Raw genomic sequence first — 72,089 nt, 5'->3', positions numbered from 1 at the left:
AATCTGTTACATTTACCAGTATTTACCATTTCTGTAATTATGCAAATTCAACACGTCTACTAGCACAATTAATTCAACACGTCTAATTGATTTTTAAATTTCTGTTACAATACAACACGTCTATTTGCAGAAGTCTGTTATATTTGGTGGCAATTTGAAATATTTAATTTTTAAATTTTTAAAAAATTAAAATTTTAAATATTTTAAAAATTTTGGCGGGTTTAAAAAAATATCCCGGAACACGTCTAATTGCAAATAGATCAACACGTCTAATTGCAACTACAACAACACGTCTAATTGCAACTAGATGAACACGTCTTATTACATCTAGATGAACACGTCTAATAGAGACTAACGGAAAATACAGAACACGTCTAATAGTAAGTAACGGAACACGTTAAATTGCAACTAACGGAACACGTCTAAATGAAACTAACAGACCACGTCTAATTGAAGATAACGGAACACGTCTAAAAGACACAAACGGAACAGCCTAAACTAACGATTTTACAACACGTCTAATTAATGGTTTTTAGAGCGGTTCCCTGAACCGCACTATATGAGTACACTCATTTAGAGCCCTAGCATATAGACGTGTTGCGGAACACGTCTAAAAGACCTTTTCCACACGACTAAAAGGGCCGGAATGTAGTAGTGTAGTTAGCAGTACCTTAGGATACCTAAGATTGCACATCTGTTAACGTTATAAGCATAACTAGGTATTAAGTGGAGATTATGATAGCAGTTAAACCAACTAAGATTAAGAAAAGCTAGGACCTTCCTTAAGGTATACCACTTTGTTCATGTACCTAGGATTCCATCCACAAGGTCATTTAAACCGGTTAAGGTTAATGTTGGGAGCAGGTATATCTGTCTTAGCCAGAATCTTCAAATCCTGAATTCTCACTGACAAATTGATTAGGTTAATTACCCGATTGATTGAGGTTTAATGTTCATTCTAGGAAGTTGAACTCTGTTAACGATTCCCCGTCAGTATTAAATATCAACAAACAGTCACTAAAATCATAACTAAATACTCGAATAAAATTTTTTACATATCTAGAAAAATAATTTAAAAAAATTAAACGATAGATAGTTGGCAAGTTATTGGCATACCAATACACTTTTTAACATTATTTTTGAATCCGATATTATGTCGTCGCTACAGACTGTTCATGTGTTCCATTCAAAAGAGAAACCCGAGGGATTGATTATTCTCATTCGTGTGGTATGATTGTAAGTTGTGTGCTTTGTCTGATATTTACAGTTATGTTTCTTTGATATTCTATAAGGATTGAACTTGTTACTTGTAAATCTTTTTTCACCTTTTGAATCTCCTCGGTTAGCCTTTTTAAAACTTCACGTAGCTATTTATCTCTATTTGGCTTCTTACTAGCTTCAGCGTCTCGATATTGTACTTTAAATCTTATAATCTCTTACGAAGGCTTTTAGTTGACTTACTAATAACAATAACGAAAACTTGGAGCGCGATAACAATATTTTTAGTCTATTTCAAAATTTAGTACTCTTTTCTATAATATATATCCAACCATCTTGTTAATATGACCAAGAATGTGGTACCTGCTGTCGTAGAATTTGCGACTTTGTTGTTTTTTTAAAATCAGTTAATGCTACAAGTATCAGGACAACACAACAACACCTATAAACTGTACATGTGTCAACTGTTTCTTCTTACATTTTTAGAACTTCATCTCAACTGTAATATCAAGTTTATTTAGGCTTTCAATAACGCCAACTTCGTCAAATTCTACCTATTTCATTGCTTCAACAACACCTTCATTAAACTCTTCTCTTATACTCTCTAAGCAGATTAATTTATGTTCAAAACCATCAACATTTAGCTGCACTAAGCTTATTTCATCCGAGTTAATATATTGTTTGAGTTGATCCACAATCTGATTTAGCTTTTTAGTTATGTTACTTTAGTGAGTTCTGAGTCAATTTTGTTAACTTAAGAACTCGGACTCACGCCTAAAATTTCTGTATCGGTGTCTACTACACAACCAATAGTTGTTTGAACCATGTCCATAGTTCCAGCTTCGACGAGAAAACCACCTTCAGTTTCATCTATGATATTTATCCTTTGTGACTTGAAAAGATTGAATACTCAAATAAAATAAGTACATAATCGTGATCTATTTAAGTCTGTTTCATATAATTATTTTTAACATATTTGTTAGTTTCTTTTAACTCGAGTAATAGGAAAAAATTAAGCTTAATGTACTTACATATTTGATTCCTCTACCTGGGGACCGATAGGTATCCGTGGATGGAGGAATGACTTCCCTTTTACTTTAGGTTTGAGGAAATGACTGTCTACATCTAACCTCCCTCATACTCCACTTTAGTGGAATTGGGTATTGTTGTTGTTGTTGTTGTTGTTGTTGTTGTACTTACATATTTGATGTGCATATCTTGCTTCATGTCACTTTTGTTTCTACAGATATGGTATATGTACCATATCTGTGGAAAGCTTGAGCATGTGGAGTTAGTAGAAAAACGGAAATTTCGAACATGGAGACACACACATCAAAGGGTAATTTACTTACAAACGGCTATTAAGATTACAACCCGGGCTTGTAACATGTGTCCAATGTTTAATAACATGTTTCCATTGTGAAATCTTAATTGCAGTTTGTAAGTAAATTACACTTTAATGTGTGTCTCCATATGCAAAATTTATATTTTTTACCTAAATGCTTACTACACAGGCACAAGTTTTCCATTGATCTGGTTTGTAAAAACAAAAGTGACATGATTAAGATAAACATCAAATATGTAAGTACATTAAACTTAATTTTCACAATTACTTGAGTTAAAAGAAGCTAACAAGTATGTTAACAATAATTATATATAGTAAACCTAAATAGATCACGTTTATATCCTTACTTTATTTAAGTATTCAATTTTTTTCAGGTCAGCAAGGATAAATATCATGGATGAAATTGAAGGTGACTTTCTTATCGAAGAAAGTACAATGGACATGGTTCAAACTACTATAAGTTTTGTACTAGAGACTGATAAAGATACAGAAACTTTAGGTGTGAGTATGAGTTTCGAAGTAAACAAAAATTGACTCAGAACTCACCAAACGTGTAACTGCATTTATTAACCTCACTAAAAAGCTAAAAGGTTGTGGATCAACTCACACAACACATTAACTCTGCTGAAATAAGCTTAGTGCAGCTAAATGTTGATGGTTTTGAACATAAATTAATCAACGTAATGAGTATAAAGCTAAATGTTGATGGTTTTGAACAAAGATCAATCAACTTAATGAGTATAAAAGGAGAGTTTAATAAGGCGTTGTTGAAGCAATGAAAAAGGTAGAAATTGACGAAATTGGCATTATTGAAAGCCACAAAAAACATGGTATAACAGGCGAGCTAAAGCTATCAAAATGTGAGAAGAAATGGTTGGAATACGTGTACAGTTTTGCGGTTATATGTGTTATCCTGATAGTGGTAGCATTTACTGCAGTGATTTTAAAAAACAACGAAGTCGCAAGTTTGTCGCAAGTTTTACGACAGCAGGTACCACATGCATTTTTGTGCATATGAACAAAATGGTTGGATATATATTTTTCAAAAGAGGTACCAGAATTTGAAATGGACAAAAGATATTGCTAACACGCTCCAAGTTTTCGTTATAGTTATTAGTAAGTCAACTAAAAGCCTTCGTATAAGATTATACGATTTGAGGGACAAAATCGAAGTGTTGAAGCTATTAAGAAACCGGATGGAGATAAATTAGCTTTATGAAGTTTAAAAAAGGCTAGCCGTTCAAAGATGAAAAAAAACTTACAAGTAACCAGTTGAATCTTTATGGAAGTTATATTAAAGAAACATAATTGTAATTCTGTAAATAGTAGACAACTTACAATCACACCACGTGGATGAGATATAATCCATTCCTCAGGCCTCTTTGGAATGGAACGCATGAACACTCTTTAGCGACGACATAATTTCTCAACTCCTAAATTCACCATCAATCGCCATATAGTTGATGGTCTCTTTTGTTATTTTCATAGTTGAAGTCGATTTACCCTCTTTACTTTCTGTTGGTAGATCTCGACCACTCCGTTCCCCGTTGGATTACATCTCTATCTCTATTTATGATTATTTTAGGTACGTATATATCTCTTCCTGTATTCATCGATTGATGTTAACTTGATATATAATTACTTCAAATCATGATTTTAATATACCTTGAGTTTTGCCGTCAGTTTGAGTTCTATTGTTCGTTTTGATTGTAAGATCACCTTACTTTTTTCCTAATTGAATTGAAATAAGTATGTGATCCAACGTTAAAACTTTATTGTTTGTTTGATTTTGAATTATTATTCTAAGTAGAATTTAACCGCTTCAGTTTCATGATGTTAACCTAGTTCTATTGAATTGAAATCAGGTTGAAACTTTGATCTTTTTAGGGTTTGAATTTAGTTTTGGTGGTTTGAAAAGGAAACTGAACTAAATTAGCTGAATTCTATTATTAAATAGTGTATGTGCTACTGAGAAATCATGGTCCTGTTATACGATTGATTTTAATGAGCTGCTACGTAGCAACTTTCAGTTTGATTGGGTTGTTAAATTACTCTCTGAGAGCGAATTGACGATAGCATGATTAGAGAATAAAGAATTATTATGGTGTATATAATGGTTCAGCTTGTCCAAAGAAAAGCCTTTTAGATATCTTTTCAAGTGTTGTATATATTGAAGCACCTCTAAAAGTTATACTCTATCAATATTAGAGCATTGTTAGCTTTGTAATTATTTTTGTATGTACTCGATGAAAATCATATACATTCATATGAATTTTTGTTTGTACTCCATGAATACAGGGAGAGAGATATACGTACCTAAAATAATCAGAAACAGAAATAGAGATGTGATCGAAAATTTTAAATTAGGGATAATGCCATCATGAGAGAGAGAATGAATTGATTTTTGTAGTTTAATTAGTTGAAGATTATGTGAATAGTCCTGTGAATAGTTTTAACGGGCTCAGTTAACCTTCGTTAGAGTGAGGGGTGAAATTGGGACTTTAAAATGCTTTTAAGGATGAAAAATGCAGAAAATAAAACACATGGATAAAACAGGCAAAAAATGGAAAACACATGGACAAAATGGGCAATTTTGTCAAAAAAATGTGGGGGGCGTGAATTAAATTAAAGTGAAATCAACTTCTTGTTTTTCGACGAAAATATATATATATATATATATATATATATATATATATATATATATATATATATATATATATATATATATATATATATATATATATATATATATAAGATCATAAAGATCCGGTGGTACGCACAAACGATAATAATTTAAAGGTCTCGCTCTGATCATCTTACAAACTATTGACGATACCATTGGATGAGAGCGAGCACATTGAAAAAGATTGAAAATGAAATCTAAAAAGATACAGTATAAACGAACGAACCACCAAACCTAAATCTAACGTATACATAAAACCTAACACGTATCTAACACCGTAATCGCAGCTAATCAAAAGCCGCACAACTAAATAGAACACCAGGCACTCCAGCAGTACCTAACCCGAGGCCTGCAAACTAAAATAACCTCTCGTACCCGACACAAACCCGTCGAATCAGATCTAAACCCCGTTCGAGCGAAATAAAGACCCCGAGAGAACACTCCAGCAAACATCAATTTTCCGAGGTCAACTAAGTTGACACACGTCGGCAACAACATCGAGTCCACCCGAATAGACACGGCTAGGGAAAAGGCATGAACTACATAGGCAAGCAGCAACCAACCAGCGCTAATCGCGAAATCAAACCGAAAGAACACCGGGAGTTATCAGCAGTCCATGACTGCCGCCACCACACTACATACTACCGGCAACCACCAACGGCCGCCAACGGCCGCCAACAGCCACCGGACACCGGTAACCGGCAACAGGCTCTAGTATCCACCGAACAGCCACCATAGCAAGAGCTGCAACCCCCACCCGTTAATTGTAGCCCCCCGTAGTCACCAATAATAATCGTCAGCCGCTAGCATCCCCTCGAGGCTGCTAGCTGCAGTCAACCTCCCTCAATAGCTGCAGGTGACACTCAGGCGACCGGATGTACCGGAAAACACACAAGGCGGCAACATGAAGCGACCCGTCCTAATCCAACTGGACGAATACATTACATTTGGTTACATCGCGAGGTACTTGACCTCTATATGATACATTTTATAAACATTGCATTCGTTTTTAAGAGACAAACTTTCATTACATCGAAAGTTGACGGCATGCATACCATTTCATAATATATCCAACTATAATTGACTTAATAATAATCTAGATGAACTCGACGACTCGAATGCAACGTCTTTTGAAATATGTCATGAATGACTCCAAGTAATATCTCTAGAATGAGTAAATGCACAGCGGAAGATTTCTTTCATACCTGAGAATAAACATGCTTTAAAGTGTCAACCAAAAGGTTGGTGAGTTCATTAGTTTATCATAATCATTCATTTCCATCATTTTAATAGACCACAAGATTTTCATTTTTTGTTTCAATATACATTTCATATCAGGCATTTAGCACAAACTGCATAGAGATAAAAATCATTCATATGGTGAACACCTGGTAATCGACATTAACAAAACGCGTCTAGAATATCCCCATCATTCCGGAATTCTCATCGGACATGATAAAATCGAAGTACTAAAGCATCCGTAACCCGGATGGGGTTTGTTAGGCCCAATAGATCTATCTTTAGGATTCGCGTCAATTAGGGTTTCTGTTCTCTAATTCTTAGATTACCAGACTAAAAAGGGTGATATTCTCAGTCCCAAAAATATATATTGCAAAAGCATTTAAAAAGGGAGCAAATTAAACTCACCATACGATATTTGTAGTAAAATATGCATACGACGGCACTGAACAAGTGCAGGGTTTGTAATGACCCTGGATTTTCCGACTTATATTATTAATATTTATTATTAATACTTGCGTTGTACTAAATGTATTCTTATACATTTTACTTGTTACCGTATTTGACTTTCCATGCCCCGACTCGTCTTTTCGACACGCGCTTTTCTCGAATAATATTTTGAATATTATTTACGTTCATAATTAATTATTATTAATTATTTCTAATTAAATAATGTAAGTAGTTAATTACTTGGGCTTGTTACTAATTGGTTACATACTTATACATGGGCCTTTATTATTGGACTTGAACTATCAAAGCCCACCCTACATTACTTAATGGACTAGTTAGTGAGCCCATCATTATACTTGTGATTTATTAAGGATAAACAAGGATTAATTAGTTTAGTGAGGAGACAAAGATGTCTCAAGCATGTAAGCACCAACTTTCCATGCATTTAACCTTATACTCTTCCTAGCATACAACACTCTTCCACACTTGAAAGTTGGAACTTGACCACCCCTTTTTGGAGCTCCAAAACCGTCGGCCTAGGTAGGTGGGGAGGGAGTTCAATTTTTTTTTTTTTTTTTTGTTACTTATATGCTAGTTTACACTTCATTTTACACATACTTACTTACACCACTTCTTTTCTCTCAACTTTTCTCTCTAAATTGTAAGTAACAACTTTATTTTTCTTTCTTCTTTTACCTTTAAAAATCACCAAGTATCATCATCAATTTACTTGTTTGTGTTTGTTGTTAAAGATCAAGCTTTATAGTTTGTATCTTCATGAATCTTGCTTCTTCCATCCTTTGTTTGATGAGAAGTCAAGAACAAGGATCTAAGCTTGTTAGCTTATGGTTCTACACTTGAAATATTTTAAGGATCTAAAGTTCATAAGCTTTAAGATCTTACTTGTGTTCATATTTTGTAAACTTAATGTTTATTTTCTTAAGATCCAAGTTTTGGCTTGAATCTTCTTAAGTATAAAACAAACATGAACTTGTTACTTGTAAATTTAGTTGATTACTTTATTTTTTTGTTTTAAATTCATGATTGTATAATATTGGTCAAGTATTACTAGTTAAACTTGATCTCATTTTTCTTGAAAATAAAGTTTAAACTTTGTAAGTTCAAGAACATGGAAGTTTAACTTTCTAGTTATAACTTCATACACTTATGTTGGATCTAAGTTTCTATAGCTTATGGTATTCCAATTTTGTCTAAAACAAAAGCTTATAAGCTTATATACATTTTACAAAATAAAAATCTAAGTTTCATAACTTATGGTTTTATTAAAGTAAAGATCCAAGTTCCATAACTTAGGGTTTAACTTAAGGACACTAGATCTAGACCTTCTAGTCTAGGATCTTCAAGATCTAACTAAGATCTAAGTTCTACAACTTAAGATCTTGTTTATTAGTTTACATTCAAGTTTATAGCTTAATATTACTATTAGAACTCATGTATGTGTCGAATCTAAGATCTTGATGTAACTTTGGTTCATCAAACTTCTTACAACCCTTAAATGAGTTGTGCTATTTATCTTAGACATACACTAGTGTCATGATGGTCAAAACTTGGTAAATATGATGCAAACACATCAACGAGTTGTACACTTGAAGCTACAAGCATCAAGGATGAGAACCGTGATGAACATCAAGCACCAAGAATCCACCGGAGCACTTTGCTTACTGATTTCTGGATCTGATCAGGCTCCTGAGCTACTGAAAAATCTGATTTCCAGTTAGTTCGGTTCGAGTAGATGATTTTCCATTTAGGCCTTGTCTTAATCCGATTTACGGTTTAGGATTTATAGCCTTACGAAAGTCACTACGCCCTTTTAACGTTGTGCTGAAATTTCTGACATGTTGGTACTTAAACTGTCGTCACGGTCAAACGAAGATGAGTTTGGTTCTGAAAATTGTTCAGTGGTTAAAGGACTCATATACGGAGCCATGGCCACTGTTCTCACCTCATTTCAGTTTGTATAGAGGTCGTGGCAGCTGAACGAAGTCAGCCTTTGTTTCGATCTCTATTCTTGATTGAAAACTTACTTTACTTTTTACTTATGTTATTGGTGATGGTGATACTTAAGACCTAATTTACATACTTTTAAACCTTTGGGAACGATTTACTGACTTAGTAACTTTTGACTTAGGTTGAGGACCTTTCGGACCAACTACTTGCTTACTTATCTCGTACCGACTTTACTACTTTTCACTGTGAGTTATAGCATCCCTTTTTACTTTAACTATTTTGGGAACTGAGAATACATGCGCTTTTTACGTTTTACATACTAGGCACGAGTACTTAAACTTTATATATATGTGGGTTATACAACGGCATAAACTTTCCCCTTAGCTCGGTAACGTTTAGTCATTGGTTTTTGAACCGGTGAACGCGAATCTTAGATATGGATCCATAGGGTTTGACATCCCCACTCGGGCTAGTAGCGCTAGCATTTAATGGGTGTTTAATACTTTGTAAACTTACGCACTCTCCAAGTGTACTTTTAGGGGGTGATATTACGTTAAGTTAGTTACCAAGTGCCCACGGTTGAACATATACTTTTCATACTGTTTTGAAATACGAAATTTTGTAGCCTACCTTACATTACTGTTATACTTAAACTATAGCTCACCAACATTCATGTTGACATTTTTAAGCATGTTTTCTCAGGTGCTTAGAGGTTTGATGCTTCCGCTGTAGTTGTCTTGCTGTGTAGACTCCCGCTGCTTTTGTTAGAGATGTCTCTGCATGAAACGTTTACCTTGCATTCACAAACTATGTTACTTTTGAAACAATGAAATTGTAATGATCATTGGGTCTCGTACTTATGTTAATTGCTTCTATTCGTAGAAGCCTACTATCGTTTGTAAAACTTTTGATGTCGGTTATGACGTCACCCTTTCTTATGAATGCAAACTTATTTTAAAACAGCATATAGTGTTTGACCTTGTAATGATCCTGTTGTTGATGATCCATACACGTTAATTTTGTACGGGGCATCACATTTGGTATCAGAGCATTGGTTGTAGGGAATTAGGTTGCATTAGTGAGTCTAGACCGGACCGAGTAGGATTCACTAATAGGACTAATCTACAACTTGCTAGTTTACTTGTTTCTGCGAAACTTACTGCATACTGCTGCTTACTTTTACTGCTATATGTCGTATGCTACTACCTGTTTTCACTACTGCATGCTACTATCTGCTTTCGATTGCATGATACTTCTGTAGGATTTGTTATTATTGCCATGTTTTTTACTGCTATAGATGATCTAGATTGTCGTAGTTACTTTGCCTAATACGTGCTTGCTATATGACTTACTGACATGGAAAAAGTTATTTTTCCTTGTTCAGATGTCAGATATCCCGCCCATCATCATTGACTTGGACAGCGACTCAGATTCATCTGCCGCCTCGCCTGCTACTGCTGCCGACTCACAGATCCCGTCATCTCTACCCTTCAGTGACTCTGGCGATTCATCCTCTGGGGACAGTAACCACGCACCTGACCTGATGATCATCTCCGACGGAGACGAGGACCCAGAGAAGATTCCAGCTCCACCTAACCCATGACTCCCGGAGCCACAACACCATTCCGGTGGTGCTGTGATTCCTGGGGGAAATGAGGACGGTCCTTTCCGTAATGAGCGAGGACATTGGGTCAGACGCCTTGCTGATGGACGTGTCGTGCCGATCCCGCCTAGCATATATCGACTGATGACCACTGGTCGAGCAGATCCACCCTCAGATGATTCAGACGACTCATCATCCGATGACTCTAGCGAGGAGGATTCCGACGAGGACCCTGAGGAGAAGCCCGTGCAGCCGCCCTCTACCCCGCCGAAGAAGCGGTATCGTTTCGATGGTACTGTTATTCCAAGGGTTAACGGAGGTAGACCGTTCGTGGATGCACGCGGACAGTTGGTTAGGGTTACCGCCCGTAAGCGGGTTGTGCCTTACCCTGCCGATCCATTCGTGCGTAAGGCTTCCCGTTACGCACCGTCTACTTCTGGTGCTGGACCGTCTGCACCACCAGCACCACCAGCATCATCTGCACCACCAGCTCCACCTGTACCATCTGCACAGCCTGCCAACCAGCATCCCCCGTCGTCGAGGAACTGACGAGGGAAGTGCATATCCTCCGTGCTCGGGTAACTGAGCTCGAGGACCAGGTGTCCCACATGATGGACATCCTTTACCCACCGTCACCATAGGGCTATTGTATTAGATTTCATTATGTAATCATGTTTGTAGTTTCATGTTTTAATCATGTATTGTACGAACCTTATGCGGAAGTATGTCACTTTCTTATTAATGAATGGAACTTAGTGTTGTTTAATTTCTGTGCGGTGTTCTATTTACGTTACTGTATGATGATTTTGTGGTATCTGTATCTAGTTGCATTACTTAATTAACATGCGATGTGTTGATTCCATGTTGGTTACCATATACCGTATTACTATTTATTGAATGCTGGATTTTAACTTAAGTCGAAATTTCTGTTACGAAAATCAATGGCAAACGGAAGATCAACGCCCACAGCAGCACAGATTGAGGAGATGATAACTGAACGAGTAGCTGTAGCAATTGCGAATGTCAACCTCCAAGCTCCACCTGTTAACCAGAACAATCATAACGGGTGCACCTATAAGGAATTTCAAAGCTGCAAGCCCCACAATTTCAGTGGTACTGAGGGACCAGTTGGACTGACAAGATGGTTTGAGAAATTGGAAGCTGTGTTCAGTGTGAGCAACTGCTCAGAAATGAACAAGACTAAGTATGCCTCATATACACTGTCGGACAGCGCTTTAACCTGGTGGAACACACTTGATCATGCTAAGGGAATTGACGAGGCCTACGCTACATCGTGGGAGGAATTTAAGGGGGCTATGATCGAGGAGTACTGCCCCAGAATAGAGATTCAGAAAATGGAAGCTGAGTTTTGGGAGTTGAAGGTTGTGGAAACCGATCTTGACGGTTATAACCGAAGGTACTTGGAACTAGCTTTGATGTGTCCCACAATGGTTACCCCGAAATTTAAGCGAATGGAACGGTATTTGTGGGGACTTCCCAAGTCCATCCAGGGAAATGTCACCTCTTCGAAACCAGCTGATGTCCCCGAAGCTATGCGCATGGCGCACACCCTGATGAACCAAATTACCAGCAAAGAACCAAAAAAGGCAAAATCAGAATCGGGAGCTAGTAATGAGAAACGTAAGTGGGACAGCAACAAGGGAAGGGTCTTTGATCAAAACCCAGCTAAGAGGCATGAAAGTTTCAAGGGGAACAACGACGAGAGGAACCCCAGCCCGAACCCTAGCTCAAACCCTAACTACAAGGGTAGTCTCCCGCAGTGCAAGAGATGCTACAAGCATCATACCGGGTACTGCAATGTGGTCTGTGAAAAGTGTAAAAGGATTGGGCATATTGGCAAAGACTGCAAGATCACCACCCCAACTGTGAAGACAAACCCTACTGGACCAAGGAAGTGCTATGAGTGTGGCCAACAGGGCCACTTCAGGAATGAATGTCCCAAAAAGAGAAAGGGCGGCGAGCCATCGCGTGGAAGAGCTTTCAACGTAAACGCAAGGGATGCCCGTGAGAACCCTGACTTGGTTACAGGTATATTCACTATCAACAATCTATTAGCTTCTGTCCTATTTGATACTGGTGCCGATAGGAGTTATGTATGTAGACACTTTTGCTCTAAGATAAATTGGTCGTTAGTTCCTTTAAAGGAGAGTATGCTTGTTGAGGTAGCCAATGGAAAACTTGAGAAAGTTGACCAAATTAGCCGAGGAGGTATTATCAACATAGCTGGTGTGGATTTCGAGATTGACTTGATACCCATCAAATTGGGAAGTTTTGATGTGATTGTCGGTATGGACTGGTTGACCAAGGTAAGGGCCGACATTATCTGTGGAGATAAAGCTATTCGTATACCACACGGAGATGGTGAGCCACTGATTATTTATGGAGAGAGATGTAACTCGAAGCTGAACCTCATTAGTTGCATGAAATCACAAAAGATCATGAAGAACGGACGTCTTGCTGTTTTATCACATGTGAAAACATTAGAAACCGAGGTGAAGAGCGCGGATAATGTACGAATTGTGAACGAGTTTCCTGATGTCTTCCCAGAAGAATTGCCTGGATTACCGCCAATGAGGGCAGTGGAGTTTCAGATCGATTTAGTGCCAGGAGCTGCACCTGTAGCTCGCGCACCTTATCGACTCGCACCTTCCGAAATGCAAGAGTTGCAGAGCCAACTACAAGAACTGCTAGACCGTAGATTTATCCAACCAAGTTCTTCGCCTTGGGGAGCACCTGTTTTGTTTGTGAAGAAGAAGGACGGATCCTTTCGCATGTGTATCGACTACCGCGAACTCAATAAATTGATGATCAAGAATCGGTATCCCCTTCCCAGAATTGACGATCTTTTCGATCAGCTGCAAGGATCAAGCGTTTACTCTAAGATCGATTTACGATCCGTTTATCACCAGTTGAGGGTGAAGAAGAGTGATGTGATGAAAACTGCGTTTAGAACCCCTTTATGGTCACTATGAGTTTCTCGTGATGCCATTCGGTTTAACCAACGAACCTGCCGTGTTTATGGATCTCATGAATCGTGTATGCAAGCCATACCTGGATAAGTTCGTTATCGTCTTCATAGATGATATTCTCATCTACCCCAAAAGCAAAGAAGAACATGAGCAACATCTTTGACTAGTGCTTGAACTCTTGAGACAAGAGCAACTTTATGCCAAATTCTCCAAGTGCGAGTTTTGGTTGAAGGAAGTTCAATTCCTGGGTCATATTGTGAGCGATCAAGGTATCAAAGTTGATCCCACAAAGATCGAAGCTATCAGCAAGTGGGAAACCCCCACTACTCTGACTCATATCCGCCAATATTTAGGTCTCGCCGGTTATTACCGAAGATTTATTGAAGGTTTCTCTTTGATTGCGCGTCCTTTGACCGCGCTGACTCACAAAGGGAAGAAGTTCGTTTGGAAAACCGAACACGAATCAGCATTTTAAACCTTGAAGCAGAAGTTAACCACCGCATCTATCCTATCACTTCCTGAAGGCAGTGACGACTTCGTTGTGTATTGCGATGCCTCGAAAAATGGTTTTGGTTGCATATTGATGCAAAGAACGAAGGTCATTGCTTATGCTTCTCGTCAACTGAAGATTCACGAGCGAAACTACACTACTCACAATCTCGAACTTGGAGCCGTTGTTTTTGCGGTCAAATTATGGAGACACTATCTTTATGGAACTAAAAGTACTATCTTCACCGACCACAAAAGCCTCCAACACATATTCGATCAGAAACAACTGAACATGAGACAACGACGAAGGATCGAGACACTGAACGACTATGATTGTGAACTTCGTTACCATCCTGGCAAGGCAAATGTTGTAGCCGACGCTTTGAACCAAAAGGAGAGGATGGCACCTCTTCGTGTCCGTGCCCTGAACATCACCATTCATTCGAACCTCAATAGCCAGATCAGAGTAGCCCAAGATGAGGCTCTCAAGGAGGAAAATATTTCTCATGAACACTTGAACATTCTCGTCTCTCGATTCGAGGTTAAGGAGACTGGACTCCGATACTTCGCCGGAAGAATTTGGGTGCCTAGTTATGGGGATTTGCGAAGCCTCATTCTAGACGAAGCCCACAAGTCAAGATATTCGATTCATTCAGGAGCCGGTAAAATGTTCCACGCTCTCAAGGAATAGTATTGGTGGCCTAATCTTAAGAAGGATGTTGCAACTTATGTTGGGAAGTGTTTGACTTGCTCGAAGGTTAAGGCCGAACATCAGAGGCCCTCTGGGTTACTTCAGCAACCGAAAATCCCGTAATGGAAGTGGAAAAGGATAACGATGGACTTCATCACGAAACTACCAAAGACGGTGGGCGGATACGATACCATCTGGGTTATCGTTGACCGTCTTACCAAATCTGCACACTTCTTAGCCATGAAGGAAACAGATACGATGGAGAAACTCGCTCAACTATACATAAAGGAAATTGTATCTCGTCATGGTGTGCCCTTATCGATTATTTCAGACCGATATGCCCGTTTTGCTTCCAGATTTTGGCGTTCTTTGCAAAAAGCCTTGGGAACTCGTCTCGACATGAGTACTGCATATCACCCACAGACCGACGGAAAAAGCGAACGCATGATTCACACTTTGGAGGACATGTTGCGTGCTTGTGTTATTGATTTCGGAAAGGCTTGGGAAAGGCATTTGCTGCTAGCCGAATTCTCTTACAACAACAGTTATCATTCGAGTATTAATGCCGCACCTTTCGAAGCGTTGTATGGCCGCAAATGCCGTTCTCCTATTTGTTGGGCCGAAGTAGGCGAAAAGCAAATAACCGGACCTGAGTTAGTCCATGAAACAACTGAGAAGATTGTCCAAATTCAAGCGAGACTCAAGACAGCCCGTGATCGCCAAAAGAGTTATGCCGACCTTAAACGTAAAGACTTCGAATTCAACGTGGGTGACCGTGTAATGTTGAAGGTAGCACCTTGGAAGGGTATGATTCGTTTTGTATAGCGTGGAAAGCTCAACCCGCGATACATTGGTCCTTTCGAAATCTTGGAGCGTGTTGGACCCGTTGCTTACCATCTGGATCTTCCGACTCAATTGAGGTCAGTTCATCCTACCTTCCACGTATCGAATTTGAAGAAGTGTCTTGCTGAACCGAAACTTGTCATACCACTGGAAGAACTTATGATTGATGACAAACTCCACTTCGTGGAAGAACCTGTCGAAATTATAGACCGTGAGGTCAAAACTTTGAAACACAACAAGATTCTGATCATCCGAGTCCAATGGAATGCCAAACGAGGACCCGAGTTTACCTGGGAACTAGAGGATCAAATGATGCAGAAGTATCCTCACCTTTTCCCAACTCCTCCATCTACCTCAGCTTAAAATTTTGGGACGAAATTTTCTTTAACAGGTGGGTAATGTAACGACCCTGGATTTTCCGACTTATATTATTAATATTTATTATTAATACTTGCGTTGTACTAAATGTATTCTTATACATTTTACTTGTTACCGTATTTGACTTTCCATGCCCCGACTCGTCTTTTCGACACGTGCTTTTCTCGAATAATATTTCGAATATTATTTACGTTCATAATTAAATATTATTAATTATTTCTAATTAACTAATGTAAGTAGTTAATTACTTGGGCTTGTTACTAATTGGTTACATACTTATACATGGGTCTTTATTATTGGACTTGGACTATCAAAGCCCACCCTACATTACTTAATGGACTAGTTAGTGAGCCCATCATTATGTTTGTGATTTATTAAGGATAAACAAGGATTAATTAGTTTAGTGAGGAGACAAAGATGTCTCAAGCATGCAAGCACCAACTTTCCATGCATTTAACCTTATACTCTTCCTAGCATACAACACTCTCCCACACTTGAAAGTTGGAACTTGACCACCCCTTTTTGGAGCTCCAAAACCGTCGGCCTAGGTGGGTGGGGAGGGAGTTCAAATTTTTTTTTTTTTTTTGTTACTTATATGCTAGTTTACACTTCATTTTACACATACTTACTTACACCACTTCTTTTCTCTCAACTTTTCTCTCTAAATTGTAAGTAACAACTTTATTTTTCTTTCTTCTTTTTCCTTTAAAAATCACCAAGTATCATCATCAATTTACTTGTTTGGGTTTGTTGTTAAAGATCAAGCTTTATAGTTTGTATCTTCATGAATCTTGCTTCTTCCATCCTTTGTTTGATAAGAAGTCAAGAACAAGGATCTAAGCTTGTTAGCTTATGGTTCTACACTTGAAATATTATAAAGATCTAAAGTTCATAAGCTTTAAGATCATACTTTTGTTCATGTTTTGTAAACTTAAGGTTTATTTTCTTAAGATCCAAGTTTTGGCTTGAATCTTCTTAAGTATGAAACAAACATGAACTTGTTACTTGTAACTTTAGTTGATTACTTTATTTTTTTGTTTTAAATTCATGATTGTATAATATTGGTCAAGTATTACTAGTTAAACTTGATCTCATTTTTCTTGAAACTAAAGTTTAAACTTTATAAGTTCAAGAACATGGAAGTTTAACTTTCTAGTTATAACTTCATACACCTATGTTGGATCTAAGTTTCTATAGCTTATGGTCTTCCAATTTTTTCTAAAACAAAAGCTTATAAGCATATATACATTTTACAAAATAAAAATCTAAGTTTCATAACTTATGGTTTTATTAAAGTAAAGATCCAAGTTCCATAACTTCGGGTTTAACTTAAGAACACTAGATCTAGTCTTTCTAGTCAAGGATCTTCAAGATCTAACTAAGATCTAAGTTCTACAACTTAAGATCTTGTTTATTTAGTTTACATTCAAGTTTATAGCTTAATATTACTATTAGAACTCATGTATGTGTCAGATCTAAGATCTTGATGTAACTTTGGGTCATCAAACTTCTTACAACCCTTAAATGAGTTGTGCTATTTATCTTAGACATATACTAGTGTCATGATGGTCAAAACTTGGTAAAGAAGATGCAAACACATCAACGAGTTGTACACTTGAAGCTACAAGCATCAAGGATAAGAACCGTGATGAACATCAAGCACCAAGAATCCATCGAAGCACTTTGCTTACTGATTTCTGGATCTGATCAGGCTCCTGAGCTACTGGAAAATTTGATTTCCAGTTAGTTCGGTTCGAGTAGATGATTTTCTGTTTATGCTTCGTCTTAATCCGATTTACGGTTTAGGATTTATAGCCTTCCGAAAGTCACTACGCCCTTTTAATGTTGTGCTGAAATTTCTGACCTGCTCGCAATTAAACCATCGCCACGGTCAAACGAAGACAGGGATTTAGCATGCCAAAGCACGTATATAGCATAAAAGTTTGAGTACTTGTGTCTAACGTGTAAAACAGTTATAAAAATAGTGCATGTATTCTCAGCCCAAAAATATAGATAAAAAGGGAGCAAATGAACTCACGATACAATACGATAGTTTGTAGTAAATATGCATATGACGGTATTGAAACAAGTGCAGAGTTGTCCTCGGATTCACGAACCTATATCAGTTTTTATATATATTAAAACATATAAATTGTAATCAAATAAACTTGTATATAATTATTAGTGATATAATTATATATATATATATATATATATATATATATATATATATATATATATATATATATATATATTTGTTTTTATATATTTTAAATATATGTTAACTCATTTTCATCATTAGTTCATTAATATAGTAAGTCTTTCATTAATATATTTATATGTATAATATTACGTAAATATAATTAATATAATATTAAAATATAATAATATGTAATATTATGGTATTTGTAAGAAATAATAGTTGTTATCGTAATAATAATATTAACAGTAGTAGTAATAATATTAATAATGATGATAATGATAAACATATAGTTATTATAATTCTAGTATTGATAATAATGATAATAATAATAATTATGATAATAATAGTTTTGAAAATCATGTTATTAATAATAATACTAATACTAGTAATAACAATAATGATAATAATAATAATTTTAATCATATTGATATTACTAATAATAACTTTAATGATATTAATAATAATATTAATAATAATGCTTTTAATGATGTTAATAGTAATAATAATAATAATTACAACAACAACAACAACAACAATAATAATAATAATAATAATAATAATAATAATAATAATAATAATAATAATAATAATAATAATAATAATACTAATACTAATAATAATAATAATAATAATAATAATAATAATAATAATAATAATAATAATAATAATAATAATAATAATAATAATAATAATAATAATAATAATAATAATAAGAAACTACCTTAAATCAAGCTTTTCCTAAAAAAAATGGCGTAGATGGGACTCGAACCCGTGACCCCTCACTAACCTGACACCTCCCATAACCATCCCTCCATTTCTGTTAATCTGTTTTAATTTCATACTCATAACTTATATCTCGTATTAACTATTTCTCTATTTCTTCAAGAATCAAACGAGCACTTCAATAATCAAGGACCGTAACAGCAAAATCAATAAAATGTGTTTTAAATTAATAAATGAAATATAAGTAAACTATTGTGGTGTTTTGAAGAAAAAAAATATAAAAACTGCAGCAGCAGCCGCTGTTCTTCGAAGAAAAAAAATATAAACTCAAAATTAGAATTCGAATTCTAGTTCGTTATAAATAAAATTTATAACATGAAATAGTTTTTAAATTGTTCCTATAATCTTTCTGGATCGTTAATTGAACCAGAAACATTACATGGAACTTGAATTTTATGAAGAACAAATACTTTGACTTTTGAAAATATAACTTTGACTCGAAAATTCGTATTCGATATAAATAATTGGAAGCTGAGTTTTAGCAACACAATTCATGTTGTAATCATAACCTATAACACTCTTAATCTAAAAAAAAAATTTTGAGTTCTTGAGTTCTTCACAGTGATATACACTAACGTGAATTCGAAACAAATTTCAAAAACTAAAAATGCAGAGTTGTTAGAAATCATTTACTTAAACTTCCTGCAAAATCTCAAGTTATAATTCTTAATAACGAATTCGAATTTGCGAGTCAAAGTTATTTTGTCAAAAGTCAACTAATTTATTCATCGAGAAATTAGAGCTTGTTTTGATGTTTCTGTTGAAATTGACGATTCACAAAGTTTTTAGGAATGATTTGAAACATATTTCATGTTGTAAAGATTGTCTAAAACGAACTCAAAATTGAAAACATTAAAAAAAAATTGAAGTGTTACGAGCTTCAGCAGTATTTTTTTTCAATTTTTTCTGAATTTTTCTAATCACAAGAACACTTTTATTTTTTTGTTTTATGTTGTTTACAAGTCATAAATGAAAAACCGTTCGATTGTTGTTAAGTTTTTGCCCCCGTTTGATGTTAGACGTGGTGAAGAAGATGATGAACATGGCATTAAGAAGTACTAGATAAGTAAGTTGGGTTGTAATATAAATTAGAAAAAATTGAATGGAAGAATGGTTAAGTGTGTTTGCGGGTGAGCGAGAGGTTTCGAGTTCAAATTCGGTTTGGGGCATTTTTTTTAGAAAAGCTTTTTGAAGGTAGTTTTTATTTCTAAAATTATTATTATTAATGTTATTTTTATTATCATTAGTAATATAATTATTACTATTATTATTATTACTAAAATAAAGAATTTATGATCAATTATTATTATTATTATTGTTATTATGATTATGATTATTATTGTTATTAAAATAAGTATAAGTATTGATAATATCATTATTATTATAAAAATAACTATTAGATATATAAAACCATATTTAAAACAGATAACCTAATTATATTTTTAATAAGTATTAATTAATTATTCAAGATATATAAAATAAATATATTTAAGATATGAAATATGAATCATTAAATATAACAAGTATATTAATATTATTAATATATGAACTTGTTATATGTTTTAATATATATATGAATGCTATAGGTTCGTGAATCCAAGGTCAACCATATACTTGTTCAATATCGTCATATGTATTTTTACTACAAAATACAGTATGGTGAGTTTCATTTGCTCCCTTTTTTAATTTCTTTTGCAATATATATTTTTGGGCTGAGAATACATGCGCTGCTTTTATAAATGCTTTACGAAATAGAGACAAGTGATTAAAAATGATATTCTGCGGATTGATGTGCTAGGTAATTTAGTTACATGTTATAAGAGCATGTAAGCGCGAATCCTAAAGATAGATCTATCGGGCTTAACACCCCTAACCTGTAGGCTGCACTAGACATAAGAGCTAGTGGGCGGATGTTTAGTACTTCGAGGATTATTTATACACTTGCAAGTGTACGTATCCATATTTGCGAAGATGACTTATTATATTATTGTTAAGGTTGGTTACTGAGGCCTCAACATAAGCAGAACGGTTTTATACACTTGCGAGTGTACATATATTTATAAACGGAAATTTTGTGGTCTATTAATATATTGAAATAATTGTTATGATAAACCTATGAACTCACCAACCTTTTGGTTGACATTTTTAAGCATGTTTATTCTCATGTATGAAAGAAATCTTCCACTGTGCATTTGCTCATTTTAGAGACATTACTTGGAGTCGATCATCGCAATGGGACCAGATGTTGGTGACTTCATCCAGATGGATTAGGACGGGCCATCACAGTTTTTATATATATTAAAACATATAAATTGTAATCAAATAAACTTGTATATAATTATTAGTGATATAATTATATATATATATATATAATTATATCACTAATAATTATATACAATATGTTAACTCATTTTCATCATTAGTTCATTAATATAGTAAGTCTTTCATTAATATATTTATATGTAAAATATTACGTAAATATAATTAATATAATATTAAAATATAATAATAGGTAATATTGTGGTATTTGTAAGAAATAATAGTTGTTATCATAATAATAATATTAACAGTAGTAGTAATAATATTAATAATGATGATAATGATAAACATATAGTTATTATAATTCTAGTATTGATAATAATGATAATAATAATAATTATGATAATAATAGTTTTGAAAATCATGTTATTAATAATAATACTAATACTAGTAATAACAATACTAGTAATTACAATACTAGTAATAACAATAATGATAATAATAATAATAATAATTTTAATCATATTGATATTACTAATAATAACTTTTATGATATTAATAATAATATTATTAATAATGTTTTTAATGATGTTAATAGTAATAATAATAATAATTACAACAACAACAACAACAACAACAACAACAACAACAACAACAACAACAATAATAATAATAATAATAATAATAATAATAATAATAATAATAATAAGAAACTACCTTAAATCAAGCTTTTCCTAAAAAAAATGGCGTAGATGGGACTCGAACCCGTGACCCCTCGTTAACCCGACACCTCCCATAACCATCCCTCCATTTCTGTTAATATGTTTTAATTTCATACTCATAATTTATGTCCCGTATTAACTGTTTCTCTATTTCTTCAAGAATCAAACGAGCACTTCAATAATCAAGGATCGTAACAGGAAAAATCAATAAAACATGTTTTAAATTAATAAACGAAATATAAGTAAACTATTGTGGTGTTTTGAAGAAGAAAAAAATATAAAAACTGCAGCAGCTGCTGCTGTTCTTCGAAGAAAAAAAATATAAACTCAAAATTAGAATTCAAATTCTAGTTCGTTATAAATAAAATTTATAACATGAAATAGTTTTTAAATTGTTCCTATAATATTTCTGGATCGTTAATTGAACCAGAAACATTACATGGAACTTGAATTTCATGAAGAACAAATACTTTGACTTTTGAAAATATAACTTTGACTCGAAAATTCGTATTCGATATAAATAATTGGAAGCTGAGTTTTAGCAGAGAGTATGAATGAATGATTCCTAGCAAGATTGCATTATTAGATTTTAAAATAGGTTACAAATTCGTGATTTTAAAAAAAGAATAAGAACAGAGTTATCGAGCTTTTTATCTGATTTTCTGTTTTTGTTTTTCTGATTTGCAGCAATCAAACATCATTATATAAATGATATTGATAATGTTAATTGACTGTACAATGCAGTAATGGAAATCTATTGAGAATCACGATCAAGAAAATAAATAAAAAAACAGATACGATCACATAAAAAAATAAAAAAGCAGATTAAAAATTATAATAAAAAAATAAAAGTAGATCACGATATAAAAAAATATATATGAAATTTTAAATGCTGATAACCTAATTTAGGTATCTGTCACTTTCTTTTTTTAATTTAATTAATATTAATAATTAATAAATATATTAATAATAATACAAATAATAATAATAATAATAATAATAATAATAATAATAATAATAATAATAATAATAATAATATTACTAATACTAAAATAATGATAATAATATTAGTAATGATAATACTCTTAATAATAATAATGATAATAATATAAATTATGTTATTGATATTAATAATCAAAATATTAATAATGATATAGTTTTAATGATAAATAATGATAATAATATTATTATGACAATAAAAATGATAATTATAATTAATAATAATGATATTTATATTAATCTTATTACTTTTAGTAAAAGTGGTAATACTAATGATAATAATAATTATTAATTATAATAATGATGATATTTCATTATTTTAATATTAATGTTAAGTATTAATACTAATACTAATAATATTAACAATATATTAGTAATTATATTAATGATAATGATAATTATTAATAATAATTATTATAATACTGATAATAATAATGATTGTAAATGATGTATATACACACACATATATATTTACATATCTTTTATAACCGGTTATTCGTGAATCGTCGGAAACAGTCGAAGTTTAGTTTAAATTTAATCGAAAATTTTCCTGGGTTATCACACGAGCTACTGGAAAATTTGATTTCCAGTTAGTTCGGTTCGAGTAGATTATTTTCCGTTTAGGCCTCATCTTAATCCGATTTACGGTTTAGGATTTATAGCCTTCCAAAAGTCACTACGCCCTTTTAACGTTGTACTGAAATTTCTGACCTGCTCGCATTTAAACCGTCGCCACGGTCAAACGAAGACGAGTTTGGTTCTGAAAATTGGTCAGTGGTTAAAGGACTCATATACAGAGCAGTGACCACTGGTCTCACCTCATTTCAGTTTGTATAGAGGTCGTGGCAGCTGAACGAAGTCAGCCTTTGTTTTGATCTCTATTCTTGACTGAAAACTTACTTTACTTTTTATTTATGTTGTTGGTGATGGTGATACTTAAGACCTAATTTACATACTTTTAAACCTTTGGGAACGATTTACTGACTTAGTAACTTTTGACTTAGGTTGAGGACCTTTCGGACCAACTACTTGCTTACTTATCTCGTACCGACTTTACTACTTTTCACTGTGAGTTATAACATCCCTTTTTACTTTAACTATTTTGGGAACTGAGAATACATGCGCTTTTTATGTTTTACATACGAGGCACGAGTACTTAAACTTTATATATGTGTGGGTTATACAACGGCATAAAATTTCCCCTTAGCTCGGTAACGTTTAGTCATTGGTTTTTGAACCGGTGAACGCGAATCTTAGATATGGATCCATAGGGTTTGACATCCCCACTCGGGCTAGTAGCGCTAGCATTTAATGGGTGTTTAATACTTCGTAAACTTACGCACTCGCCAAGTGTACTTTTAGGGGGTGATATTACGTTAAATTAGTTACCAAGTGTCCACAGTTGAACATATACTTTTCATACTATTTTGAAATACGAAATCTCGTGGCCTACCTTACATTACTGTTATACTTAAACTATAGCTCACCAACATTTGTGTTGGCGTTTTTAAGCATGTTTTCTCAGGTGCTTAGAGGTTTGATACTTCCGCTGTAGTTGTCTTGCTGTGTAGACTCCCGCTGCTTTTATTAGAGATGTCTCTGCATGAAACGTTTACCTTGCAACTGAAGGACCGGTCCTAATCCAACTGGATGAATACATTACATTTGGTTGCATTGCGAGGTACTTGACCTCTATATGATACATTTTACAAACATTGCATTCGTTTTTAAAAGACAAACTTTCATTACATCGAAAGTTGACGGCATGCATACCATTTCATAATATATCCAAGTATAATTGACTTAATAATAATCTTGATGAACTCGACGACTCGAAGGCAACGTCTTTTGAAATATGTCATGAATGACTCCAAGTAATATCTCTAGAATGAGTAAATGCACAGCGGAATATTTCTTTCATACCTGAGAATAAACATGCTTTAAAGTGTCAACCAAAAGGTTGGTGAGTTCATTAGTTTATCATAATCATTCATTTCTATCATTTTAATAGAGCACAAGATTTTCATTTTTCGTTTCAATATACATCTCATATCAGGCATTTCGCATAAACTGCATAGAGATAAAAATCATTCATATGGTGAACACCTGGTAATCGACATTAACAAAATGCGTCTAGAATATCTCCATCATTCCGGGACTCTCATCGGACATGATAAAATCGAAGTACTAAAACATCCGTAACCCGGATGGGGTTTGTTAGGCCCAATAGATCTATCTTTAGGATTCGCATCAATTAGGGTTTCTGTTCCCTAATTCTTAGATTACCAGACTAAAAAGGGTGATATTCGATTCGATAATCCAACCATAGAATGTAGTTTCGATTACTTGTGTCTATTTTGTAAAACATTTATAAAAGCAGCGCATGTAATCTCAGTCCCAAAAATATATATTGCAAAAGCATTTAAAAAGGGAGCAAATGAAACTCGCCATACGATATTTGTAGTAATATATGCATACGACGGCACTGAACAAGTGCAGGGTTGGCCTCGGATTAACGAACCTATATCATTTATATATATATTAACACACATAATTGTAATCGAACAATTTTATATATATATGAATTTATTAGTTATATCATTTTCTTATATTAATAACCTATATGTTTCATATATTCATTTTATATATTAAAAATATAAATTTTGTTATGTTATATGTATTAAATATATTTTTGTATATATATATATCATTTGTTTGTTGAAATTATAATAATACTAAAATAATATTAGTAATGATAAAAATAATAATAATGATAATAGAGTTAAAAATGATAATTTTAATATAAATGATAGAAACGATAACTTTAATAAAAATGATACTTTTTAATAAAAATGTTAATTTTAATAACAATGAATAATAATAATAATAACTATAAAAATAAAAATTTTACTAATAATAATAATGGTACTAATATTTATATTAATACTATAATAATAATAATAATAATAATAATAATAATAATAATAATAATAATAATAATAATAATAATAATAATAATAATAGTAATAATAATAATAATAATAATACTAATAATAATAATAATACTAAAACTAACACTTCTAATAATAATAATAAAAATAATAGTCTTGATAATCCTATTAATATTAATGATACTAATAATATTCATCATTTTAATATTTAGTGTTAGTTTATAATAATAATAATAATAATAATAATAATAATAATAATAATAATAATAATAATAATTATAAAAATAATAATAATTATAAAAAGGAGACTACCTTCCAAACAAGCCTAAAAAAAATAAATGCCATAGCCCGGGCTCGAACCCGCGACCTCCCGTTCACCCCCAAACACGCTGAACCAGTCTTCTGCCTAGTATCTTTCTGTTTTAATACAACGAAAAACAAATATAACCTATATATCTATCCACTTCTTCTTCATTCATCATCCATTTCATCATCTAATCTATTATCATCTATCCTAATCTTAAAATCATCATTATCATAATTTTACGGATTATCATCATCATCCGTCGATGATCATCCATAAACATCACGACTCACCACCATTAACTATCATCATCATCTCGACACTATTCATCATCATCTTCCTTCTTCACGTCCATCATCATCATCATCATTCTTTCATACTTCGTCACTTCCATTTTCGAATAAATCTTCATTTACAGCCCAGTCGAACAGATGTTGGACCTCGAATAGGGACACGGCCCAATACTAGAAAATTGAAGCAGGCCCAAGTTATCTCAACAGTCCACTAGCATGTAGCGGTCCAATTACTACAACACAGGTCACGGCCCAATTAACAATTACAGCCCAAGTGAGTTTTTTTCCAGTCGTAGAAAAAAAATGAACAGAAGCTGGGGACAGGAACAAAAGAAGCCGTGATATTAAATTAACAAGTTGCACAAGTGGGGTTTGATGGTGGGTACGTCCTTGTTGGGCAACACGCACAAAAATTACACTTTTAAACAAATTAAAAACAGCAATAGTGATCACCTGTGATTATTATCGATCAGAAACAGAAAATGAAACGTAGATGTGTGTTCTTGGTATTTGGTATTCGAGCAGAAGAGAATAAGCACTTGATTCGGGCTGTTTATAGTTGTAAAGGAAACAGAAAAATTAACATGGTGGCTGCAGTTGTGATGGTGATGGAGTTCACGAAAGTGGTTATTGGTGGTCATGGGTTTGAAGATTAGAGATGGTGGCGGTTGTGTGTTTTCAGACAGAGAGAGAAGAGAGGGAATGAAGAGCGAGAAAAAGATGGTGATAAATAGTGGTTATAGTGGTGACCGGTTTGAAGGTGAGCCGATGGTGATTGTATCCAGGTGTGACCTTGGTGGTCGTGCATAGTGAAACAGAAAACAAACGCTGATTTGGCTCAAAATTAGAGATGGGGACATGGTGGGGATCGATTGGGTTGTAATCGTAGGGGGTGGTTTATTGTGATAATTCATGATGGTCCATGATTGGTGTTGTGGTCAACAAAACAAAGGCAGCAGTAGCAACACTTTGTTGCAACAATAATAAGTGTAGCAGGTGACGTGAAGTGGTAGATTCTGTGGTGTTTTGCCAAACGACAAGTAGCAACCATCGATTAGTAAAACAGAAATAAGTAGCAAAGTGGTCGATGTGGTGTTGGGTTTGTGATCAAGAAGGGTCATTGGTGGATAGTTTAGGGTGTTCGATGGTAGGGATGAAAGTGGTGATTCACGATAGGTTTTGATTTCGTACAGGTCATTCATCAATTGAGTTTCGGTTTAGAGATGTCTGTGATGGGTTTTGTTTGAGCTGTAATACAAAAAATAATATAATGGTAAACGATGATGGAAGAAAGAAGACATGGTGGTTGTAGTGGTTTACGGTGGTTAGGGTGGTCGAGGTTCATGGTTGCAATAAGGTGGTGGTGATGGCGAATGATGGTTGAAGAAGATGATGGAGAAGATGTCTCAATATAAGTTTTGTATATGTATAATATATCTCTGTATATATATTAGATAGTTGATGAATGATGGCATTTGAAAAGAATTCAACAAACACAGTACATAAATGATTAAACAATCAATCTTTAATTAAACGTGTGAATAAATTCTGCCGACAGTTTATCACGGAAAGCTATATCGTGTCCATTGCTAAACAGTTAATGTATAAAAGTTTTCCTAAAAATCCCATATTTTTAAATTAAGTCAATTTATTTATTTTGGTCATTATGGTATAAAATTCAATCATTAATTTATTAAATAAAAGTTACATCAACTGGCCTGTAACGACCCGTCAAAATCGCTATTGACGCGGCACGTTAATCATTGATTCCACAGTGAGGTTTTGACCTCTATATGATACGTTTTGATAAAATATTGCATTCATTAAAATAAGTGACTTTCTAAACATAGAAAGTTATAAACATGTGAGCGAGTGCTTAGGTATAAGCAAAACCCCGAAATACATAAGTCTTTAATTTACAGGTTGACATCACAGTCCAGTTATTTATTACACAACGCAGTTTTATTTTGAATGCAATAAACTTTGTACAAAGCATGAGAGACTCCATGCAGGCAACAAGCACATCACAGCGGAAGCATTCTAAGGACCTGAGAATAAAACATGCTAAAAAGTCAACACGAATGTTGGTGAGTTATAGGTTTAATTGCTCGAGTCATAAACATATATAAAGATAGACCACAAGATTTCATCAAAAGTTTATCAATAAATTCTACGTAACAGAGCACCCTGGTAACTAAACTTAATGCTATAGTGATAATTACCCCATTCGTTTTAATACACGCAAACTAACGTGTCTTAAACTCAAATAACATACGTCCGTTAAAAGGCTAGCGCTCTAGCTCGGACGGGGATGTCAAGCCCTATGGATCCATATACAATTATTCGCGCCCACCAGTCCATATCCTATGTACTGGCAGCTACTAGTTACCAAAGCTAAGGGATTTTCGGTTTAACTCAGTGTAGAATTTAGTATGTACTTGTGTCTTATCGCGTTTAAAATAAATTGCATATATTCTCAGCCCAAAAATATTTAAGGTATTTAAAAAGGGATCTATAACTCACAGTTCAATATTGCGATTCAATATTGTAGGAAAATTGCGTAGACGTAATGATGGTAGATGACTGTATGGTTGGCCTTGGATTCAAGAATAATACCCCGAATAATACCTAATATTTCCTTAACTTAAAGCGGTTTGAAACCCGAATTAAAAACACCCTCGTATATACCTTATTATTATTAAACTTAAATTTAAAATTATAATTATAATATAAATATAAATATTAAGAGAGAAATGTAATAAACTTCGTCGAACAAACTGCGTATTTATATTACTTTTCGATTTACTGTAGCTCATGCGATCGCATGAGTTTTCAGTGTTTTTGCCATGCGATCGCATGGCCGCCTTTTCTGTTTTTGTTTGCTAGTTCGTCGACATCAAATAGTGTTTACTGTAGCAAATAGTGTTTTACTGTAGCAAATAGTGTTTTACTGTAGCAATGTAGCAAAATACGGTTTCACTGTAGCAAATAGTGTTTTACTGTAGCAAAGTAATTTTTACTGTAGCAAATAGGGTTTTACTGTAGGAAAGTCGTTTTTACTTGTACATATATATATATACATACATATAATTGTTCATGAATCGTCGAGAGTAGTCAAAGGTAATTGTATATATGTAACAGTTCTAAAATTTTGAGACTCAATCTAAGAGACTTTGTTTAACGTGTTAAAATAATAAATCGTATAGAGAATTGGTTTAAATAAGTCAAAAATTTTCGGGTCATCACAGTACCTCCCCGTTAAAGAAAATTTCGTCCCGAAATTTTGAGTAGTACCTGTTTCATGAGCGATATCAGTGAACAAATGTGGATACTTTTGCTTCATTTGATCTTCACGTTCCCAAGTAAACTCGGGTCCTCGTCTTACGTTCCAACGAACTCTAACTATCGGTATTTTGCTTTGTTTTAATTGTTTGACCTCACGGTCCATGATTTCAACAGGTTCTTCGACAAAATGGAGTTTATCATTAATTCGTATTTCGTCAAGAGGAATTACGACATCCTCTTCAGCTAAACATTTCTTCAAATTTGACACGTGAAATGTGTCGTGAACACTACTAAGTTCTTGCGGTAGCTTTAATCGATAAGCAACTGCTCCAATTCTTTCGGTGATTTCAAAGGGTCCTACGTACCTAGGACTTAGCTTTCCTCGTTTACCGAATCGTACAACGCCTTTCCAGGGTGACACTTTCAACATGACTTTGTCGCCCACTTGAAATTCTAGCGGTTTTCTTCTTACATCAGCATAACTCTTTTGGCGACTCATGGCCGTTTTCAATCGCTGTTGTATTTGAATGATCTTTTCGGTGGTTTCGTGAATAATTTCTGGTCCAGTAAGTTGTCTTTCTCCTACTTCACTCCAACAGATAGGAGATCTGCACTTTCTACCGTAAAGTGCTTCAAATGGTGCTGCGTTGATGCTCGTATGATAGCTGTTATTGTATGAAAATTCTGCCAACGGTAAGTGTCGATCCCAACTGGTTCCAAAGTCAATCACGCATGCCCGTAACATGTCTTCCAATGTTTGTATTGTTCTTTCACTTTGACCTTCTGTCTGTGGGTGATAAGCGGTGCTCATATCTAATCGAGTTCCCAATGCTTTTTGTAATGATTGCCAAAAACGTGATGTGAATCGGGTGTCGCGATCAGATATGATAGAGATGGGTACACCATGCCTGGAAACTACTTCCTTCAAATATAGGCGTGCTAATTTCTCCATACTGTCTGTCTCCTTTATTGGTAGAAAGTGAGCTGATTTAGTTAGACGATCAACTATCACCCAAATAGTATCATGACTACTTGCAGTCCTTGGCAATTTCGTAATGAAATCCATGGTTATTCTTTCCCATTTCCACTGCGGAATTTCCGGTTGTTGCAGTAATCCTGACGGCTTTTGGTGCTCAGCTTTGACCTTTGCACACGTCAAACATTTGCTTACATAAGTAGCAATTTCTGTCTTCATATTAGGCCACCAATAAAACTTCTTGAGATCGTGGTACATTTTCCCGTTTCCTGGGTGAATTGAGTACCTCGTTTTGTGTGCTTCATCCAGTACTAGTTGTCTTAGGTTACCATGTTTTGGTACCCATATCCTACCAGCAAAATACAGGGTTCCATCGGCTTTTACTTCAAGTTGTTTTTCTAACCCTTTGCTCATTTCGCCTTTTTCGTTTTCTTCTTTTAAAGCTTCTAACTGTGCTGCTTGAATTTGCTTTGTGAGATCAGTACGAATTGTAATATTCAAAGCTCGAACCCTAAGAGGTTTTACTCTTTCTTTTCGACTTAAGGCATCAGCTACAACATTAGCCTTTCCGGGGTGGTAACGGATTTCACAATCGTAATCGTTTAACAACTCTACCCAGCGACGTTGCCTCATATTGAGTTGTTTTTGATCAAAAATATGCTGAAGACTCTTATGGTCAGTGTACACTGTACACTTGGTGCCATATAGATAGTGTCTCCATATTTTGAGTGCAAAAACTACTGCTCCAAGTTCTAAATCATGCGTCGTATAGTTCTTTTCATGAATTTTTAGTTGTCGTGAGGCATATGCGATGACTTTTGTGCGTTGCATTAATACACATCCTAAACCTTGGCGTGAAGCATCACAATAGATCACGAAATCATCATTTCCTTCCGGTAATGACAAAATGGGTGCAGACGTTAACTTCTTCTTTAATAACTGGAATGAGGATTCCTGTTCTGTGGACCAATCATACTTCTTTCCCTTTTGAGTCAATGCAGTTAAGGGTTTGGCGATTCTAGAGAAATCTTGAATGAATCTTCGGTAGTAACCAGCAAGACCTAAGAATTGGCGAATTTGTGTTGGAGTCTTCGGGATTTCCCATTTACTAATGGCTTCGATCTTGGCGGGGTCAACTTTAATTCCATGTTTACTGACAACATGGCCCAAAAATTGTACTTCTTGTAACCAGAAATCACACTTCGAAAATTTTGCGTACAATTCTTCTTTCTTGAGTATCTCTAGTACCAGTCTTAAGTGTTGCTCATGTTCTTCCTTGTTCTTCGAGTAAATCAATATGTCGTCGATAAAAACAATGACAAATTTGTCTAAATACGGTCTACAGATGCGATTCATTAGATCCATGAATACTGCTGGAGCATTAGTTAATCCAAAAGGCATGACTAGAAACTCATAGTGACCGTAACGGGTTCTGAACGCGGTTTTAGGAACATCTTCTTCCTTCACTCTCAGTTGATGATATCCGGAGCGTAGATCAATCTTAGAATAAACACTTGATCCTTGCAATTGATCAAACAAATCATCAATCCTCGGTAATGGGTACCGATTCTTGATCGTTAATTTGTTTAATTCTCTGTAATCTATGCACATTCTCATAGATCCATCCTTCTTCTTGACGAACAGAATAGGAGCACCCCAAGGTGAAAAACTAGGACGAATAAATCCACGGTCCGATAATTCTTGCAACTGGTCTTGTAATTCTTGCATTTCTGAAGGTGCAAGTCTATATGGAGATCGGGCTACAGGTGCAGCTCCTGGTATGAGATCAATCTGGAATTCTACACATCTGTGTGGAGGTAGCCCCGGTAATTCTTCTGGAAATACTCCGGGATATTCTCTTACAACTGGCATGTCATTAATGCTTCTTTCTTCAGTATCGATCTTCTTTACATGTGCCAGAATAGCATAACAACCTTTTCTTATAAGTTTCTGGGCCTTCATACAGCTGATAAAGTTCAGCTTTGAGTTGCTCTTCTCCCCATAAATCATTAATGACGTTTCATCCTTACGAGGGATGCGGATTGCTTTCTCAGCGCAAACAACTTCCGCTCTTGTTTTGGACATCCAGTCCATGCCAACGATTACGTCAAAACTTCCTAATTCTACGGGTATCAAATCGATTTTGAAGGTTTCACCAGCGAGATTCATTTCGCAACCATGGCAAATTTTATCGGCTTTTATCAGTTTACCATTAGCTAATTCAATAGTATATTTATCGTCTAGAGGTAATGATGCACATTTTAGTTTAAAACTAAAGTCTTTACACATATAACTTCTATCAGCACCCGTATCAAACATAATAGAAGCTAGTTGATTATTAACGGTAAACGTACCCGTAACAAGATTAGGATCCTCACGTGCTTTACTGGCACTAACATTAAATGCCCTCCCTCGTGCGGATTCTTTGTTCTTCTCCTTATCAGGGCATTGATTTATAAAGTGACCAGACTTCCCGCATCCATAACATTTCTTGACATCGGTCAATTTTGTCTTTACTTCAGAAACGGTGGCATAACAATCTTTCGCCACATGTCTTTTCTTGTTGCACTTATCACAGACCACTTGGCAATAGCCTGCATGATGTGTGTAACACCTTTTGCAGAACGGATGAGGTCCCTTATAGTTAGGACTTGCAGTTGCCCCATCTTGTTTACCTTTAAAAGTTTCTTGTTTCTTCAGGTGAGTACTTTTGCCCTTATAGTCTTCCCATTTCCTCTTTCCTTCAGTTGTCTTGACTTCGGTAATTGGTGCCTTAATCGAACTCTCTGTGATCTGGTCCATGAGTTGGTGTGCCATTGTCATGGCTTCCTGCATCGTATTCGGTTTGGACGATGTAACATTTCCTTTGATATTGATCGATAAACCGTCAATATACATTTCTATCTTTCGTTTCTCGTTTGGCACCAATTCGGGACACAACAAGGCTAGTTCCATGAAACGCTTTTCATAGTTATTGAGATTCACGCCGATAACCTTCAGATTACGTAACTCAGATTCCATTTTTCTGATCTCGTTTCGAGGACAGTACTCCTCGATTAGCATCTTTTTCAGTTCTTCCCAAGAGATATCATATGCCGTATCTATTCCTTCTACTTTAGCATAATTGTTCCACCAAGTAAGTGCACCGTCTTGCAACGTACATGAAGCATACTTTGACTTGTCTCCGTTCGCACAATTACTGATTTTGAAAACGGACTCCATCTTTTCAAACCATCGGGTTAGACCGACTGGTCCCTCGGTTCCACTAAACGTCTGTGGTTTGCATCCTTGAAAAGTTTTGTATGAGCATCCGTTTCGTGAGTTTGTGTTTACGGCTGCTGCTTTGGCTGCTGCTTCGGCTGTTGCTTTTGCTGCCTCGGCTGCAGCAATTCTTTCATTCACACGTTTCTCGACTAGTTGCTCAAACTCAGCATCCGACATTTGAGACATGTTTCTTCAATAAACACAACAGATATAATTTAATCATATAGAATATTATAGGTAAAATGAGTTGTCAATAGTTAATCGTAGCATATTAATAATATGAACCGATTATTATAAAAGCCTTTTCTTCTTATTAGCATTTTATAATTATTTCTAGGGTATTACCTACCCGTAAAGTTCATTCATAATAGCTAGTACAAGGAATTAACTACTAAAATCCTAATAATATTCCACTATGAAAAATTATAGCGAGTTACTACATTATTATGTAATAATAATAATAAGAAGTAGTAATAATACAAATAATCATTCCATGCATTTATTATTAATAAACCAAAATAATACAATACCATACAATACTGATATTTTACATATGCTTATTTTACATAACAAGATAGAGTAGCACACATAAGCAATAGAATAGCGCATGGAAGATTTATGGTTGCGAGGTCGTTCATTCAGAACTATCAGAAACTTCTTCCCATTTGGTTCTCTCTGCCAATTGTTTGTGTGCACATGGTCCGACAGACATTCTGGCAGTGTATTTTATTTTTAGTTGGGGTTTTGAGGTACCCGTTGCCTCAGTGGGTTTAATACAATAAGGGTGGTTACGGATCGAATGGCCCTGTTCTTTTTTAATAATTAAGGACATTTTATTATTGTGGTTGTTTTTATTATCTATAGCAAGTTGGAATTTCTCCTTAGTGATCTCTTTTATTTCATTAGCGAAATCCTCCTCCTTACTGATCTCGTCTGATGACGAACTGTCTGAGTCATGTGTAGGAGAATATGATGACGAACTGCAAGAATATGTACCGGTGGTCATGAACCGAAATCTGCCAGGCGTAATCGGCACAACCCGCCCGTCGGCGGTATATCTGGACCAATGTCCATATTTGTTTATAAATGGACGATCCTCGTTTACTTCAGGGATCATGGGTCTATGCCAACGATACTGTGGCTCCGGAAAACTAAAGCTGGGTGGAGCTGGAACCTCCTCTGGGTTTACCGGGAGTTGAGATTCCCCGGCTAACACAATTTCTTCTTTAATAGGTATTGGAACGCCCTTTTCAGTTGTGGATAGAATAGATTCAGTGTCCGATTCCGAGTCGTACAAAATGATAGGATTAGAAGAAGTCATCTATCACATAATTGAAACAACAATTACGTTAGCATATAATATATAACGTTTTTGACCAAATGATAAGCAAAAATCAGTAAAAACAAATATGGTCATAGTCCAGACTCACTAATGCATCCTAACAATTACCAGTTAAACACACTAATGTAATTTCTGGTTCCCTATGACCTCAAGCTCGGATACCAACTGTAACGACCCGTCAAAATCGCTATTGACGCGGCACGTTAATCATTGATTCCACAGTGAGGTTTTGACCTCTATATGATACGTTTTGATAAAATATTGCATTCATTAAAATAAGTGACTTTCTAAACATAGAAAGTTATAAACATGTGGGCGAGTGCTTAGGTATAAGCAAAACCCCGAAATACATAAGTCTTTAATTTACAGGTTGACATCACAGTCCAGTTATTTATTACACAACGCGGTTTTATTTTGAATGCAATAAACTTTGTACAAAGCATGAGAGACTCCATGCAGGCAACAAGCACATCACAGCGGAAGCATTCTAAGGACTTGAGAATAAAACATGCTAAAAAGTCAACACGAATGTTGGTGAGTTATAGGTTTAATTGCTCGAGTCATAAACATATATAAAGATAGACCACAAGATTTCATCAAAAGTTTATCAATAGATTCTACGTAACAGAGCACCCTGGTAACTAAACTTAACGCTATAGTGATAATTACCCCATTCGTTTTAATACACGCAAACCAACGTGTCTTAAACTCAAATAACATACGTCCGTTAAAAGGCTAGCGCTCTAGCTCGGACGGGGATGTCAAGCCCTATGGATCCATATACAATTATTCGCGCCCACCAGTCCATATCCTATGTACTGGCAGCTACTAGTTACCAAAGCTAAGGGATTTTCGGTTTAACTCAGTGTAGAATTTAGTATGTACTTGTGTCTTATCGCGTTTAAAATAAATTGCATATATTCTCAGCCCAAAAATATTTAAGGTATTTAAAAAGGGATCTATAACTCACAGTTCAATATTGCGATTCAATATTGTAGGCAAATTGCGTAGACGTAATGATGGTAGATGACTGTATGGTTGGCCTTGGATTCAAGAATAATACCCCGAATAATACCTAATATTTTCTTAGCTTAAAGCGGTTTGAAACCCGAATTAAAAACACCCTCGTATATACCTTATTATTATTAAACTTAAATTTAAAATTATAATTATAATATAAATATAAATATTAAGAGAGAAATGTAATAAACTTCGTCGAACAAACTGCGTATTTATATTACTTTTCGATTTACTGTAGCTCATGCGATCGCATGAGTTTTCAGTGTTTTTGCCATGCGATCGCATGGCCGCCTTTTCTGTTTTTGTTTGCTAGTTCGTCGACATCAAATAGTGTTTACTGTAGTAAATAGTGTTTACTGTAGCAAATAGTGTTTACTGTAGCAAAGTAATTTTTACTGTAGCAAATAGGGTTTTACTGTAGGAAAGTCATTTTTACTTGTACATATATATATACATACATATAATTGTTCATGAATCGTCGAGAGTAGTCAAAGGTAATTGTATATATGTAACAGTTCTAAAATTTTGAGACTCAATCTAAGAGACTTTGTTTAACGTGTTAAAATAATAAATCGTATAGAGAATTGGTTTAAATAAGTCAAAAAATTTCGGGTCATCACATGGCCCATCTCAATTCTAGGTAAAATATAAAAAGTGTTAAAATTTAATAACTATGTCCTAAATACATTTTTTTTTGTAAGCCTAAAGTTTATAGAACTTATTTTCGAATCACCGTTTATTTTAAAATCATATAAGTTTGAATTTAACTTACTTAATATCAATCGGGACATCAAATGAGTATTACAATCATTTAATATTTATTTTTAATATACTTTATTTATATATAAATATGTTTTTAAATAATTATTATAATATCATATTTCGTAACAACAATATTTTAAGTTATACTTCCAATTATATATATATATATATATATATATATATATATATATATATATATATATATATATATATATATCTATTTACAATTAGTTGTTCGTGAATCGTCGAGAACAGTCGAAGGGTAATTGCATATATGAAACAATTCAAAATTTTTTAGACTCAACATTACAGACTTTGCTTATCGTGTCGAAATCATATAAAGATTAAGTTTAAATTTGGTCGGAAATTTCCGGGTCATCACACAACATTCGCCGGAAAACCACAACAACCAAGTCGCAAAATGAAACAGAGACCAAACCTTAAAGATTTTAGAATTCAGTCAAGAATCCATCGCCTACAACCGGAAAAAGTGAGATAACGGCACCGAGAAGCGGAGTGGAAGACCGGCGAGAAATCAACTCCGACGAACACCCGATAAAACCCCAACAAATCCAGATCGCGAGAGCAAAGACCCGAAATCGCCGCCTGGAGGTTGAAGGAAGACCGGAGAGCCCAAACGGAGATCAATAATGCTGGGAAAGTGACCGGAGGTCGCCATTATTACACATAAAGCAAAAGGCCGACACCACCGGCGAGATGCTGGTGGCCGAACGTCCGAACTGCCCAGGAACTACAAAACAGAGACGGTAACCGAAACAAAAAGAGTGAAAGGAGTTGAATGGGAAAGGAGATCGGAAAAGTGAGAGTTTCAACTGTTTGGCACAGAAACCAAGTCACAGAAAACGTGTGTGTGTGTGTGTGTGTGTGTTTTTTTTTTAATACCGAAACAATGAGCATAATTTAATAATGACTAAGTGAAATCAACTTTTGGTGCTACTCTCAACTATAACATACTTACTTATAAAAATTAGAATTCACTATATTAATTATTAATAAATAATTAATTATAATAAAATATAAATATTAAAGCTAAAGGTACAAGATAATATGCACCTACTTCCGTCGTGTATTGTGCGTGAGAAAGAAAAAAAAACAGGGCGATGAGGCCAGGGAGTAAGCAGGGCAGCCAGAGAGTGGGGCGGTGCCAACGACGCCCTGCAGGGCGACAATCAAGGTGGTGGTCAGGGCTAAATCGGTGGAGCACTCTTATAAACATAATGAATTCAAATTTGGAACATTTCTTGAATGACCCGGGACATGGATGGCTGCAAGAAAACATAATTCAAATTCATTTTTGTTATTTAGAGGACTTCAAAATGTATACAATCAATAAATGTAAATATCTATATTTAATTTAAAAGTAATTTAAAAGTACGTGTAGACTAGTGCAATAATAACAATGGAAGATGTAAGACATATGTTTGTTTGTGGACTTGTAACGATCTTGCCTTTTCTAATATCAAAACAATGAAAGATGAAATAACACTTTCTTGCTTCTTGCATGATGAGGGAAACATGCTACAAGAAAGTTATAAAAGTTATAAACTGGGTATTGTTTAATGAAAATTCGTAAACCAAAAAAATTACATGTGTGTGTAGAAGACATCGTTTATTTGTGGACTCTTCAAATGATTCATCCGTTCATATTTTACAATACTAACAGGTAAGTCATATAAGAACTCCACAAACAAACAACGTCCTTTGCACACACATGTAAATTTTTAGGTTTAATATTTTCATAAAACACAACCCAGTTCATAATTTTTATGACTTTCCTGCAGCCTATTTTCCTCATCGTGCAAGAAGCAATTGAGTATTATTCCATCTTCCATTGTTGCGATCTTGCAAGAAGCAAAATCGTTACCGGTGCATGAACAAACATATGTCTTCCATCTTTCATTGTTATTGTTGCACTAATTTACATGTACTTTTAAATTAAAAATAGATATCCACATTTGGTGATTGTGTAAATTATGAGGTCTCGTCGATAATAAAATGACTTTTCATCGTGTTTTCTTGCAGCCATCCATGTCATGGTCAGACATAAAATGTTCCAGGTTTGAATTCATGGTGTTTATAATTGGCTTAACTTTATTTAATTATTCAATTACTCAATTAGTGATTAATGAGAAAAATGGGTTTGGCTAAAGGAATCAGGATTTTGATGGAATTGGAACTGAATTCCTTAGACCGCTTTGTTTGGTTGACATATTTATGAAGAAATTAAATTCGTTGGAATCTTGAGATTTTTTTCATCTATGGAATGTTCATTCCTTCATGATGCTGATGAATTTGAATTTCTTTCAACATTGAATCTATGAAAATCAAAACATCCCCAAATATTTATGTTTATATTTTACGTACATTTCGACTCAGGTTTGCGCATCACCTTTTCATAGTTCCTTTTCGCCGTGCGTTTTCGATTTGCGAATCTGGAAACCTTAATTGGAAACGTGAGTCTGAAAATGAAAATTGAAAACGTAATGTATAATTTTTTAGTTATTTTATAAAATTAAATTTAATTTCATTCCATGTCAATGATAAACACAAACTGTACCTCCATTTCGTAAAAGTTTTGTTTAACTTTATCTAAGTTTTTCCCTTTCTATTGCTTCATATTTTGAAGATTTATTTGGATCAGGCTGTTAGGCAGTACTGCAATACATATAAGTGGATAATCTAAAAAAGAATAACTGTATAAATAAATTGTAACTGCATTTCAATCGCTAAACGATGAATATTATTTAGAATATATTGAGAATAAAGGAAAATACTTATACTATTTTAGAATATATTGAAAGAACTTTACAGTGGATGATACAAGAAGTTTGAGGTGTGTTGTGTCAAATGATGGTACCCATATTTATACGACTCTTATCACATGATGGATGAATACGGTTAAACTATATGAATGGTTATGATCAAAGTACTAGAAACTTCAAGTATGTACATAATTCTTGAGATATCCACAGTTTCCACACCATTCCAGAAATGAACCAATGAGAAAGTTATAGAAAGCTTTAATGAAATTATTGGGGCTTTCGTTGATTTTGAGTTGTTATTTCACAATTGGGCTACAATTTTAATGGGTTGAGCCACAAACTTAGTGGGTTGTGACATCATCCAACAATTTAATAATTTCAATAAGAACAAAATATTTTATTGAAAAAAGAAGTTAAACAATTATAATTGTTTTAAATAGAATAAATGTACACGCCAAATCAATAAATCAATTTTGACAAAAAGCTACACCATATTATTCGTAGTAGGGGCTTTAGGGCATTTAAAAGGTGTGAGTTGGAATCCCACATCAAAAGCAACACACATTGATTTAATATATCAGTTTTATATTATTTTTAAAATATTATTTTTATTCATTTTTACTTATCTAACAATTATATTTGAACATATAATTACGATACTAGTCACTCACACCAAACAACCACACCACCATTAATCCATATTAAAAAACTCACGCCGTCTAATCGTCTAATCAGCGAAAAACTTAAAAAAATAAAAAACCACCGTTAATCCATATCAAAAAACTCACGCCGTCTAATCGTCTTATCAGCGAAAAACTTAAAAAAAAAAAAAGACACATCACCAATCACCAACCCACCATGAATAAATGATCTCAAACCCCTTAAAACTATCAGAAATGCCACCACTGTAACAGGCCATCACACTTTAATTAAAAATATTATACGGAGTAAAACATAAAAGTCTGAACCCTGTTAATTCGACATTGATAGTAGGGTTCGTAAGTTTGGCACCAAATATATTCCCAAATTGTTAGCAATGTCTGTTGAGAAAAGCGACACCGAATTATAGCAAACCGCTAGTAATAAATGAAATAGCGACAATAAAGAGACACCGAGATTTAACGTGGAAAACCCCAATAGGGTAAAAACCACGGGCAAGGAAAGAAAAAGTTTCACTAATAAGAATAATAGGAATTAAACTTCTCTCTAATTACAAGGATAAACATTAATCTTTATATCTCTTGTAATTAGAAGATTACTCACAAACTCTCTATTTAACTCTTTTAGTACATGAACGAAAGAAATGATTTTGGGATGTATAAATGAGCTTACATGTTGCTCTATTTATACTAATTCAAGATGACTAAATGGTAAATATTTAGTAGACAATTTGGTAGGTATAGTATGTCAAGTTTTACCAAGTCTTATACCACAATATGCATGTGTGTTTTTGACTACAGAACTCACCAACCAAGGCCACCATATTTGACAATCTCCCATTTGAAGGTTTGATTAAAGCTCAATAAATCTTCACACAATAATTTTTCCTTGCCAATGATGTTGCTTACGTCTCCACTAGGCCGCATGAGGAATGGCACCAAACAAACTTGTCACGGTTGATTGACTTTGTTAGAAAATCGACCACATTGTCGTCAGTATGAATTTTCTGCACATCCACGGTTCCTTCTTCCACTTTTCACGAACGAAGTGATACTGTATATGCTTTGTATTTGAAAGAAATGCTGAATTCCTTGCAAGATGCAAGGCACTCTGGTTGTCACAAAATAGAGTGATATTCTTTTGTTTGTGCCCGAGTTCCTCCAACAACATCTTCAACCATACTGCCTCTTTAGTAGCTTGAGTAGCTACAACATATTCTGCCTCTGTTGTTGACGTGGCCACAACTGACTACAGTTTTGAAATCCAGCTTACTGTTCCACCACAAAGTGTAAAAACATATGCGGCGGTGGATTTACTTTTATCCATATCACCTGCATAATCTGAATCAACATACCCTTTGACAATTTCCCCATAACATAAAGCAACATCCGAGGTACCCTTAATGTATCTTAGGATCCTCTTTACCGCATTCCAATGCTCTTTACCAGAATTCGCCATGTACCGACTAACTACTCCCACTGCATGTGCAATGTCTGGTCTTGTACATATCATTGCGAACATTAAACTTCCCACTGCTAATGCATACAGTACTCGAGACATCTTCTTCCTCTCGTCTTCACTACTAGGACACATAACGGAGGATAACTTGAGATTAGTAGGAAGTGGGGTTGAAATTGGCTTACTATCTTGCATATTGAAACGTTCCAAGATTTTCCTCAAATAATTCTTTTGAGAAAGCCAAATCTTCCTATTATCTCTGTCTCGGTGAATTTACATCCCTAGAATCTTGTTTGCGGCACCCAAGTCTTTCATTTCAAACTCCATAGCCAATTGAGCCTTCAGCTTATTAATACGATCTTTGTTGGGGCCTGCAACCAACATGTCGTCTACATATAACAACAAAATGACAAAATCATTGTCCCCAAACCTCTTGAAATATGTACAAGGGTCTGCATAAAGTCTGTTATATTCAAGGCTCATTGTGAAAGAATTAAATCTCTTGAACCAACATCTCGGCGCCTGTTTGAGACGATACAGAGATTTCTTTAACTTGCAAACCAAGTTCTTTTTTTCTTGTAGTTCAAAACCTTCTGGTTGAAGCATATAAATTTCTTCTTCAAGATTTCCATGAAAAAATGCAGTTTTCACATCTAGCTGCTCTAGATGCAAATCAAATGTAGCACACATCGCTAGAACTACTCGAATTGTTATAAGTCGAACCACAGGAGAAAATATTTCATTAAAGTTCGTACCTTCTTTCTGAGCATATCCTTTAACCACCAGTCTTGCATGATACCGCTCCACTTGATCATCGTCATTTCGCTTGATGTTATACACCCATTTATTTCCAATATGTTTTCTACCTTTTGGCAATGGCACAAGTTCCCATGTTTTATTTTTATGAAGAGCTTCAATTTCTCCCTGCATAGCCGTCATCTACTGAGATGCATCTGAATGATTCAGTGCCTCGCGAAGAGTTGTTGGCTCTCCTTCCTCTGTTACAATGACGAAATATAAAATTGCGAATAATAAAATGACAGTAATTAAAAGTTCGATGAGAAATACAATAAAATAATTATGCTTATTTAAACTTCTGTAATTATGATGTTTGACATTTTGATTTTAATTAATTGTTACCCGGGTTAATTGTCCTTTGTCCTGGTTTATTTGATACCTATCTAGTTTTTGTCCATAATAGTCCATCGGTCATAATTATAAAATGCTCGTCAAATTAACCTTATTTCCGAAGTCAAATATTCCAACTAATTAGGGACTTGAACTGTAACAAGGTCTTAATACTTTGTTAATAATTACACCAGGTTATCGATTGCGTGTAATCCAAGGTTTTAATACTTTGTTAACAATTACACCAATCACCCTTGTATGTAATCCATCCCTGTTTTAATTAGTCCATGATACATTAATTTATTCACTTGGCCATAATGAATAATAAATTACCCAATCCAATTGATTAAATTAAATGATTGTAACAGATGTCGTATAAACGTCACTAAATAGGACATTCATAATCATTTAATAATTATTAGATTAACTAATTTGAAGATAGGTTTGACAGATTCCAACGAGTTGTCATTCGTTATTAGACAACACCCCCCATCTATTAATAGTCCATAGTCCAATGTTCACAAGTGTCGGTCTTTTGTCCAAACTCAAATTATGGTACAAAATCCAATAACCCAATCTTAATTTTTAGTCCAACATCACGATTACTTCGGCTCAAATAAGCATAATAATAACTTAGTTACAAGACATTAATTTAAAAATGAAGAACATAGCTTACAGTGATTATTTATCGCGTAGCGTTACCCGGACTGAGTTCCGACTTTAAAACTCGTAAAACATTTCTTACAATAACCCAATTATTATTAAACTTAAATTAAACTTAATATTATATAAATATATATATTTGATTACAGAGGAAGAATGAAATATGGTGTCTGTAACTCGACTGAAACTGGCGCCGTTTATAGAACTTGGCCACCATTTCCCTGAGAATAAGGCAGCCAGGCCATGCGATCGCATGGCCAGCTGGATCCAGCTCAATCACTTTGTTTTCTAGTTTGTCGACGTATTATAATAATATATAATATAATATATATAATTTTATATAATTATATATATATATTATATTATATTCTTGTACATACTAGACTTGTAATTTTAGGTCAGATGACTCGCACGTTGATGCTCGGTTTATGTCCCGGTTCCGGAATTTCGAACGTCTTTTTGTACACGTAGATATCTTATACTTTGCGTTTCGCGGCTTGCACTCTTGTAATTTTTAGACGTTTCTCATCATTAAATTGAACCACTTGAATTATATCTTGTACATTTGAGCTTTTTAGTCATTTGCGTCTTTAAATCGTCGTTTTTTTCTTTTGTCTTCGCACTTATTTATTTAAACGAATATTACATAAAAATAGAACAATTGTAACTAAAAGCTTTACATATTGGAAGGATATTGTGCCTAAATATATGTTCATTTGGAGCACTATCAAATATCCCCACACTTGAGCGTTGCTTGTCCTCAAGCAATACAGAACTTGAAATTAAATCACACTTTACTCGAATCACTTTTTTTATTCTCACACTTTACACATCAGTGATTTTGATATGGCGGTATAAACAATGATAGTAACGATGTGGTTTACAGTCCCACATGACTATGAAAATTTAGATCCTTTAAGGAAATTGGATCTTTATGAAAACTTTTGAACTTTTGAAAATTCAAGCTAGATTTTACCCTAGATAAATTTTCCAGAATAACCCTTCACCGGTATTTGCAAAATATTTTTGTGAGTTTTGTGGGTTTCAGATTTGAAAATTTTAGCTCAAAACTTGTGGTTTTGTGTCACCAACTTGCTAACCTTGTATTAGGAAAGCAACACCTCCAGTATACTTGCTCCGCATATTACCTTTCGGTAAACTACCATCCGGTTGTAAAGGAAAGCGTTGAACAAGCAACTGTTAAGGCAATGTCTAATGACATGCATTTTTTCATGGTCCACAACGTGTCGGATGCAATTACTATCCTTTGTAGGAGAAATAGTAAAGATCACCCTATAATTTTTTGGTCTGGCACAAGGTCCTATCTTCGACCATGCTATGCAACCACCGTTCTTACGGTTGACACCCGATTTAGTTCAGGTGACCTAATGAATTCCTAGGATTTTACGTTCAATGGTAATGAACGTATTGAAAATAGGTTTTCAGAAAACAAATCGGTTTTAATTTTGATCAAAATATTTTCTCGTTCAAGCTCGAGTTTAGATATCATCGAATTTCATGAGTTTGTAATTCTCAATCTTTAAGGTCAATCTCAAGGATTGAGTAATATCAGGCTTAAAAGCTGATTTTTAATCTTTTAAGGAGATTATCCTTTCTGGGGGTCTGATTCATTAGTCTTATTAAGCTAATTTGCACGGCGCCCTCCCCATTTTACGAGACAGATCCTCTCATGGTTAGGATAAGTCTGACCACTTGGCGACCCTGTTTGATGCTGAGGTCCGTGGATTTCCTCCTGATTTCAGAGATGACTTTTCTAGATTTTTCGTCAACCTACAGCTGGTCTGGATGACAACTTCCTGACCTAAATCAAGAAGCGCGTGTCTTTTTCGAAAGACTTTACCTCCTTTTAATGATGGAATTAATTCATCGTGTAGATCCATCTATTCTTTCAAATATATTACAGTAAATTGGGTAAAACTGATTAGTTTAGTCCAAAGCAAAAGTACCTGCAATAATCTTGTATAAAAATATGTGATATCTGTTTTAAATAACTTGGTAAATTCTTCCCACACTTAGCTTTTATTTAGTTCTTTCTTTGCCTTTTTATTCTCTTCTATTCCATTTTTAAATGAATTCTAGCATTTTGGGTTGTTTCTCGATTTATATTCTCTCCGAGGTAACAATAATTTCGGCATTAACACCTAGTTTTATCGTTCATAAATATGTATAAACATGATTTTGAATTCATTTAGTTGAAAATTTTTCAAATATTCACAAAATTTGGCAATTAAACTAAGTGTAAACCCGAGAAAATTTATAACTCTTCCCCACACTTGAGATCTTGTAATGCCCTCATTTGCATAAAATCAGACTATAATTATAAATTCATGAGGGTGATTAGTGTAGAAAAGTGATTAAAAATACCGAGTTTGCAACATATTATTTTATATCACATTTGATATTTTGCGTCTTGTCGTCAAAATTAGTAGCTTTTGCTGAACTTAATGTCAGTCTTTGAAAGTGCTGTTTTACCCTATTTTGTACATAAGATAAACTACAAACATATAATATATATATATATATATATATATATATATATATATATATATATATATATATATATATATATATAAACCTTTATTTATTAAAACAATTTAAATGAATAATTTTTTAAAATTTTGTTTTCCTTTTACTTTATGTAGTTTCGGTATGTTTACCTAGTCCGTCCCTCGACAAAATTTACAATTTGTCGTTTTTAAAGCGATTGTTTTAAAAGCAAAGATTTTTGAGTTTTTTTAATTTTTTTTTGTATACTTTAGATCAATAAAATTAAAAATAATGATAACAAATTTTTTCGCCCCGCCTTCGGGTAAAGCAATTTCGGTTCCATGACCTAGTCTTCAACTTACGATGAATTTTTAGAAATCATTTTTTAAACTTAATGAAATAAAGTAATTTTTGTTTTTAAATTCACACAAAACTTAAATTTAAAAAGCGTATTAATTTCATACAAACCTACAAAACAAAATAAAATTCAGAATGGGGGGAAGAAAACTAGTTCTTTAGTGTCTGCTAGTGGAAAAGACCAATCAGATTCCATTCTAGGAACTACACGAGAACAGAACAACTAACTCTAGACATCATTTTTCTTTTTAGAACATTTGAATCTCCCCACACTTAGGTAGCTGTGGTGTCGAAATTGTGATAAACTTCATCGTCAATTTCTCTTGGACCATAATCAACTTGCATATCTGTGATTTTTGCTTTAAGCCATTGGTCGGATTCCTGTGTAATTTCCACAAATTCAACTAGTTTCGCCTTTTCTTTAGGCGATAGATTAGATACTAACCGGTTACATAACTTAAAGTTCCCCTTGGTTCTAGCATCGCGAATCCGTTTAATAAGTTTCTTCACTGAACTATTAATAACGGGGTCATTTAATTTCGCATCAACAACAGGGTTCTTTGTTATCAGGTCATCCTTAGGCGTTAATTCATCTTCCCCACACTTAGGCGTTTTATTATTGTTAAGCATTACCGTTGGAGTTGGTAAAACAACATGGTTCTTACCAATCGTTTTTGTTGGTTCAACGGTTTTGGTTGGTGGAGATTTAGACTTTCGACTCACAAAGGTGATCGATTTTTCATCATTACTAAGTGTTATTATACCCTCTCTTACATCAAATAACGCCCCGGTGGACGCTAAGAATGGTCGACCTAAAATTAGAGGAATGTTTGAGTCTTCTTCTATGTCAATGACAATAAATTCGACTAAAAAGGTTCAATTACCCACTTGAACGGGTAGGTTGTCAGCGATTCCAACTGGGTGCCTAATGGTTTGATCAAAGAGTCGAACACTCATTTTTGTTGGACTTAACTCACATACTCCTAATCTCTTATATAATGAAAGAGGCATAACAATCACACTCGCACCTAAATCTGCTAGTGCATCATACATGATACAATCACTAAGTAGACAAGGAACAATAAATTCACCCGGATCACCCAACCTGGGTGGAAGTTTTGGTGGAACTGTCTTCACCGGGTTTACTTCTACGATTTTTGTTTCTTGCATTTTCTTATTCTTCTTCTTCTTCTTCTTCTTTCCAGAGGTATCACAAACTTTATTACCTATTACTTGCTCATACTCAACTCCTTTTCTTGGAAACGGGATGGGTGGTCTGTATGGTGCCACCACTGGCTTTACATACTCGGGTGGTGGTGGTGGCGTAACTTCTTCATTGTTACTCACATCTAAAACCTTCCCATCTTGATACCATATTAACATTCTCATTCTGAGGATTTACTTCAGTATTACTCGGTAGCTTTCCTTGTTCCCTCTCACTCATCATGCTAGCAAGAGTACCTACGTGTTTTTCTAGATTTAAAATGGAAGCTTGTTGAATTCTTAATGACTGATCAAACCTCTCATTTGTTTAGGTTTGAGATGTAATAAATTGTGTTTGAGATTCCATTAGCTTTGCCATAATTTCTTCCAGATTTGGCTTTTTCTCTTCGGTTTGTTGTGGTGGTTTACACAAACCAGGTCTTTGTTGATTGAAAGTGTTGTTTTGAGTTGGTTGGTTATTCAAACCTTGTTGGTTATACGAGTTATTGTTGGGTCCATTTGGATTGTAAAGAATGTTTTAATTTCGATTGAAGTTTGGCCTTGGCGGTTGATAATTATTTTGATAATTATTTCCCGGCCTTTGGTTCATGTAGGAAATATTCTCATGTTGTTCCATTGTTTGCTCAATGTGGCAATCTTTCATTAAGTGTGATCCACTGCATTGCTCATAACTGATTCGTATTACGTGAATATCTTTATTCATCTTTTCCATTCGTCTCTCGAAAGCATCTATTTTTGCGAAAACGGAATCAAAGTCATGGCTAGAATCGGCTCTAGCCACTTTAGATGAACGAAAAATATCTTTTTCCTGGTGCCACTCATGCGAGTGGGAGGCTGTGTTATCAATGATTTTTTAAGCTTCAGTTGCGGTTTTCTTCATAATGGAACAACCAGCTGCTATGTCGATGTCTTTTCATGTAGTAATATCGCATCCTTGGTAGAATATTTGTACTATTTGATAAGTGTCTAAACCATGTTGAGGACATCTTCTCAACAACTTTCCAAATCTTGTCCACGCCTCATATAGAGTTTCATTTGGTTTTTGCGTGAACGTAACAATTTCTCCTTGAAATCTCACGGCTTTAGATGCCGGAAAGATCTTTTAAGAAATTTTTCAATTAAGACCTCCCATGTATCAATCGCTCCTTCAGGTAACGATTCTAATCAATCTTTGGTTTCTCCCTTTAAAGTTCAGGGAAATAACATGACATAGATCTGTTCATCTTCAACTTCTCTGATTTTAAATAGAGTACATATCCTATTAAAGGTACGAAGATGTTCGTTTGGATCTTCTTTTGGCGTACCACTAAATTGGCATTGATTAGTTACCATGTGTAGGATTTGTCCTTTGATTTCATAATCTGGCGCATTAATGTCTGGTTTAATAATGGCGTGACCTTGGCCAGAGCGTGTAGCTCTCATTCGATCCTCCATACTTAGGGGTTCCGTTACTTCTATTTTTGAATTTGTTGAATACGAATCACTAGAGGATTTTGATTTAACGGTTTATGGTTCAGGAGGAATGATTAATGGTTCAGGATCTTGGAATTGTCCTTGAATATCCTCCGGGTTCTCACTTGTGAAGTCGGGTTCAAATAATGGATTATCAGAAATTTGAATTGGAGTACTTGTTCGACTAGATGATGATTCTAAAGAAAAATCAACAGCGGCAATATTAGCTAGATGTCTTGATCTGGTTACAGGTGGTGAACGTATGAAAGGTGGTGAACGTTTTGCTCGGTGCATTCACTGAATATCCTATTAGTTATAAATAAAAATTATATAAGTTATCAAATTAATAGACTTTTCTGATTTTTCCCACGTTTCGAATAATCGATAGATACAGCACGTAGCCAGGACCCTTTAAATTGGAAGCCCACAACTCGCCACTAACAAATCCAACTATTACTACGAACCAGAAAATTTAGATGTCTATTAATTTAACCGCTTAAAATAATTTTTCGTCGAAATTTAAAGAAAATAAAGAAAATTCTAGGGCCTAAAAACTAGAGCGTAGAAATGAGAAAGAAAAAGAGCGCGTCGAAAAACGTCAAAAAAATAAAAATAAGAAAGAAAACGTCAAAACTTAAAAGTCTAAAAACTAAATCTAAAGAGTTGCGCCTAAAGGTATTAAGGCTTAAAAGGAATTCTATATCCAAAACGGCAATAACTTAAAAGGCACTAAAATATATAAACGGCGTCGCAAAATGCTAAAGCGCCTAAATCTTAATCTAAAGAAAAAGCACTTAAGAAATTTTACGGCAAAGTCTTAAAAGCTAAAAATCTACGGCAAATCTATAACTACGAAACTAATATTACGAAAGATAAATATACAAATTACGATTAAACGACAAAAAGACAAATTATAACTAAAATGATAAAAATACAATTTTTTTATAAAAATATTATTTTTATATTTATATTATATAAAAATATTAAACTATATAATTAATAATAAAAACTTAAACTAAATATTACAAATTAAATATTAAAACTAAAAACTAATTATTAAATTAAACCTAATAATAATAGTTAAAATATTAAACCCTAACAGCTCAATTAATGCTGAGATCAGACCTGTCAGATTCAACCATGCGGTCGCATGGAATTAAGGTATCCAGCTCATGCGATCGCATGGGCCTGGATTCCAGATCAGTTTTGGGCTTCGAACAGGTTCGACCCAATCTTACTTTAATTATATATTTAAATTCTGATTTTAATTTATAGAAAAATATTTATATTAATTTAAATAAACTAAAAAAAATTACTTATTAGTTTTTATAACTAAAAAAATATAAACTTTTTAATTTAAATACTTAAAAATATAGAAATATATTTTTCTCTTTTTTTATGTTTTTATATTTAAAACTTATATAAATATATTTTTTCAAAACTAACTTAAAAACTAAATTTTTTTTTAATAGCGTTTCGCTTCGGCGTTGAGTGTTCCCCGGCAGCGGCGCCAAAAACTTGATGTTGTTCGAGGTGTATACGAAATACTATTATTTTTATTACGAAACACGATACAATTTACACAAGTTTTATTTATTTATATAGATGGGATATACTTAAACCTTGCTACAACACTTATAGGCAGTGTACCTAATCGTAGAGTAGTGTAGTTTTTAATAAGTCCGGTTCGTTCCACAGGGACCTAGCTGAGTTTAATGCTATATTTTTATTAACTATTTATATATATATATATATATATATATATATATATATATATATATGTATATTTATATATATGTATATATATATATGTATATATATATGTATGTATATATATATATATATATATATATATATATATATATATATATATATATATATATAAGTAGTAATATTATTATAAAAGGGGGGTTTACCGTTTAATGACCGGTTTGTCGATTTTAAATAAAGCGTAAAGATAAATGACGATAATTAAAATGCGTAAAATAAATAACAATGATGAAATATAAAATTGCGAATAATAAAATGACAGTAATTAAAAGTACGATGAGAAATACAATAAAAGAATTATGCTTATTTAAACTTCCGTAATCATGATGTTTGACGTTTTGATTTTAATTAATTGTTACCCGGGTTAATTGTCCTTTGTCCTGGTTTATTTGATACCTATCTAGTTTTTGTCCATAATAGTCCATCGGTCATAAGTATAAAATGCTCGTCAAATTAACCTTATTTCTGAAGTCAAATATTCCAACTAATTAGGGACTTGAACTGTAACAAGGTCTTAATACTTTGTTAATAATTACACCAGGTTATCGACTGCGTGTAATCCAAGGTTTTAATACTTTGTTAACAATTACACCAATTGCCCTTGTATGTAATCCACCCCTGTTTTAATTAGTCCATGATACATTAATTTATTCACTTGGCCATAATGAATAATAAATTACTCAATCCAATTGATTAAATTAAATGATTGTAACAGATGTCGTATAAACGTCACTAAATAGGACATTCATAATCATTTAATAATTATTAGATTAACTAATTTGAAGATAGGTTTGACAGATTCCAACGAGTTGTCATTCGTTATTAGACAATACCCCCCATCTATTAATAGTCCATAGTCCAATGTTCACAAGTGTCGGTCTTTTGTCCAAACCCAAATTATGGTACAAAATCCAATAACCCAATCTTAATTTTTAGTCCAACATCATTACTTCGGCTCAAATAAGCATAATAATAACTTAGTTACAAGACATTAATTTAAAAAGGAAGAACATATCTTACAGTGATTATTTATCGCGTAGCGTTACCCGGACAGAGTTCCGACTTTAAAACCCGTAAAACATTTCTTACAATAACCCAATTATTATTAAACTTAAATTAAACTTAATATTATATAAATATATATATTTGATTACAGAGGAAGAATGAAATATGGTGTTTGTAACTCGACTGAAACTGGCGCCTTTTATAGAACCTGGCCACCATTTCCCTGCCATGCGATCGCATGGGAATAAGGCAGCTAGGCCATGCGATCGCATGGCCAGCTGGATCCAGCTCAATCACTTTGTTTTCTAGTTTGTCGACGTATTATAATAATATATAATATAATATATATAATTATATATAATTATATATATATATATATATATATATATATATATATTATATTATATTCTTGTACATAGTAGACTTGTAATTTTAGGTCCGATGACTCGCGCGTTGATGCTCGGTTTATGTCCCGGTTCCGGATTTTCAAACGTCTTTTCGTACACATAGATATCTTGTACTTTGCGTTTCGCGGCTTGCACTGTTGTAATTCTTAGACGTTTCTCATCATTAAATTGAACCACTTGAATTATATCTTGTACATTTGAGCTTTTTGGTCATTTGCGTCTTTAAATCGTCGTTTTCTTCTTTTGTCTTCGCACTTATTTATTTAAACGAATATTACATAAAAATATAACAATTGCAACTAAAAGCTTTACATATTGGAAGGATATTGTGCCTAAATATATGTTCATTTGGAGCATGATGTTTTAGCAGAGTAGTATATAAAATAGCTTATATTTTTACAGGAAATACTATTAAATACGATACAATTTTACACAAGATATTTTTTTATTTAGAGAATGGATATACTTAAACCTTGCTACAACACTTATAGGCAGTGTACCTAATCGTACAGTAGTGTAGTTTTTAGTAAGTCCGGTTCGTTCCACAGGGAATCTTTTTAAACAAAGCTTAACGCTATATTAGTTTACTTTTATAAAAATACAAATATATATATAAGTAATATTATTATTATAAAGGGTGGTTTTTACCGTTTAATGACCGGTTTGTCGATTTTAAAACTTTAGTCACAGTTAAAACCAAATGTAAAATATTAAAAGTAAATACAAGACTTAAATTAAAGCGTAGTTAATAGTATTTCGTAGCATAATATGAACTCATTTATAAAAGCTTTTTCTTCATATTAGCGTTTTATAAGTTTAAATTCGGGTAGTACCTACCCGTTAAGTTCATACTTAGTAGCTAATATACAATTCAACTACTACAATTCTATATGAAAAACTGATTATAATAATATTTAGCGTTCAAACTTTTATACAATATTTTACAAACTTACAATACCGCTTATTTTACATAAAGCATGAAATATAGCACACAATAACTTTGATACAAGATAGTTGTGAAGATAATTCTAGCTAGTACACAAGTCGTTCAGCAAAGGCAATAAAGACACGTAATTCATACGTCCAGAAACAAGTCATGCATTCTGGTTTTACTAGGACTACTTCCCATCCTTGGTCTTGTGCAACATAACCGTTATGGCCGTTGATAAGACAGCGTGTTGTAACGTCGTCAAAGGGACGAGGGTTACGTAATGTCCAACAGTCCCGTAATAATCTAAAAACCTCATTTCTTACCCCAATTACCGACTCCGTCACTTGTGGAAACGTTTTGTTTAATAGTTGTAGCCCGATGTTCTTGTTCTCACTTTGGTGAGAAGCGAACATTACTAATCCGTAAGCATAACATGCTTCTTTATGTTGCATGTTAGCCGCTTTTTCTAAATCACGAAGTCCAATATTCGGATATATTGAGTCAAAATAATTTCTTAACCCGTTGCGTAAAATAGCATTTGGGTTCCCCGCAATATATGCGTCAAAGTAAACACATCGTAACTTATGGGTTTCCCAATGTGATATCCCCCATCTTTCAAACGAAAGTCTCTTATAAACCAAGACATTCTTGGAACGTTCTTCGAATGTCTTACAAACTGATCTCTCCTTAAATAGTTGTGCCGAGGAATTCTGGCCGACTCTAGACAAGATTTCATCAATCATGTCTCCGGGTAGGTCTCTTAAAATATTGGGTTATCTATCCATTTTGTGTTTTTAAACTGTAAAATAGACAAGAGTTAGATTCATAAAAAAATACTTATTAATACAAGCAATTTTTACATATATCATAAAGCATAAGAACACTATATTACATATATTACACCACACGAATACAACTATCTTATTCCGACTCGCTCGTTTCTTCTTCTTCGGTTTTGGTTCGTTTTGCCAAGTTTCTAGGGATATATGATGTTCCCCTAATACGAGCCGTCGTTGTCCACATTGGTTTAGAAAAACCTGGTGGTTTAGAGGTTCCCGGGTCATTGTTACAACTTAAGGACTTCGGGGGTTGACGATACATATAAAGTTCATCGGGGTTGGAATTAGATTTCTCTATTTTTATGCCCTTTCCCTTATTATTTTCTTTTGCCTTTTTAAATTCAGTTGGGGTAATTTCTATAACATCATTGGAATTCTCGTCGGAATCCGATTCATCGGAGAATTGGTAATCCTCCCAATATTTTGCTTCCTTGGCGGAAACACCATTGACCATAATTAACCTTGGTCAGTTGGTTGAGGATTCTCTTTTACTTAACCGTTTTATTATTTCCCCCACCGGTTCCGATTCTTCTTCCGGTTCCGATTCTTCGTCCGATTACGATTCTTCTTCCGGTTCCGACTCTTCTTCCGGTTCCTCTTCGGGAACTTGTGAATCAGTCCATGAATCATTCCAATTTACATTTGACTCTTCATTATTATTAGGTGAGTCAATGGGACTTGTTCTAGAGGTAGACATCTATCACATAATATCAAACACGTTAAGAGATTAATATATCACATAATATTCATATGTTAAAAATATATAGTTTCCAACAAAAATGTTAAGCAATCATTTTTAAAGAAAACACGGTCGAAGTCCAGAATCACTAATGCATCCTAACAAACTCGATAAGACACACTAATGCAAATTTTCTGGTTCTCTAAGACCAACGCTCGGATACCAACTGAAATGTCCCGTTCTTATTGATTAAAAACGTTCCATATTAATTGATTTCGTTGCGAGGTTTTGACCTCTATATGAGACGTTTTTCAAAGACTGCATTCATTTTTAAAACAAACCATAACCTTTATTTCATAAATAAAGGTTTTAAAAAGCTTTACGTAGATTATCAAATAATGTTAATCTAAAATATCCTGTTTACACACGACCATTACATAATGGTTTACAATACAAATATGTTACAACAAAATAAGTTTCTTGAATGCAGTTTTTACACAATATCATACAAGCATGGACTCCAAATCTCGTCCTTATTTAACTATGCGACAGCGGAAGCTCTTAATAATCACCTGAGAATAAACATGCTTAAAACGTCAACAAAAATGTTGGTGAGTTATAGGTTTAACCTATATATATCAAATCATAATAATAGACCACAAGATTTCATATTTCAATACACATCCCATACATAGAGATAAAAATCATTCATATGGTGAACACCTGGTAACCGACATTAACAAGATGCATATATAAGAATATCCCCATCATTCCGGGACACCCTTCGGATATGATATAAATTTCGAAGTACTAAAGCATCCGGTACTTTGGATGGGGTTTGTTAGGCCCAATAGATCTATCTTTAGGATTCGCGTCAATTAGGGTGTCTGTTCCCTAATTCTTAGATTACCAGACTTAATAAAAAGGGGCATATTCGATTTCGATAATTCAACCATAGAATGTAGTTTCACGTACTTGTGTCTATTTTGTAAATCATTTATAAAACCTGCATGTATTCTCATCCCAAAAATATTAGATTTTAAAAGTGGGACTATAACTCACTTTCACAGATTTTTACTTCGTCGGGAAGTAAGACTTGGCCACTGGTTGATTCACGAACCTATAACAATATATACATATATATCAAAGTATGTTCAAAATATATTTACAACACTTTTAATATATTTTGATGTTTTAAGTTTATTAAGTCAGCTGTCCTCGTTAGTAACCTACAACTAGTTGTCCACAATTAGATGTACAGAAATAAATCGATAAATATTATCTTGAATCAATCCACGACCCAGTGTATACGTATCTCAGTATTGATCACAACTCAAACTATATATATTTTGGAATCAACCTCAACCCTGTATAGCTAACTCCAACATTCACATATAGAGTGTCTATGGTTGTTCCGAAATATATATAGATGTGTCGACATGATAGGTCGAAACATTGTATACGTGTCTATGGTATCTCAAGATTACATAATATATAATACAAGTTGATTAAGTTATGGTTGGAATAGATTAGTTACCAATTTTCACGTAGCTAAAATGAGAAAAATTATCCAATCTTGTTTTACCCATAACTTCTTCATTTTAAATCCGTTTTGAGTGAATCAAATTGCTATGGTTTAATATTGAACTCTATTTTATGAATTTAAACAAAAAAGTATAGGTTTCTAGTCGGAAAAATAAGTTACAAGTCGTTTTTGTAAAGGTAGTCATTTCAGTCGAAAGAACGACGTCTAGATGACCATTTTAGAAAACATACTTCCACTTTGAGTTTAACCATAATTTTTGGATATAGTTTCATGTTCATAATAAAAATCATTTTCTCATAATAACAACTTTTAAATCAAAGTTTATCATAGTTTTTAATTAACTAACCCAAAACAGCCCGCGGTGTTACTACGACGGCGTAAATCCGGTTTTACGGTGTTTTTCATGTTTCCAGGTTTTAAATCATTAAGTTAGCATATCATATAGATATAGAACATGTGTTTAGTTGATTTTAAAAGTCAAGTTAGAAGGATTAACTTTTGTTTGCGAACAAGTTTAGAATTAACTAAACTATGTTCTAGTGATTACAAGTTTAAACCTTCGAATAAGATAGCTTTATATGTATGAATCGAATGATGTTATGAACATCATTACTACCTTAAGTTCCTTGGATGAACCTACTGGAAAAGAGAAAAATGGATCTAGCTTCAATGGATCCTTGGATGGCTCAAAGTTCTTGAAGCAAAATCATGACACGAAAACAAGTTCAAGTAAGATCATCACTTGAAATAAGATTGTTATAGTTATAGAAATTGAACCAAAGTTTGAATATGATTATTAACTTGTATTAGAATGATAACCTACTTTAAGAAACAAAGATTTCTTGAGGTTGGATGATCACCTTACAAGATTGGAAGTGAGCTAGCAAACTTGAAAGTATTCTTGATTTTATGAAACTAGAACTTTTGGAATTTATGAAGAACACTTAGAACTTGAAGATAGAACTTGAGAGAGTTCAATTAGATGAAGAAAATTGAAGAATGAAAGTGTTTGTAGGTATTTTTGGTCGTTGGTGTATGGATTAGATATAAAGGATATGTAATTTTGTTTTCATGTAAATAAGTCATGAATGATTACTCATATTTTTGTAATCTTATGAGATATTTCATGCTAGTTGCCAAATGATGGTTCCCACATGTGTTAGGTGACTCACATGGGCTGCTAATAGCTGATCATTGGAGTGTATATACCAATAGTACATACATCTAAAAGCTGTGTATTGTACGAGTACGAATACGGGTGCATACGAGTAGAATTGTTGATGAAACTGAACGAGAATGTAATTGTAAGCATTTTTGTTAAGTAGAAGTATTTTGATAAGTGTATTGAAGTCTTTCAAAAGTGTATAAATACATATTAAAACACTACATGTATATACATTTTAACTGAGTCGTTAAGTCATCGTTAGTCGTTACATGTAAGTGTTGTTTTGAAACCTTTAGGTTAACGATCTTGTTAAATGTTGTTAACCCAATGTTTATAATAACAAAAGAGATTTTAAATTATTATATTATCATGATATTATGATGTACGAATATCTCTTAATATGATATATATACATTAAATGTCGTTACAACGATAAACGTTACATATATGTCTCGTTTCAAAATCATTAAGTTAGTAGTCTTGTTTTTACATATGTAGTTCATTGTTAATATAATTAATGATATATTTACTTATCATAATATCATGTTAACTATATATATAACCATATATATGTCATCATATAGTTTTTTTACAAGTTTTAACGTTCGTGAATCACCGGTCAACTTGGGTGGTCAATTGTCTATATGAAACCTATTTCAATTAATCAAGTCTTAACAAGTTTGATTGCTTAACATGTTGGAAACATTTAATCATGTAAACATCAATCTCAATTAATATATATAAACATGGAAAAGTTCGGGTCACTACAGTACCTACCCGTTAAATAAATTTCGTCCCGAAATTTTAAGTTGTTGAAGATGTTGACGAATCTTCTGGAAATAGATGCGGGTATTTCTTCTTCATCTGATCTTCACGCTCCCAGGTGAACTCGGGTCCTCTACGAGCATTCCATCGAACCTTAACAATTGGTATCTTGTTTTGCTTAAGTCTTTTAACCTCACGATCCATTATTTCGACGGGTTCTTCGATGAATTGGAGTTTTTCGTTGATTTGGATTTCATCTAACAGAATAGTGAGATCTTCTTTAGCAAAACATTTCTTCAAATTCGAGACGTGGAAAGTGTTATGTACAGCCGCGAGTTGTTGAGGTAACTCAAGTCGGTAAGCTACTGGTCCGACACGATCAATAATCTTGAATGGTCCAATATACCTTGGATTTAATTTCCCTCGTTTACCAAATCGAACAACGCCTTTCCAAGGTGAAACTTTAAGCATGACCATCTCTCCAATTTCAAATTCTATATCTTTTCTTTTAATGTCAGCGTAGCTCTTTTGTCGACTTTGGGCGGTTTTCAACCGTTGTTGAATTTGGATGATCTTCTCGGTAGTTTCTTGTATAATCTCCGGACCCGTAATCTGTCTATCCCCCACCTCACTCCAACAAATCGGAGACCTGCACTTTCTACCATAAAGTGCTTCAAACGGCGCCATCTCAATGCTTGAATGGTAGCTGTTGTTGTAGGAAAATTCTGCTAACGGTAGATGTCGATCCCAACTGTTTCCGAAATCAATAACACATGCTCGTAGCATGTCTTCAAGCGTTTGTATCGTCCTTTCGCTCTGCCCATCAGTTTGTGGATGATAGGCAGTACTCATGTCTAGACGAGTTCCTAATGCTTGCTGTAATGTCTGCCAGAATCTTGAAATAAATCTGCCATCCCTATCAGAGATAATAGAGATTGGTATTCCATGTCTGGAGACGACTTCCTTCAAATACAGTCGTGCTAATTTCTCCATCTTGTCATCTTCTCTTATTGGTAGGAAGTGTGCTGATTTGGTGAGACGATCAACTATTACCCAAATAGTATCAAAACCACTTGCAGTCCTTGGCAATTTAGTGATGAAATCCATGGTAATGTTTTCCCATTTCCATTCCGGGATTTCGGGTTGTTGAAGTAGACCTGATGGTTTCTGATGCTCAGCTTTGACCTTAGAACACGTCAAACATTCTCCTACGTATTTAGCAACATCGGCTTTCATACCCGGCCACCAAAAATGTTTCTTGAGATCCTTGTACATCTTCCCCGTTCCAGGATGTATTGAGTATCTGGTTTTATGAGCTTCTCTAAGTACCATTTCTCTCATATCTCCAAATTTTGGTACCCAAATCCTTTCAGCCCTATACCGGGTTCCGTCTTCCCGAATATTAAGATGCTTCTCCGATCCTTTGGGTATTTCATCCTTTAAATTTCCCTCTTTTAAAACTCCTTGTTGCGCCTCCTTTATTTGAGTAGTAATGTTATTATGAATCATTATATTCATAGATTTTACTCGAATGGGTTCTCTATCCTTCCTGCTCAAGGCATCGGCTACCACATTTGCCTTCCCCGGGTGGTAACGAATCTCAAAATCGTAATCATTCAATAATTCAATCCACCTACGCTGCCTCATATTCAGTTGTTTCTGATTAAATATGTGTTGAAGACTTTTGTGGTCGGTATATATAATACTTTTCACCCCATATAAGTAGTGCCTCCAAGTCTTTAATGCAAAAACAACCGCGCCTAATTCCAAATCATGCGTCGTATAATTTTGTTCGTGAATCTTCAATTGTCTAGACGCATAAGCAATCACCTTCGTTCGTTGCATTAATACACAACCGAGACCTTGCTTTGATGCGTCACAATAAATCACAAAATCATCATTCCCTTCAGGCAATGACAATATAGGTGCCGTAGTTAGCTTTTTCTTCAATAACTGAAACGCTTTCTCTTGTTCATCATTCCATTCAAATTTCTTCCCTTTATGCGTTAATGCAGTCAAGGGTTTTGCTATTCTGGAAAAGTCTTGGATGAACCTTCTGTAGTAACCAGCTAGTCCTAAAAACTGGCGTATGTGTTTCGGAGTTTTCGGGGTTTCCCACTTTTCAACAGTTTCTATCTTTGCCGGATCCACCTTAATACCTTCTTTGTTCACTATGTGACCGAGGTATTGAACTTCTTCCAACCAAAATGCACACTTTGAAAACTTAGCGTACAATTCTTCCTTCCTCAATACTTCTAACACCTTTCTCAAATGTTCACCGTGTTCTTGGTCATTCTTTGAGTAAATAAGTATGTCATCAATGAAAACAATGACAAACTTGTCAAGGTATGGTCCACACACTCGGTTCATAAGGTCCATGAACACAGCTGGTGCATTAGTTAAACCAAACGGCATGACCATAAACTCGTAATGACCGTAACGTGTTCTGAAAGCAGTCTTTGGAATATCATCTTCTTTCACCCGCATTTGATGATACCCGGAACGTAAGTCAATCTTTGAATAAACAGACGAGCCTTGTAGTTGATCAAATAAGTCGTCGATTCTCGGTAGTGGGTAGCGGTTCTTGATGGTAAGTTTGTTCAACTCTCGGTAGTCGATACATAACCTGAATGTACCATCTTTCTTCTTGACAAACAAAACAGGAGCTCCCCACGGTGATGTGCTTGGTCGAATGAAACCACGCTCTAAAAGTTCTTGTAATTGGCTTTGCAGTTCTTTCATCTCGCTGGGTGCGAGTCTGTAAGGAGCACGAGCTATTGGTGCAGCTCCTGGTACAAGATCTATTTGAAATTCAACGGATCGATGTGGGGGTAATCCCGGTAATTCTTTCGGAAATACATCGGGAAATTCTTTTGCAATGGGAACATCATTGATGCTCTTTTCTTCAGTTTGTACTTTCTCGACGTGTGCTAGAACAGCATAGCAACCTTTTCTTATTAGTTTTTGTGCCTTCAAATTACTAATAAGATGTAGCTTCGTGTTGCCCTTTTCTCCGTACACCATTAAGGGTTTTCCTTTTTCTCGTATAATGCGAATTGCATTTTTGTAACAAACGATCTCCGCTTTCACTTCTTTCAACCAGTCCATACCGATTATCACATCAAAACTCCCTAACTCTACTGGTATCAAATCAATCTTAAATGTTTCGCTAACCAGTTTAATTTCTCGATTCCGACATATATTATCTGCTGAAATTAATTTACCATTTGCTAATTCGAGTAAAAATTTACTATCCAAAGGCGTCAATGGACAACTTAATTTAGCACAAAAATCTCTACTCATATAGCTTCTATCCGCACCCGAATCAAATAAAACGTAAGCAGATTTATTGTCAATAAGAAACGTACCCGTAACAAGCTCCGGGTCTTCCTGTGCCTCTGCCGCATTAATATTGAAAACTCTTCCGCGGCCTTGTCCATTCGTGTTCTCCTGGTTCGGGCAATTTCTAATAATGTGGCCCGGTTTTCCACATTTATAACAAACTACATTGGCATAACTTGCTCCGACACTACTTGCTCCGCCATTACTCGTTCCGACACCATTTGTTCCTTTCGTTCTGTTAACCCCTGGTCCGTAGACATCACACTTCGCCGCGCTATGACCATTTCTTTTACACTTGTTGCAAAATTTGGTGCAGAACCCCGAGTGATTCTTTTCACACCTTTGGCATAGTTGCTTCTGATTGTTGTTGTTGTTGCGGTTATTATTGTTGTTGGGATGATTGTTGTAGTTGCTGTTGTTGTTGTTGTTGTTGTTGTTGGGCCGTTTGTTGTAGTTGCGATTGATGTTGCGATTGTTGGGATAATTGTTGCGATTATTGTTGTAATTGCTGTTGTTGTTGTATTGGTGATTCTTATCACCGTTTTCCTCCCACTTTCTTTTGACTTGCTTCACATTGGCCTCTTCAGCAGTCTGTTCTTTAATTCTTTCTTCAATCTGGTTCACTAGTTTGTGAGCCATTCTACATGCCTGTTGTATGGAGGAGGGCTCGTGTGAACTTATATCTTCTTGGATTCTTTCCGGTAATCCTTTCACAAACGCGTCGATCTTCTCTTCCTCATCTTCGAATGCTCCCGGACACAATAGGCACAATTCTGTGAATCGTCTTTCGTACGTGGTAATATCAAATCCTTGGGTTCGTAACCCTCTAAGTTCTGTCTTGAGCTTATTGACCTCGGTTCTGGGACGGTACTTCTCGTTCATCAAGTGCTTGAATGCTGACCACGGTAGTGCGTACGCATCATCTTGTCCCACTTGCTCTAGATAGGTATTCCACCATGTTAACGCAGAACCTGTGAAGGTATGCGTAGCGTACTTCACTTTGTCCTCTTCAGTACACTTACTTATGGCAAACACCGATTCGACCTTCTCGGTCCACCATTTCAATCCGATCGGTCCTTCGGTTCCATCAAATTCCAAAGGTTTGCAGGCAGTGAATTCTTTGTAGGTGCATCCTACACGATTTCCTGTACTGCTAGATCCAAGGTTATTGTTGGTATGTAGCGCAGCCTGTACTGCGGCTATGTTTGAAGCTAGAAAAGTACGGAATTCCTCTTCATTCATATTCACGGTGTGTCGAGTAGTCGGTGCCATTTCCTTCAAAATAGTTAAATGGAACAAGTTAATCATACAGAATATTAAGAGTAGTTAATAGTATTTCGTAGCATAATATGAACTCATTTATAAAAGCTTTTTCTTCATATTAGCGTTTTATAAGTTTAAATTCGGGTAGTACCTACCCGTTAAGTTCATACTTAGTAGCTAATATACAATTCAACTACTACAATTCTATATGAAAAACTGATTATAATAATATTTCGCGTTCAAACTTTTATACAATATTTTACAAACTTACAATACCGCTTATTTTACATAAAGCATGAAATATAGCACACAATAACTTTGATACAAGATAGTTGTGAAGATAATTCTAGCTAGTACACAAGTCGTTCAGCAAAGGCAATAAAGACACGTAATTCATACGTCCAGAAACAAGTCATGCATTCTGGTTTTACTAGGACTACTTCCCATCCTTGGTCTTGTGCAACATAACCGTTATGGCCGTTGATAAGACAGCGTGTTGTAACGTCGTCAAAGGGACGAGGGTTACGTAATGTCCAACAGTCCCGTAATAATCTAAAAACCTCATTTCTTACCCCAATTACCGACTCCGTCACTTGTGGAAACGTTTTGTTTAATAGTTGTAGCCCGATGTTCTTGTTCTCACTTTGGTGAGAAGCGAACATTACTAATCCGTAAGCATAACATGCTTCTTTATGTTGCATGTTAGCCGCTTTTTCTAAATCACGAAGTCCAATATTCGGATATATTGAGTCAAAATAATTTCTTAACCCGTTGCGTAAAATAGCATTTGGGTTCCCCGCAATATATGCGTCAAAGTAAACACATCGTAACTTATGGGTTTCCCAATGTGATATCCCCCATCTTTCAAACGAAAGTCTCTTATAAACCAAGACATTCTTGGAACGTTCTTCGAATGTCTTACAAACTGATCTCGCCTTAAATAGTTGTGCCGAGGAATTCTGGCCGACTCTAGACAAGATTTCATCAATCATGTCTCCGGGTAGGTCTCTTAAAATATTGGGTTGTCTATCCATTTTGTGTTTTTAAACTGTAAAATAGACAAGAGTTAGATTCATAAAAAAATACTTATTAATACAAGCAATTTTTACATATATCATAAAGCATAAGAACACTATATTACATATATTACACCACACGAATACAACTATCTTATTCCGACTCGCTCGTTTCTTCTTCTTCGGTTTTGGTTCGTTTTGCCAAGTTTCTAGGGATATATGATGTTCCCCTAATATGAGCCGTCGTTGTCCACATTGGTTTAGAAAAACCTGGTGGTTTAGAGGTTCCCGGGTCATTGTTACAACTTAAGGACTTCGGGGGTTGACGATACATATAAAGTTCATCGGGGTTGGAATTAGATTTCTCTATTTTTATGCCCTTTCCCTTATTATTTTCTTTTGCCTTTTTAAATTCAGTTGGGGTAATTTCTATAACATCATTGGAATTCTCGTCGGAATCCGATTCATCGGAGAATTGGTAATCCTCCCAATATTTTGCTTCCTTGGCGGAAACACCATTGACCATAATTAACCTTGGTCGGTTGGTTGAGGATTCTCTTTTACTTAACCGTTTTATTATTTCCCCCACCGGTTCCGATTCTTCTTCCGGTTCTGATTCTTCGTCCGATTCCGATTCTTCTTCCGGTTCCGACTCTTCTTCCGGTTCCTCTTCGGGAACTTGTGAATCAGTCCATGAATCATTCCAATTTACATTTGACTCTTCATTATTATTAGGTGAGTCAATGGGACTTGTTCTAGAGGTAGACATCTATCACATAATATCAAACACGTTAAGAGATTAATATATCACATAATATTCATATGTTAAAAATATATAGTTTCCAACAAAAATGTTAAGCAATCATTTTTAAAGAAAACACGGTCGAAGTCCAGAATCACTAATGCATCCTAACAAACTCGATAAGACACACTAATGCAAATTTTCTGGTTCTCTAAGACCAACGCTCGGATACCAACTGAAATGTCCCGTTCTTATTGATTAAAAACGTTCCATATTAATTGATTTCGTTGCGAGGTTTTGACCTCTATATGAGACGTTTTTCAAAGACTGCATTCATTTTTAAAACAAACCATAACCTTTATTTCATAAATAAAGGTTTTAAAAAGCTTTACGTAGATTATCAAATAATGATAATCTAAAATATCCTGTTTACACACGACCATTACATAATGGTTTACAATACAAATATGTTACAACAAAATAAGTTTCTTGAATGCAGTTTTTACACAATATCATACAAGCATGGACTCCAAATCTCGTCCTTATTTAACTATGCGACAGCGGAAGCTCTTAATAATCACCTGAGAATAAACATGCTTAAAACGTCAACAAAAATGTTGGTGAGTTATAGGTTTAACCTATATATATCAAATCATAATAATAGACCACAAGATTTCATATTTCAATACACATCCCATACATAGAGATAAAAATCATTCATATGGTGAACACCTGGTAACCGACATTAACAAGATGCATATATAAGAATATCCCCATCATTCCGGGACACCCTTCGGATATGATATAAATTTCGAAGTACTAAAGCATCCGGTACTTTGGATGGGGTTTGTTAGGCCCAATAGATCTATCTTTAGGATTCGCGTCAATTAGGGTGTCTGTTCCCTAATTCTTAGATTACCAGACTTAATAAAAAGGGGCATATTCGATTTCGATAATTCAACCATAGAATGTAGTTTCACGTACTTGTGTCTATTTTGTAAATCATTTATAAAACCTGCATGTATTCTCATCCCAAAAATATTAGATTTTAAAAGTGGGACTATAACTCACTTTCACAGATTTTTACTTCGTCGGGAAGTAAGACTTGGCCACTGGTTGATTCACGAACCTATAACAATATATACATATATATCAAAGTATGTTCAAAATATATTTACAACACTTTTAATATATTTTGATGTTTTAAGTTTATTAAGTCAGCTGTCCTCGTTAGTAACCTACAACTAGTTGTCCACAATTAGATGTACAGAAATAAATCGATAAATATTATCTTGAATCAATCCACGACCCAGTGTATACGTATCTCAGTATTGATCACAACTCAAACTATATATATTTTGGAATCAACCTCAACCCTGTATAGCTAACTCCAACATTCACATATAGAGTGTCTATGGTTGTTCCGAAATATATATAGATGTGTCGACATGATAGGTCGAAACATTGTATACGTGTCTATGGTATCTCAAGATTACATAATATATAATACAAGTTGATTAAGTTATGGTTGGAATAGATTAGTTACCAATTTTCACGTAGCTAAAATGAGAAAAATTATCCAATCTTGTTTTACCCATAACTTCTTCATTTTAAATCCGTTTTGAGTGAATCAAATTGCTATGGTTTCATATTGAACTCTATTTTATGAATTTAAACAAAAAAAGTATAGGTTTCTAGTCGGAAAAATAAGTTACAAGTCGTTTTTGTAAAGGTAGTCATTTCAGTCGAAAGAACGACGTCTAGATGACCATTTTAGAAAACATACTTCCACTTTGAGTTTAACCATAATTTTTGGATATAGTTTCATGTTCATAATAAAAATCATTTTCTCATAATAACAACTTTTAAATCAAAGTTTATCATAGTTTTTAATTAACTAACCCAAAACAGCCCGCGGTGTTACTACGACGGCGTAAATCCGGTTTTACGGTGTTTTTCGTGTTTCCAGGTTTTAAATCATTAAGTTAGCATATCATATAGATATAGAACATGTGTTTAGTTGATTTTAAAAGTCAAGTTAGAAGGATTAACTTTTGTTTGCGAACAAGTTTAGAATTAACTAAACTATGTTCTAGTGATTACAAGTTTAAACCTTCGAATAAGATAGCTTTATATGTATGAATCGAATGATGTTATGAACATCATTACTACCTTAAGTTCCTTGGATGAACCTACTGGAAAAGAGAAAAATGGATCTAGCTTCAATGGATCCTTGGATGGCTCAAAGTTCTTGAAGCAAAATCATGACACGAAAACAAGTTCAAGTAAGATCATCACTTGAAATAAGATTGTTATAGTTATAGAAATTGAACCAAAGTTTGAATATGATTATTACCTTGTATTAGAATGATAACCTACTGTAAGAAACAAAGATTTCTTGAGGTTGGATGATCACCTTACAAGATTGGAAGTGAGCTAGCAAACTTGAAAGTATTCTTGATTTTATGAAACTAGAACTTTTGGAATTTATGAAGAACACTTAGAACTTGAAGATAGAACTTGAGAGAGTTCAATTAGATGAAGAAAATTGAAGAATGAAAGTGTTTGTAGGTGTTTTTGGTCGTTGGTGTATGGATTAGATATAAAGGATATGTAATTTTGTTTTCATGTAAATAAGTCATGAATGATTACTCATATTTTTGTAATCTTATGAGATATTTCATGCTAGTTGCCAAATGATGGTTCCCACATGTGTTAGGTGACTCACATGGGCTGCTAATAGCTGATCATTGGAGTGTATATACCAATAGTACATACATCTAAAAGCTGTGTATTGTACGAGTACGAATACGGGTGCATACGAGTAGAATTGTTGATGAAACTGAACGAGAATGTAATTGTAAGCATTTTTGTTAAGTAGAAGTATTTTGATAAGTGTATTGAAGTCTTTCAAAAGTGTATAAATACATATTAAAACACTACATGTATATACATTTTAACTGAGTCGTTAAGTCATCGTTAGTCGTTACATGTAAGTGTTGTTTTGAAACCTTTAGGTTAACGATCTTGTTAAATGTTGTTAACCCAATGTTTATAATAACAAAAGAGATTTTAAATTATTATATTATCATGATATTATGATGTACGAATATCTCTTAATATGATATATATACATTAAATGTCGTTACAACGATAAACGTTACATATATGTCTCGTTTCAAAATCATTAAGTTAGTAGTCTTGTTTTTACATATGTAGTTCATTGTTAATATAATTAATGATATGTTTACTTATCATAATATCATGTTAACTATATATATAACCATATATATGTCATCATATAGTTTTTTTACAAGTTTTAACGTTCGTGAATCACCGGTCAACTTGGGTGGTCAATTGTCTATATGAAACCTATTTCAATTAATCAAGTCTTAACAAGTTTGATTGCTTAACATGTTGGAAACATTTAATCATGTAAACATCAATCTCAATTAATATATATAAACATGGAAAAGTTCGGGTCACTACATATATTACGTATATATTGAGAGAAGAAGGAAAAAAAGATGATTTTTGCGATCAGAATTCGGTTGCTTTTATAGGGAGTTTCAGAAATTGGGGCTCCGCGACTCGCGGCCCTTTTGGCCTTCAAACTCCGCGAGTCGCGGAGTTTGCTTTTACAGCTCACACAAGTTTGGCTCTTTGTTTACCGACGGTTTTATAAATAAATATAATATATTAAATAATTATAAGAATTATTTAAATATTATATTATATTTATGTGCATAGTTGACTTGTAATTTTTAGTCCGTTGCGTCGAGCGTTGAGAGTTGACTCATGTCCCGGTTCCGGATTTTCGAACGTCCTTGCGTACAATTTAATATCTTGTACTTTGCGTTTTGAATCTTGTACTCTTGTAATTTCGAGACGTTTCTTATCAATAATTGGAACCTCTTTGATTGTCTTTTGTACTTTTGAGCTTTTTGGTCGTTTGCGTCTTCAATTCGTCGAATCTGTCTTTTGTCTTCACCTTTTATTATTTAAACGAATATCACTTGTAAATAGAACAATTTCAACTAAAAGCTTGTCTTTCTTGAGGAATAATGCTATGAAATATATGTTCGTTTTTAGCATTATCAAATATTCCCACACTTAAGCGTTGCTTGTCCTCAAGCAATATCGTCTTGAAATACTAGAATCACTTGTTTATTCTTCACACTTTGTACATCAGTGATTTCTATACGGCGGTATAAACAATGGTAGTAACGATATGGTTTACAGTCCCACATGACTATAAAAATTTAGATCCATAGGGAAATTGGATCTTTATGAAAACATTTGATTTTTTGAAAATTAAATCTAGTTTTTACCCTAGATAAGTTTTCCGAAATAACCCTTTACCGGTGTTTGCAAATTATTTTTGTGGGTTTGGTGGGTTTCAGATTTGAAAATTTTAGCTCAAAACTTGCGGTTTTGTGTCACCCACTTGCTAACCTTGTATTTGGAAAGCAACACGTCCAGTTTACTTGTCCCGTATATTACCTTTCGGTAAACTACCGTCCGGTTGTAAATGAAAGCGTTGAACAAGCAACTGTTAAGGCAATGTCCTATGACATGCTTTTAATTATGGTCTATAACGTGTCGGACGCAATTACTATCCTTGGTAGGAGCAATAGTAAAGCTCACCCTTATGATTTTTCGGTCTGGCACAAGGTCCTGTCTTTGACCACTATGCAACCACCGTTCTTACGGTTGACACCTGATTTAACTCAGGTGACCTAATGAATTCCAGGTGAATTCCTAGGATTTTACGTTCAATGGTAATGAACGCATTGAAAATAAGGTTTTCAGAAAATAAATCGGTTTGTAATTTTGATCAAAATATTTTCTCGTTCAAGCTCGAGTTTAGATATCATTGAATTCCATGAGTTTGTAATTCTCAATCTTTAAGGTCAATCTCAAGGATTGAGTAATATCAGGCTTAAAAGCTGATTTTTGATCTTTTAAGGAGATTATCCTTTCTGGGGATCTGATTCATTAGTCTTATCCAGCTAATTTGCATGGTGCCCCCCCATTTTACGAGATAAATCCTTTTCATGGTTAGGATAAATCTGACCACTTGGCGACCCCGTTTAATGCTGAGGTCCGTGGATTTCCTGCTGATTTTAGTGATGACTTTTCTAGATTTTTCGTCAACCTACAGCTGGTCTGGACGACAACTTCTTGACCTAAATCAAGAAGTGCGTTTCTTTTTCGGAAGACTTTACTTCCTTTTAATGATGGAATTGATTCATCGTGTAGATCCATCTTTTTTTTTTCTTTTTTTTTATATAATCTTTAACTTATTAAAACAATTAAGTAATTAATTTTAAAATTTTGTTTCTCTTGTTATTTAGGACGAGGTCGTTTCGGACCGATGTCCTAGTCCGTCCTTCGACAAAATTTTAAAATTTGTCTTTTTGTAGCGATTGTTTTAAAAGCTAAGATTTTTGGGTTTTTTTTAATGTTTTTGGCATACTTTAATTCAATAAGATTAAAAATAATGATAATAAAAATTCTCGTCCCTCCCTTGGGTAAAGCAATTTCGGTTCAAAGACCTAGTCTTCAACTTACGACGAATTTTAAAAATCATATTTTTAACTTAATGAGATAAAGTAAATTTTTGTTTTTAAATTCACACAATTTAAATATAAAATTCAAAATTAATATTAAAAATTCACAACAAACTTAAAATTTGAAATGCATAAAATTAAAAATTCATATTTTTTTTTTAAAAAAATTAAAAATTCACACCAAACTTAATTTAAAAATTCATATTATAAATTCACACCAAACTTATATTAATTTTTTAAGTATTTACCATTTTAAATATATTGTTTTTACAAAGTTTACAATATTAATTTAAGATTTAAATATTAATTTTAAAAACATGGTAAAAATAAAATTAAAAATCTTTTTGGCTTTTTATCCCACTTTAATCAATCAAATATTATCAAAAATATGCGCCCCTCTTTTCGGTAAAGTAATTTCGGTTCCAAGACCTAATTTAACTCATGACGAATTTTTGAAATATTTTGGGTTGATCGATTAAAGATATTTATACCTTAAGAATAAACGTTAAATTTCGCAGTGATGTAATAAATTTTTGAATGATATCAATAATTTCGGTCGCTAAACCTAATTTTATTCAATACCAATTTAATACTTTATAGCGAACAAATTAGCGTTTATTATCAAAAGGTTAAAAATAAAAAAATAAAAACTGTACAAACATACCTGTGAAATAGATTTCTTAGTTATATGATCTATCCCATTCATAAGATAGTCGGTTTAATTGGTTTTCCATAGCTACATAGGCGTAACCTCGAGCATTCAGTGTCTTTTCTTTTAAACATATGAACGGTCCGTCTCTGCATAAAGTAACAAATTCGGTATTTGAATAGGTTTGATTATTTGAACATTTACCTCCATGTGACCATTTTCCGCATTTGTGACATCTTTCTAGGTGTCGTGCTCTTCTTTTCGCTGCAGATTTTGATTTTCCTTTACCAAATTGTAACTTATTATCTTCGCATCTGGATTCTTTTCTAACTCTGTCCATTCTTTCTCTGATTACTGATACTATTTCACTCGGTAGTGTGTCATTATCACGTTTAGTGATCAAAGCGTGTAGCATTAGACCATGGTTTAGTTCACAGGCAGTCTTCATTTTGTAAAAACCTAAAAAAATAAAAATTCAGAATGGGGGGAGAAGACTAGTTCTTTAGGGTCTGCTAGGGAAAGACCATTCGGGTTCCATTTTCGAGAACTACATGAAAACAGACAATCTAACTCTAACAGAAATACATATTATCCTTTAAAGACTTGATTCTCCCCACACTTAGTTAGATGTGGTGTCGAAATTGTGATTAACTTCGTTGTCGACTTCCATCGGACCATGTATGTAATGTTTAACTCTGTGACCATTAACTTTAAATTCAATCCCATTTGAATTTATTAATTCTATCGTTCCGTATGGGAAAACTCTTTTGACTATGAATGGTTCAGACCATCTTGATTTCAATTTTTCAGGAAATAGCTTGAATCGTGAATTGAAAAGAAGAACTCTGTCTCCTTCTTCAAATTCTTTTGAACTTCTGATTCTTTTATCATGCCATTTCTTCATTCTATCTTTATAGATTAACGAATTTTCGTATGCTTCATGTCTTAATTCTTCTAATTCGTTTAGTTGACTTAATCGTAGACGTCCAGGTTCATGTAAATCAAGATTACATGTCTTCAAAGCCCAAAATGCTTTGTGTTCAATTTCTACTGGAAGATGACATGCTTTTCCATAAACAAGTCTAAAAGGTGTCGTTCCAATTG

Source organism: Rutidosis leptorrhynchoides, chromosome 4 (assembly GCF_046630445.1).
Source record: "Rutidosis leptorrhynchoides isolate AG116_Rl617_1_P2 chromosome 4, CSIRO_AGI_Rlap_v1, whole genome shotgun sequence".
Lineage (NCBI taxonomy): Eukaryota > Viridiplantae > Streptophyta > Magnoliopsida > Asterales > Asteraceae > Rutidosis > Rutidosis leptorrhynchoides.
This window is presented reverse-complemented; position numbering follows the sequence as displayed.